This window comes from Oncorhynchus tshawytscha, linkage group LG12, assembly GCF_018296145.1.
Source record: "Oncorhynchus tshawytscha isolate Ot180627B linkage group LG12, Otsh_v2.0, whole genome shotgun sequence".
In the NCBI taxonomy this organism is placed as follows: Eukaryota; Metazoa; Chordata; class Actinopteri; order Salmoniformes; family Salmonidae; genus Oncorhynchus; species Oncorhynchus tshawytscha.
In genome coordinates, this window is record NC_056440.1 from 32,903,905 (window position 1) to 32,975,993 (window position 72,089).

At 43.5% G+C, this 72,089-nt stretch overlaps 3 protein-coding genes across 3 annotated transcripts; 1 reads left to right on the forward strand and 2 right to left on the reverse strand.

The window, feature by feature from the left end:
• The first annotated feature begins 10,090 nt into the window (after positions 1-10,090).
• adamts13 (ADAM metallopeptidase with thrombospondin type 1 motif, 13) lies at positions 10,091-24,647 on the forward strand. The gene is made up of 31 exons (XM_024438902.2): positions 10,091-10,808; positions 11,156-11,222; positions 13,238-13,506; positions 13,624-13,789; positions 13,887-14,023; positions 14,158-14,241; positions 14,370-14,494; positions 14,622-14,768; positions 14,932-15,066; positions 15,235-15,385; positions 15,541-15,645; positions 15,766-15,923; positions 16,083-16,146; positions 19,499-19,625; positions 19,752-19,900; positions 20,010-20,130; positions 20,236-20,316; positions 20,408-20,589; positions 20,773-20,929; positions 21,049-21,178; positions 21,270-21,449; positions 21,574-21,772; positions 21,865-21,973; positions 22,051-22,180; positions 22,255-22,434; positions 22,665-22,869; positions 22,960-23,326; positions 23,441-23,584; positions 23,712-23,891; positions 24,037-24,218; positions 24,355-24,647. The coding sequence occupies exons 1-31, from the start codon at positions 10,728-10,730 to the stop codon at positions 24,508-24,510; spliced, it is 4,668 nt and encodes a 1,555-aa protein (XP_024294670.1). The 5' UTR covers positions 10,091-10,727; the 3' UTR covers positions 24,511-24,647.
• LOC112262982 (carnitine O-acetyltransferase) lies at positions 24,569-37,081 on the reverse strand. The gene is made up of 14 exons (XM_024438903.2): positions 36,790-37,081; positions 29,734-30,012; positions 29,423-29,541; positions 28,475-28,528; positions 28,211-28,376; positions 27,870-28,044; positions 27,473-27,651; positions 27,221-27,321; positions 26,794-26,913; positions 26,562-26,684; positions 26,308-26,443; positions 26,146-26,208; positions 25,911-26,048; positions 24,569-25,758 (listed from the first exon to the last, which is right to left on the reverse strand). The coding sequence occupies exons 1-14, from the start codon at positions 36,814-36,816 to the stop codon at positions 25,543-25,545; spliced, it is 1,896 nt and encodes a 631-aa protein (XP_024294671.1). The 5' UTR covers positions 36,817-37,081; the 3' UTR covers positions 24,569-25,542.
• A 382-nt stretch (positions 37,082-37,463) lies between these two features.
• Positions 37,464-38,677, reverse strand: LOC112262983 (immediate early response gene 5-like protein). The gene has a single exon (XM_024438904.2). The coding sequence runs from the start codon at positions 38,631-38,633 to the stop codon at positions 37,533-37,535; it is 1,101 nt and encodes a 366-aa protein (XP_024294672.1). The 5' UTR covers positions 38,634-38,677; the 3' UTR covers positions 37,464-37,532.
• Between the last annotated feature and the right edge of the window lie 33,412 nt (positions 38,678-72,089).

Below are 72,089 nucleotides of genomic sequence, written 5' to 3' on the forward strand. Positions count from 1 at the left end.
CCACACATGCGGTGACCTCACCCATTACAACCAGCATGTCCAGAGATACAACCTCTCTCATCATCACCCAGTGCCTGGGCTTACCTCCACTGTACCCGCACCCCACCATACCCCTGTCTGCACATTATGCCCTGAATATATTCTACCACGCCCAGAAATCTGCTCCTTTTATTCTTTGTCCCCAACGCTCTAGGCGACCAGTTTTGATAGCCTTTAGCCGCACCCTCATTCTACTCCTCCTCTGTTCCGCGGGTGATGTGGAGGTAAACCCAGGCCCTGCATGTCCCCAGGCACCCTCATTTGTTGACTTCTGTGATCGAAAAAGCCTTGGTTTCATGCATGTCAACATCAGAAGCCTCCTCCCTAAGTTTGTTTTACTCACTGCTTTAGCACACTCTGCCAACCCTGATGTCCTTGCTGTGTCTGAATCCTGGCTTAGGAAGGCCACCAAAAATTCAGAGATTTCCATACCGAACTATAACATTTTCCGTCAAGATAGAACTGCCAAAGGGGGGGGGAGTTGCAGTCTACTGCAGAGATAGCCTGCAAAGTAATGTCATACTTTCCAGGTCCATACCCAAACAGTTCGAACTTCTAATTTTAAAAATTAATCTCTCCAGAAATAAGTCTCTCACTGTTGCCGCCTGCTACCGACTCCCCTCAGCTCCCAGCTGTGCCCTGGACACCATTTGTGAATTGATCGCCCCCCATCTAGCTTCAGAGTTTGTTCTGTTAGGTGACCTAAACTGGGATATGCTTAACACCCCGGCAGTCCTACAATCTAAGCTAGATGCCCTCAATCTCACACAAATCATCAAGGAACCCACCAGGTACAACCCTAAATCTGTAAACAAGGGCACCCTCATAGACGTTATCCTGACCAACTGGCCCTCCAAATACACCTCCGCTGTCTTCAATCAGGATCTCAGCGATCACTGCCTCATTGCCTGTATCCGCTACGGGTCCGCAGTCAAACGACCACCCCTAATCACTGTCAAACGCTCCCTAAAACACTTCTGCAAGCAGGCATTTCTAATCGACCTGGCCAGGGTATCCTGGAAGGATATTGACCTCATCCTGTCAGTTGAGGATGCCTGGTCATTCTTTAAAAGCAACTTCCTCACCATCTTAGATAAGCATGCTCCGTTCAAAAAATGCAGAACTAAGAATAGATATAGCCCCTGGTTCACTCCAGACCTGACTGCCCTCGACCAGCACAAAAACATTCTGTGGCGGACTGCAATAGCATCGAACAGTCCCCGCGATATGCAACTGTTCAGGGAAGTCAGGAACCAATACAGGCAGTCAGTCAGGAAAGCAAAGGCCAGCTTTTTCAAGCAGAAATTTGCATCCTGTAGCTCTAACTCCAAAAAGTTCTGGGACACTGTAAAGTCCATGGAGAACAAGAGCACCTCCTTCCAGCTGCCCACTGCACTGAGGCTAGGTAACACGGTCACCACCGATAAATCCATGATAATCGAAAACTTCAAAAAGAATTTCTCAACGGCTGGCCATGCCTTCATCCTGGCTACTCCATCCTCGGCCAACAGCTCCACCACCCCCGCAGCTACTCGCCCAAGCCTCCCCAGCTTCTCCTTTACCCAAATCCAAAGAGCAGATGTTCTGAAAGAGTTGCAAAACCTGGACCCGTACAAATCAGCTGGGCTTGACAATCTGGACCCGCTATTTCTGAAACTATCCGCCGCCATTGTCGCAACCCCTATTACCAGCCTGTTCAACCTCTTGTTCATATCGTCTGAGATCCCCAAGGACTGGAAAGCTGCCGCGGTCATCCCCCTCTTCAAAGGGAGACACACCCTGGACCCAAACTGTTACAGACCTATATCTATCCTGCCCTGCCTATCTAAGGTCTTCGAAAGCCAAGTCAACAAACAGATCACTGACCATCTCGAATCCCACCGTACCTTCTCCGCTGTGCAATCTGGTTTCCGAGCCGGTCACGGGTGCACGGGGCCAGACGGATTACAAGGACGTGTACTCCGAGCATGTGCTGACCAACTGGCAAGTGTCTTCACTGACATTTTCAACCTCTCCCTGTCCGAGTCTGTAATATCAGCATGTTTCAAGCAGACCACCATAGTCCCTGTACCCAAGAACACTAAGGTAACCTGCCTGAATGACTAATGACCCATTGCACTCACGTCTGTAGCTATGAAATGCTTTGAAAGGCTGGTCATGGCTCGCATCAACACCATCATCCCAGAAACCCTAGACCCACTCGAATTTGCATACTGTCCTAACAGATCCACAGATGATGCAATCTATTGCGCTCCACACTGGCCTTTTCCACCTAGACAAAACAACCTTTAGACAAAACAACCGTTCCCTCAATGTGATCAAGACAAATGAGATGATTGTGGACTACAGGAAAAGGAGGACCGAGCACGCCCCTGTTCTCATTGATGGGGCTGTAGTGGAGCAGGTTGAGAGCTTCAAATTTCTTGCTGTCTACATCACCAACAAACTAACATGGTCCAAGTACACCAAGACAGTCGTTAGGAGGGCATGACAAAACCTATTCCCCCTCAGGAGACTGAAAAGGTTTGGCATGGGTCCTCAGATCCTCAAAAGGTTCTACAGCTGCACCATCAAGAGCATCCTGACGGGTTGCATCAATGCCTGGTATGGCAACTGCTCAGTACACCACTGGGGCCAAGCTTCCTGCCATCCAGGCCCTCTATACTAGGCGGTGTCAGAAGGCCCTAAAATTGTCAAAGACTTCAGCCACCCTAGTCATTGAATGTTCTCTCTGCTACCGCATGGCAAGCGTTATCGGAGCGCCAAGTCTAGGTCCAAGAGGCTTCTAAACAGCTTCTACCCCCAAGCCATAAGACTCCTGAACAGCTAATTAAAAATGTCAACCTGGACTATTTACATTGCCCCCCCCCCTTTCTTCACTGCTGCTACTCTCTGTTATTATCTATGCATAGTCACTTTAATATCTCTACCTACATGTACATATTACCTCAATCACCTTGACACCGGTTCCCCCCCACATTGACTCTATACCGGTACCCCCTGTATATAGCCCCGCTATTGCTATTTACTGCTGCTCTTTAATTATTAGTTATTCTTATCTCTTAATTTTTTTGTTGGTATTTTCTTAAAACTGCATTGTTGTTTAAGGGCTGGTAAGTGAGCATTTCACTTGTATTTGGCGCATGTGACAAATACAATTTGATTTGATTTGAGTCCAGATGAAAGTGATGCTCCCTTATTGATATCACTTGTTCAATCCACTTCAGTCAGTGTAGATGAAGGGGAGGAGACAGGTTAAAGAAGAATTGTTAAGCCTTGAGACAAATGAGATATGGATTGTGTATATGTGTGCCATTCAGAGGGTGAATGGGCAAAACAAAATATTTAAGTGCCTTTGAATGGGTATGGTAGTAGGTGTTAGGTGCACCCTTTTGTGTCAAGAACTGCAACTCTGCTGGGCTTTTTATGCTCAACAGTTTCCCGTGTGTATCAACAACGGTCCACTACCCAAAGGACATCCATCCAACTTGACACAGCTGTGGGAAGCATTGGAGTCAACATGGGCCAGCATCCCTTTGATTATTTGCGTATTGTTTTCTAGGTATTATTGAGCTAGAAACACAAGCATTTCGCTGCATTTGCGATAACATCTGGCAATCTGTTTACGTGACAAATAAACTTTGACTTGATTTGATACAATGGGTTTGGTGTGTATTGAGAGTATGGACAGTATATGAATAGCAAAGGTGTGTACAGCAGTAGTTTTATAGGATGAGCCATGACTAGGATACAGTATATACATGTAAAGTGGGTAAAACAGCATGTACACATTAAAGTGTCCAGTGTTCAATGACTGTATATACACAGGGCAAATCAGTGCAGGGTAGAGTACTGGTTAGTGGTAGCCAGCTAGTAACAGTGACTAAGGTTCAGGGCAGGGTATGGGGTGGAGGTCGGCTAGTGGTGACAGTTTAAAAGTCTGATGACCTGGAGATAGAAGCTGTTTATCAGTCTCTCGGTCCCAGACTTGATGCACCTGTACTGTCTCCTCCTTCTAGATGCTAGTGGGGTGAACAGGCTGTGGCTCGGGTGGCTGAGATCCTTGCTGATCTTCTTGGTCCTCCTGTGACACCGGGTGATGTAGATCTCCTGGAGGGCAGGCAGTGTGCCCCCAATGACGCTTTGGGTTGACCACACCACCCTCTGGAGAGCCTTGCGGTTGCGGACAGTGCAAATTGCTGTACCAGGCAGTGATACAGCAGGATGCTCTCAATGGTGCATCTGTAGAAGTTTGTGAGCGTCTTAGGGACCAAGCTTGATTTCTTCAACCTCCTGAGTTCGATAAGGTGCTGCTGTGCCTTCTTCACCACACTGTCTGTGTGAAGGGACCATTTCAGGTGATTTCAGTGATGTGCAAGCCAAGGAACTTGAAGCTTTAAATCTTCTCCTCCACAGCCTGGTCGATATGGATGGGAGTGTGCACTCTCTGCAGTCTACGATCAGCTCCTTTGTTTCGTTGACGTTGAGGGAGAGGTTATTTTCCTGGCACCACTCCGACCGGGCTCTCACGTCCTTCCTGTGGGCTGTCTCGTCATTGTTTGTAATCAGGCTTACCACTGTTGTGATGACAGCAAACTTGATGATTGAGTTGGAGTTGTATGGGGCCACGCAGTCATGGATTAGCAGGGAGTACAGTACAGAGCGGAGCACACACCCCTGTGGGGCCCCAGCATTGTGGAAGAGGTGTTGCTGCCTACCTACATCCCTTGGGATTAGCCCGTCAGGATGTCCAGGATCCAGTGACACAGGGAGGGGTTCAGGCTGAGCTGTATTCGATGAACAGCATTCTTACATAGGTATTTCTCTTGTCCAGGTGGGATAAGGCAGTGTGCAGTGCAATGGCGATTGTGTCATTGGTGGATCTGTTGGGGCAGTATGAAAATTGTAGTGGGTCTAGGTTAAGGTGGAGGTGATATGGTCTTTAAACTAGCCTCTCAAAGCACTCTCAAAGTGAGTGCTATGGGGCGATAGTCATTTAGTTCAGTTACCTTTGCCTTCTTGGGTTCAGGAACAATGGTGTACATCTTGAAGCAAGTGGGGACAACAGACTGGTATATGGAGAGATTGAATATGTCCGGAAACACACCAGCCAGCTGCTCTGCACATGCTCTGAGGATGCGGCTTAGGATGCCATCCGGGCCGCCAGCCTTGCGAGGATTAACACGCTTCAATGACTTACTCACGTTGACCATGGAGGACAAGAGCACACGGTCCTAGGGAGCGAAGAAGGCCTGTGTCGGCAGCTAGGTGTTTAGCTTATCTGGAGTGAGGTGTCGGTGTCCTTTAAATGGCTGGATTTCTCTTTGTAATTCATGATTGTCTGAGCCGTTGAATTGCGAATCCACTTTGTCCCCGTACTGTCATTTTGCCTCTATGATTGCCTTTTCGGAGGTCATAGCTGTTCAGTTTGTACACGTCTATGTTCCCAGCCACTTTGCCATGGTAAATGCAGTGGTTCCCTCTTTCAGTACTGCGCCAATGCTGCCATCCGTCCTACATTTTCGGTTTGGATAAGTTCTAATTGTCACTGTGGGAATAACATCCTTTATGCACTTCCTGATGAACCCAATCACAGCATCAGTGTATACGTTGATAGTATTCTCAAAGGCGACCCGGTACATTTCCCAGTCCATGTGATCAAAACAATCTTTAAGCATAGATTCTGATTGGTCAGACCAATGTTGAACAGTCCTTACCACAGATGCTTTCTGTTTAAGTTTCTGCCTATAGGTGGGGAGGAGAAGAATGGAGGCATGATCTGATTATCCAAGGTATGTGATGTGCGTGTAGCACAGGAGATGTGTTGATAGAATCTTGGCAGCATTTTCCTCAGATTTCCTTTGTTAAAGTCCCCAGCTACAATAAATGTGGCCTCAGGGATATGCGGTTTCCAGTTTGCACATAGTCCAGTGTAGTTCATTGAGAGCCGTCACGGTGTCGGCTTGGGTGGAATATACACGGCAGTGATAATGACCGAAGACAATTCTCTCGGTAGGTAATGTGGTCGGCATTTGATGATGAGGTATTTCGGATTGGGAGATGCAGCCGGCAATACATTCGTTCAGCCAATCAGTTTGAAACTATCAGACCAGGGGATCAGTTTGTTTTATGCCTGCTGCATTAGCAACATCACATCAGTGAAAACCAAGACTGTTCTCAGGGCATACCTGGTTGTAGCTAGATATGTATTTTGGTATTTTATTAGGATCCCCATTAGCTGTTGCGAAAGCAGCAGCTACTCTTCCTGGGGTCCACACAAAACATGACATAATACAGAATATTAATAAACAAGAAAAGCTCAAGGACAGAACTACATCAATAACAATTTTAAAAGGCACACGTAGCCTCCATATTAATACATACACACAAACTATCTAGGTCAAATAAGGGAGAGGCGTTGTGCCGTGAGGTGTTGCTTTATTTGTTTTTTTTTAAACCATGTTTGCTGTTCATTTGAGCAATATGAGATGGGAGTTCCATGCAATAATGGCTCTATTTAATACTGCACGCTTTCTAGAATTTGTTTTGGATTGGGGGACTGTGAAAAGACCCACGTGGCATGTCTGGTGGGGTAAGTGTGTGTGTGTCAGAGCTGTGTGTAAGTTGACTATGCAAACAATTTGTAATTTTTAAGGCATTAATGTTTCTTATGAAAAGAAGTGATGCAGTCAGTCTTTCCTCAACTTTTAACCAAGAGAGACTGCCATGCATAGTATTTATATTAGCCCTCTGATTACAATGAAGAGCAAGACATGCCGCTCTGTTCTGGGCCAGCTGCAGCTTAACTAGGTCTTTCCTTGCAGCACTCGACCACATGACTGGACAATAATCAAGATAAGACAAAACTAGAGCCTGCAGGACTTGCTTTTTGGAGTGTAGTGTCAAAAAAGCAGAGCATCTCTTTCTTATGGACAGACCTCTCTCCATCTTTACAGCTATTGAATATATACGTTTTGACCATGACAGTTTACAATATGTTCAAGTCAGGTTGGGGACAATTTTAGCTAACACTAACCCTTTTCCTAACCTTAACCTAATTCTCCTAACCTGCCACATGAATTATCCTAACCTGCCCGTTTAAATTCTCCTAACCTGCTACAAAAAGTAACTTCTGCTAGTCAGACCCGCCCTGAGAACAGTCTTGGTTTCCACTAATGGGCTAGAGCGCTGCGTTAGGTTACGGGTGAAAAAACTGATGCAACTTAATTGGCTGTTCCCAGTCGGCCCCGGTTGAGATGTGTGTACTTTGTGCTCCCTCTAAAATAATTGGTGCATGACGCCCCTGATTGGGAATTGTAAGAAAATAAGGACAGTTAGAGGAGAGATGTCTTTCTGGCAGTTGGGTTTGTTGTTGTTTTCAGTATTTTATGAAAAAGTCATGTAAAATAATTTTTCTATGGCCACAGAAATGTACCCCTGGTCAGATAAAATCCCTGAACACATATACAGGGCAGACCTCCCCATCAGTTTCAATTTCCATATCTGTCAGCGGGCTACAGGCAAAATGTTTATTTGAAATGAATTGTTTGGGTTTAAGTGAACTGGGACTGGGTTGACTAAAGGCTGAAAGCTGGATGCAGTCAGTACATATCCTCTTAATATTCACAACAGAGAGGAACCCATTGTATCTGACAGGGGCTCGGGACAGCCTTTTAGTATTCACAAGAGCAGTCCTGCTCTTACATTGCACAAATAGCAGGTATACTCTCAGAGGAATAGATTTATTATAATAAACTGCTTGTGAACTAGGCAGTATGCTATGAGGTGTTTGGTAACAGATGGGTGAATGTGTGCGCCTTGTTCCTGACTGTGCCCAATACTTGGCAAACATATAACTTTGCCAGTCTGTGTGTTGGGAGTGTTTAACCAGGCCAGTGCAGCCTGTCTCTCAGCACTTGCCAAGGTCTCCCTTCCTACCCTGTATCCTCATGAGCCATTACCGTCACCAATCATTTGAGGCTCCTTTCGCACTCACTTTCCTAATGCATTTCTGCACCTTTAGGCCAATGTATTGGTAAACTTTGAAGATAATAGTAGTAGTAGTAGTACCATTTTTTACATTATATTGTAGTATTTGCAACTTTTGGTTCTTTCTCATTGCATTGAAACTCACAGCATCTTTGTTTTATGACTGATATGGTCATGAATAATTTGAAATAATGACTGACGTTGCAATTTGAAATAATTATTCCATGTTAATACTGAGAGACATGTTGTGTAGCACACAAGATCCGAACTGTGCTCCAATCTCTAGACTTTATGCAAGGCAACTAATAGAGTATTTTTGTTATCATATCCACCGCTATCAACACTCTTCATGTCCATATAGTATATTATAGGGAATAACTTAACCCAACAATAATAATGTACTAATATTCCGTGGCAATCCATTGGATGTTCTATTGAAGCAGTATATGGCTAAACCTGTCTAATGGTAACTGACTGACTTGAATTTCCATGCCTGGCACAGCATTGGGGATGCAATAAAAGATCCTTCAATAGAGGGAAATAGTGCACAGAATCCCTCTGTGAAGCCAGATTTTACAGATGCTTTATTACATTAGAACTGTGAAAAGACAGCAACCCTCCTGCAAAACACTAAGCCCCCAAAACAATGAAAGGAAACATCCAAAAAGGATGTTTTGAGGCTATTAGTGCTGATGTTTTTAAGTGCTGCTCAACCATTTTCTAAGCATCAGATCAATCATTATGGCACTTTCATAAATAGTCAAGGAGAAAACTTTCCAAATGAATGCAGATTTGATTAATCACAAGTGACAGACTTACTCCATCAGCACAGCAATGCCTGCGGATCAATAAAGACCAGCAAATACTGAAATTAAAAAGGAGAAAGACAAATAATTACAATCTTGTATGTTAGATTGAAATTCATGACTCCAGACCAATTTACTTTAGCAGGACAAAATTCATTAATTATCATGAACATTTGGTCATTTCAAAGGGCAATACATAAAGAGTTGACTAGGAAAGGATGTTGTAGATTAGAATAGTGGTGAGCCACGGTGTATATGTTAAGTGTACAGTAAGGGCACATAATGAAGCTAATGTACTATGAGGTAGAAACATTAGTAGGCACTTGCTGGATGCCACAGATTTCAAGTGAGTGAATAAGGACAACCAATAAACAAGTATCTCATGGTGGTACTGTATACAGGCCATATCCACTCTGCATAATGTTGGAGATCCAATCTGAGAGGGAAACCATACATACTGGGGGATACTCCTTCATCACAGTTATCTTAAAGTTCTCAACCTGTTTCTATCCTTTTTCCTTGTCTGCTTCACAGGTAGCCTGTGTGGTTTTCAAACCTCTCTTCTGGGATCCCCAAAGGTTTAACTTGTTCTGATTTTTCCTGAACTAGCTCACATGATTCACCTATTCAAGCGCTTGATGAATAGTTGACAGGTGGAATCAGGTGTGCTAGCTGTGGAAGAGTTAAAAGTGGGATAGTTCAAATACATGGAACAGTTGAGGTTTGAAAACCCCTGGCCTACAGCACCATTTTCCAAACCAGCGGGATAATCTCTCAGCAGGTGGCAACTATTCCAGGGGGGAAGCAGGTTTCAATATAGCAGCTCTGTTGGTATACTGCCTGATACCCAGCTGTTAATTCAGACTGACAACAGGCAGATATCTAGCCGACTAATGGCAGATGGGACTGGAATCCCAGCTTTATAGAGATAAACTATGCCCACTGTGGAGAGGGGGGCAGAGAGAGAGATGCACTCAAATTAGTATGATATGTTAGACATCTGGTAGACATCACATCTACAGGGGTCACCATGTAGCCTAGTGTTTAGAGCGTTGGGCCAGTAACTGAAAGGTTGCTGCATCAAATCCCTGAGTTGACAAGGTAAAAATATGTAGTTCTGCCCCTGAAAAAGGCAGTTAACCCACTGTTCCCGGAAGGCTGTCATTGTAAATAAGAATTTGTTCTAAACTGACTTGCCTAGTTAAATAAAATCTAAGGAGCATTCAGTCCTAAAGTACATCTGTAATGTTACAATGTGCCTTGTCTGCCCTCTGGTGGTACGATATTACACTTACAAAAATGTATGGCCTGCAGCATTTATGATAGTATGTGTGTATATTCAGTTTAGAGCTTCCGTGACAATGATAAGGCCAAATGAACATTCTGTTTTTTTCTTTGATGTGCACACTTAGTTAGAAAGTCATTGCTGGAAATTGTTATATCAACAAGCCGTCAAGTTCAAAAGATTATTTATAATGTCATTTCCATGTGCTAACTCTCATGGAATTTTTCGTCTTACAGTACTACGCCACTAACAAAATACTGTACATGAAACAAGCAAGGGGTGAGTTTGTGGACAAATGTACTGTTCTGCACTGTGACACCCGCCAGTGACATCCAGTGACCAATAGAATAAACAACAGTGTTCACCAACCAGCCAATCAGCTGGCATTGCTCTTTTCACCTACTCCCACAGTGAAAATCAACAAATGAAGTCTGTCACTTATCAACTACTGCCCCTGATGTTTCAGTAAACTTGTTTGCCACATCCCCATTTGGCTGGGTCTTATCAGACTCGGCTGGAAGGAAGATCTTGGTCCTCTTACTCTGATAGATATATAGCAAGGCCAGGTAGTGTGTGGTGTGGTCCCACAGGGAGAGGAGCGGGGAAACATGGCAGCCTTGGCGCTGCTCTGTCTGCTGTCAGTGCTGCCAGGCTCCACAGCAATACTAATGAGATCTCCATTGGAGGAGGTAAGTGGAAAACACAGGGATGTGGTTGGTGATTCTTCTGTTTGTGACATCTGCAAAGTACATTGACCTCCACAACTTGCGCTGTTTATCGTCCTGCGGAAATCTCTACCTACAGAGAGGCAGATCACAGGTTTTACAGGATCTCAGTTGTATGATACACTTAAAAGTTACATTTTTCAGGGGTTCTGTAGAGATATTATTGTTGTTCAGTTGATTGTGCTCCTCATGGACATAGGCCTGCTGTAATCTGTCACACTGTAAACAAACCAGGAATGGATTAGTGAATCTAATCCTCATGTTGCTGCTCACAAAATGACCCCAACATTTAATTTGTATCCCCTCTCCAGCTATTTCTGCACTCCCTGGATCAAAAGGACATGGTGTTTTATTTTGGTACTGACTCTGCTATTTCAGGTATGACTGAATAATGACACAGTTTCCATACGGTTACAGTGAGCTACTGAACCATTATGGTGGATACAATCATTCACAGACAGTGGCAAGAAAAAGCATGTGAACCCTTTGGAATTCCCTGGATTTCTGCATACATTTGACATAAAAAAATGGATCTGATCTGTGTGCTTAAACTAATAACACACTAATTATTGTATTTTTCTTGTCTATATTAAATACATAATTGAAACATTCACAGTGTAGGTTGGAAAAAGCATGTGAACCGCTAGGCTAATGACTTCTCCAAAAGCTCATTGGAGTAGTCAGCTAACCTGGAATCCAATCAATGAGATGAGATTGGAGATTTTTGATTAGAGCTGCCCTGCCCCATAAAAAAACACTCACAAAATTTGAGTTTCCTATTCACAAGAAGCATTGCTTTATGCTGACCATGCCTCGAACAAAAGAGATCTCAGAAGGCCTACAATAAGATTAAGAATTGTTGCCTTGCATAAAGCTGGAAAGGGTTACAAAAGTATCTCTAAAAGTCAGTCCACGGTGAGACAAATTGTCTATAAATGGAGAAATGTCAGCACTGTTGCTACTCTCACTAGGAGTGGCTGTCCTGCAAAGATGACTGCAAGAGCACAGCGCAGAATGCTCAATGAGGTTAAGAGGAATCCTAGAGTGTCAGCTAAAGACTTACAGAAATCTCTGGAGATGCTAACATCTCTGTTGACGAGTCTACAATACGTAAAACACTAAACAAGAATGGTGTTCATGGGAGGACACCATGGAAGAAGACACTGCTATCCCCAAAAAACATTGCTGCACATCTGAAGTTCACAAAAGAGCACCTGGATGTTCCACAGAGCTACTGGCAAAACATTCTGTGGACAGATGAAACTAAAGTTGTGTTGTTTGGAAGGAACACACAACACTATGTGTGGAGAAAAAAAGGCACAGCACACCAACATCAAAACCTCATCCCAAATGTAAACTATGGTGGAGGGAGTATCATGGTTTGGGGCTGCTTTGCTGCCTCAGGGCCTGGACAGCTTGCTATCATCGACAGAAAAATGAATTCCCAAGTTCATCAAGACATTTAGCAGGAGAATGTTAGGCTATTTGTCTGCCAATTAAAGCTCAACAGAAGTTAGGTGATGCAACAGGACAACAACCCAAAAGACAGAAGTAAATCAACAACAGAAGGGCTTGAACAGAAGAAAATACGCCTTCTGGAGTGGCCCAGTCAGAGTCCTGACCTTCTGGAGTGGTCCAGTCAGTCCTGACCTTCTGGAGTGGCCCAGTCAGTCCTGACCTTCTGGAGTGGCCCAGTCAGAGTCCTGACCTTCTGGAGTGGCCCAGTCAGTCCTGACCTTCTGGAGTGGTCCAGTCAGTCCTGACCTTCTGGAGTGGTCCAGTCAGAGTCCTGACCTTCTGGAGTGGTCCAGTCAGAGTCCTGACCTTCTGGAGTGGCCCAGTCAGAGTCCTGACCTTCTGGAGTGGCCCAGTCAGTCCTGACCTTCTGGAGTGGCTCAGTCAGTCCTGACCTCCTGGAGTGGCCCAGTCAGTCCTGACCTCAACCCGATTGATATGCTGTGGCATGACCTCAAGAGTGGTTCACACCAGACATCCCAAGAATATTGTGGAAATTAAACAGTTTTGTAAAGAGGAATGGTCAAAAAATTCCTCCTGACTTTTGTGCAGGTCTGATCTGCAACTACAGAAAACATTTGGTTGAGGTTATTGCTGCCAAAGGAGGGTCAACCTCTTATTACATCCCAAGGGTTCACATACTTTTCACAACTTGCACTGTGAATGGTTACACGGTGTGTTCAATAAAGACATGAACAACTATGATTGTTTGTGTGTTATTCGTTTAAGCAGACTGTGTTTGTCTATTGTTGGGACTTACTTACTTAGATAACGATCAGATAACAATTTATGACCAAATTATGTAGAAATCCAGATAATTCTAAAGGGTTCATACTTTTTCTTCCCACTGTACAGTATTGTAACCTTTCTCACCCCAGTGCCGGAGTTTCAGCTCATCTGGACAGACTGTGCCTCTACGGAGCTGCATACTGTCCCCTGGCGATGCTCCTTCGAGACCGAAGGGAAGCGCTTTGTGCTGGGGCTCGGGGAGAGGAAGCAGTCCTTCTCCTGTCAGTCCACATTAGAGACAGCTCGTAACACCACTCTCAACACCACAAGGAAAAGTCATGCCATGTGTTGTCAGCAGGCCAGAGTTCTACATCCCCCTTCAACGAAAGGATTTCTCACCATCTGTGCCAGGAAAATGGTACGTTTTCCAAGTTAACACAAACAATTCTACAGTTTACTTATTTATTTATACTGTTATTCATTCATAATTCTCTTAAATGAATTTGGATTGCAAATATTTTTCCATTTCCAACAGCAAGGCCTGGTTGTTGCAGGTAAAGAGAAGGAGAGACTATACATTCAGCCAGTGCTTCAAAAACACATTCATCTGACTGAAGTCAGAAACTGTTCCAGTCCAGGAACACCTCATCTGGTGTTCCACCAGCCATTTACTGCCAGAGGCCCCCCCAGACACTCTCACAGTCAGTGTTCAAGCATTATAGCATTGTATTTAATGTTTCATACTTCATCCTCGCACATTCTATTAGCATACGACTCTTTTTGTCTTCATCCTGACAGTGAAGAGGCTGCGTCGCCGAAGGTCAGCCATAATGCCTGAGGTGACCCACCTCGAGCTGCTAGTGGTGGTGGCGCCTGACGTGCAGCTGGTCCACAGGCAGGACACAGAGAGATACATACTTACCAACCTCAACATTGTGAGTTTGTCTGTCTGCCTGCCTGTTTGCCTACCTGCCTGTCTTTGTCTGTTTGTTATTGTTTGTGTCAGGCATCTGAATGATTATTGAAAGTGGTTCATCCACTGTTGGTGTGTCCTGCTATCTTCCCACAGGCCTCAGAGCTGCTGAGGGACATGACACTGGGAGCCAACATGAGAGTGCATCTGGTCCGCATGATCATCCTCTCAGAACCAGAGGTCAGTGTCTGACAATGTCTGTCCACCGCACACCACACACACACCTGGGTGGGCCAGTCTGCCATGGAGGCCTGGCTGAGGAGCCAGAAGAATGCTTCCCTCTCTGAGTGCTATGTTCTCACTTTCAGCCAGAGATTAACATCTCCACCAACATCTCCTCGTCTCTGACGAGTGTGTGTGAGTGGGCCAGAAGGGTCATCCCCTCTAATGACACTGACCCCCTGCATGCTGACCTTGTGTTATACATCACAAGGTAGGTCATTGTACTTTATCCTGTGCTATTTTTTCAAATGTAATTGTAGTCTGTCTGAAGTTAGAACATGTATATAATTGTAAATCTTGTGGTTTTACTTTACTGTAATTTGTTTGTCCTCAACCAGATTTGATCTGGAGCTGCCCAATGGGAACAAGCAGGTGAGGGGCGTGACCCAGCTAGGCGGGGCATGTTCTAGCCAATGGAGTTGTGTAATCACAGAGGACACAGGCTTTGATCTGGGCATCACCATCGCTCATGAGATAGGCCACAGGTAATTTGAAAAGGGAAAATGCACAACGCTCGCTCACCATTAAAAACCATTAAAAAAACAGATTATTTTATTTAAGCAACTATCAAAAGCTTAGGCCACAGGTAAGACATTGTCAATAGCATGGGATGAGCTACAGTTAGTAATCTTCACTTCTTTCCCCCAGCTTTGGTATAAACCATGATGGGATTGGTAACACATGCAGCAGCAGTGGCTTTATGATGGCCTCTGATGGAGGCTACAACAGTGTGGATCTCACCTGGTCCCAGTGCAGCAGACAGCAGCTGTACACATTCTTCAGGTAAGCATGCCAGCTGTTTCTCACATGGATTCTTAATAATGAACTGTTCATCATAAGTAGATTACTCTGCAGAAATGTAATAATGGTCAGTGGTATTGTACACAACACAGTGAGTATTGTAGAAGGCTGGTGATGAGAGTAAGATATGTGTTTGTATTGCTATTCTAGTGAAGGCAAGGCTGACTGTGTGAAAGACTTGCCTGTCCTGGTTGGCTCTCTGCAAGACTGGAAGCCAGGCCTTTACTATGGTGTGGACGACCAGTGCCGGATAGCGTTTGGTAGCACCGCCAGGGCCTGCTCCTTCACCAACACTGACCTGGTAAGGGACACATTATGACATTAATGGCAGCCACTTCTGTGAATATACTATCATGGTTATACTGTAGTAATAAGACTGGTTATACAGTATGTTGACAGTATCTATAACTCTGTCTGGGTAAGGCTTTCCCCGTGTTAATTCTTTCCTCCTGTCAGCCTGTGTGCCGTGTTCTCTCCTGCCACATCAAACTTGATGACAACAGCTCATGTAAACGTCTGCTGGTGCCTTTGTTGGATGGGACAGAGTGTGCACCCAACCAGGTACAGCCTTATGTTATCTCTAGTCACATTCCATCATTATGACTATGTTTGGTCAAAGTATGCAACATTTTGGTTGTGAAATGAAAGCAGCCCTGACCTCTAACCCTGCATGTCCTCCAGTGGTGCCTGAAGGGCCGCTGTGTGTCCCCAGACCAGCTCAGCTCCTCTTCCTCTGTGGTGGTGCACGGGTCCTGGTCCAGCTGGTCCCAGTTCTCCCCATGCTCACGGATATGTGGTGGGGGCGTCACTTCCCGGACCAGGCAATGCAATAACCCACGGTAACAAGAAACAACAGTCAGGCCCAATTACAATGCTAATTCTCATGACTCCTCTCAAGTGCAAGTGGTACATTTCTGGCAAATGAGATTAGCCAAACAGTTTATTATTCTTGATGGATGTCTTCAGAATTTTCATTTAAAAAATGTTTTCATTTCCAGACCTGCATTTGGTGGGAATGATTGCAAGGGCAGGGATACAGAGGCGGAACTTTGTCACCAGCAGGTAAAACTCCACAGGTCATGTTTATGTTTACAGTGGGCCTCTGTAGGTCATTTTTACAAGGTAAATTGTTGCACCATTTATTCTGTGCCATGCGTACTGTAAGTGTATGTATGCACATGTATGGAGCGATTTCAGTGCTAAAAATTAAAAAATTAAAATTTGTATTTGGATATTGAATTTGAATGTAATATTGTTTTATTTGTAATGCACAAATTGATTCATTTAATTCATAAATTGAACTTGTATTTCATGATTTGAAAATGAATTGAATGTAGTATAGCATACAGTTTTTCAATTAAATTTCTATTTAATATTCAAAATCAATGAATATTCAAATTCAAAATGTATATATTCCGTTTCAATATGGTAGATATTGCATTCATTTCCTGTGTATCAAGTTTACAAACTAACATTCACATGTTAAAATTCTGATTCAAAACTTGTCCTGGTACTTTGCCAGCCAGGAAAGGTAGAGGAGCACAGATAGAATCAAACACTCTCTGTGGTAAACTGACGGTTGAATGTATTTTATTCCTATGAATTTGGCGCACAGGAGACCTGGGTTAGAACCCTATCAGTCAAACTAACACGTCTTCATGTCTCAGGCAAGGTTGCTTATCATATTCATGGATCACCAAACCACCTTTGTTGCACTCTCATTAAATGGGGTGCACAGATCTGTCTGCTTCTTTTTTCCACAGAAAGTGTTTTTGTTGTGCAGTAGGCCTGATTTTGAAACCAGTTAGTTATATTGGTGCCGTGATCTCTAAGTATGAGGTCAAAGGGGGGTAAAATGTAACCAAGATGGTTCGATGAAGCACGCTCTTTTGATGACAAAGCTTGCTGGAGACTTGAGTTAGGTTCCTGAACTCATTCCTATGGGCTTTAGCTAAGTGGGCTAACACAGTCTTGTGACATACAGGAGACCTGGTTGGAACCCAGTCAGAGTTAGATTAAATAAGGAGTGGAAAGGCTATCCTTAGAAGGGCTATGACAGGGCTATTCCATTATATTCTTATCTGGACCGAACTGTGGTTTTTGTGACACTCCCTTCCAATGTTCCCTCTAAAAAATGTTGTCACTAAGCAAATTTCAGGCCTGCTGAGTGCAAACTTGAACGTTGTGAAAATTCTGTACAACTTCCAGATTGCTTTTACTGTGAACACTGAGGCAGTACCTGCTTTAAGTTACAGTTTTAACAGTGGTCAAGTAGGCTTCTGTGACTATTTGATCAAAATGATGGAGAAAAATGCTACTCATTTTAACATGGGAATAGCTGTTCTATCATTCAGCCTACAGTAACAGCCAATGTGTGGTGTTCAATGTAGGCCTACATTCCATGATACTTTTTTAAAAAAACATGCAGGGCTTGACATTAACCTGTTTATCCACTTGTCCTTTTTTGATGCAAGAAACTACTTTACAAAATAATATTCCCATACCATTATAGAGAATCAGACAAATAATGCTACCCTCTACCTATTGGCTAATTAGCTTATTCAAACCTGTCTCAAAATACAACACTGCCCCTTTCAGACAAAACAAGCTCTTTACCTGACTTGCTTTTCAAAGATGTCTAGAAATGTACATGTTTTGTGCTCTTGTAGGAAGTAATCACTCCCCTATTGCTGACTACAAATGATCTATAACTGAGCTAATAACTCACTAAAGCAAAGGATATGAACAAAATGTGCACACGTGGCTACATGCAGCTCTCGCTTTAATCTCAAAACAAACGCATCTACTCACGACCGCTCATGCTGTAAACACAGTCCAGTTCAAAATAAATGGCACAGATCCATACATGGCAATGGTCTATTTGAATATAGGCCTACTGCAGCTCTGATTGGTTAATCCGCACCAATCTGTGTAGAGTATGGGCTAAGTCCTACTCCAATGCATTCTGCCTTCAAAATATCTTGCATAGTTCATTTTGTTTCGGTATGTTGCATTGAAGTGGCTAATATTGCATTGATTCGATCACAATTGCCACAGTAAAGGGAAACGTTGATAATGTTAACAGGGAAAACTCTAGAACAGTGGTCAATGACGCTGCCGGTGTGATCGAAGCGTAACGCTTCAAACACACTGACAGCGTCATTGCACAAAATAGTATGCAGCACCAGCTGAATATGTATGCAACAAAAGTTCAACATTCCCCTTCTGCTCCCATTTCCGTCAACCCGTCTACGATAAATCCAACGTATGCACCACACCGTACGCACTGCAACTGCCTCTGCAACGCAATGCTGCAAGGCAAATGCAGTGTTTCATTGGAAATTGATGTAATTCTGGTGTACCAAAATGCAATGACGCTGTCGGTGTGTTCGAAGCGTAAGAACATGAACTCACTCATAAAAACAGCAGCTTTTAAATGCTTTGAAATCTTACAGTATCAACTTTGCTGTAGCTTTCTTCTATGCCTGTTACTGCGGACACGGTAATCTGAGCCAACCGTTTGGCCAGCGTTAGATCTAAGTGCACTTGATTTGCTCTCCGGCCAGCCGGGAAGGCAGAGTTTGTACCTCCAGACACATCAAATGGTTAAAAAAGGCAACAGTTCATCTACGCAGCACACAAGGCAGCTGAATCAGGTGCACCTACCCCCACAGCCCGAGATGAATAAAACATTTTTTTATTTTTTTTACAGAAATGTTTGGCAATCGACTAGGAATGCCTTGGAGATTGACCAGTCGATCACGATTGACCGGTTGGTGACAACTGCCCTAGAAAGTTTAGTAAAATTCAATCTCCTGCTTCTCTCCATGGGCTGATATTTTTTCTGCGTGGTAGTTCTGTTTACCACAGAGAGCGTTTGATTATATATTTTCTCCTCTACCTTTCCTGGCTTGCCAGGAGACTCTCTCAGGTTTTGAATTTGACTTTAGAGATCTGAATCTGAATGCATCCGAGAAGTTGAATATATGAAACTTTGATCAACTTTAAATAAAAGTTTGGAAACTTGATACACAGACAATGAATGCAATATCTACCCTATTGAAGATGAATATATAAATATGAAATTAAAACTGAATGCAATATTCAATCAATTCTATTCAAATTGTGAATAATATGATCAAATTTGTGCATTACCGATGAAAAAATATGACATAAAAAAAAAAAATCTATATCCTAAATTATGTAATTCAAATACATAATTTGAAATCACTCCATACACATGCTTCGAGTGGAATGAGGGAAGTTGAATTGGAAATAGAAATGTTGCTTCTCTTCAAAAGATTATTATGATCAAAAGTTCAATTGGTCGTCAAAAGGATGTTAACTGAAACATAGGGTGTGAACACAAGCAATGTTCAGGCATTCTTACCCTCACACTATGCTGTCTGAGTAGCAGTGTGAAAGGACCCAGCTGGCCTTCATGGCAGAGCAGTGCGCCCAGACAGATCTACAGCCCCTGTACCTGTCCCCCAACACGGCCTCCCTCTATACCTGGATCCCCGCTGTAGGCTTTGTCACAGGTGGGCCAAGACATCTTGTCAATGGGGAATGGTTGCGTCATTGGGATGGAGGGCAATAAACAAAGGACAAACTACTACATTACTGACTCCCTCCACTGTATTCCTCTGATTTACCCCCATGACCAGGGGATGAACAGTGCAGGTACATGTGCCAGTGTAAGGGAGAGAACTTCATTGTGAGCCGTGGGTCTCAGTTTGTGGATGGGACTCGTTGTGAACCAGACAGTCCAGCTCCCCTTGGTGCCACGACAGCTTGTCTAGGAGGGACGTGCCAGGTAAAGGCCTGCTTCGGTTTCTCCACCTTAGAGAGTTCTAGAGACGCTTTGAGAAATTATTAGACCTGACATGTCCTCATAAGCTAACGGAAATAATTTCTTCCACTAGCTGTTTGGCTGTGATGGAGTGTTGAAGTCTGGGAAGGTGGAGGATGTGTGTGGGGTATGTGGAGGGGATAGCTCCTCTTGCAGTCTCACCTCTCAGTCTTACAGTGGTGGTCAGGCCAGAGGTAACAGCTCAAATATCCCCATTTTTCAGTCTGGAGAGTGATCATTTCTACTTCCATCTCATTCCAGTAATTAAACTAGATTTTCCCTGCTTAATTGATTCTCAGAGTACGTCACATTCCTGACCCTGCCAGTAAACGCCACTCAGGTTCACATTGTCAACAGGGCACCCGTCTTCACTCACCTGGGTGAGTATCTGGGGTGACCTTGGGTGTTTGAAAAGAAACCCCAAATCATATAAAGGACAATAAGCAAGGTGTCTGGTGTTTTTACCCATAGCGGTGTTGATTGGGAATCAGTATGTTGTGTCTGGGAGTGGCAGCATTGCGTTAAACATCACTCACCCCTCTCCTCTGGAGGACGGTCGTCTGGTTTATCGTCTGTACCTGACCCCTGACCTCCTGCCTCTCATGGAGGAGCTGCTGCTGCCTGGAACTGTTACAGAGGAGACACACATACAGGTCAGCAGGGAGAGACATATTCCCAGACATGGCAACAGACACTCCAAATATCAGAGGGGATAACTGTGAGAGACACATATAGAAGAGGAACAGTATCTCCATTCACTATGTACACACACATATATAACTTTACTGACTCCTCAAAATAGAAAGGAATATGACATTTGTTTTTGGCTGCTACAGGTCTATCGGAAATATGGAAAAGAATATGGAGAACAAACCAGTCCAAACATCACCTACCACTTTTATACTCCCATGAGTAATAATGCTTTTGTAAAAGAGATACCCAGGGGCAAGTGGACTGTTGTCACAACATCCTGCTCTGTCACCTGTGGATCTGGTAAGAATCACTGAATTATTATTGGTTAAATATATTTAGTTTGTTTGTTGTGGGTGTACTTTAGGGCTTTCCAAATGTCACTGTTCTTATAGATCCACTGTTCTCTCTTTTTCTTGTAGGCATACAGAAATCTATGTATGTCTGTATGGATGAAGACACCAAGGAGCATCTGGAGGAGGTCTATTGTAATTCAGCTCCCCTTCTCCTGCTTCAGCAGACAACCTGTCACCTCCCAGCCTGTCCCCCCAGGTCCACTCTACATTCACCGCACACTGTCACAAGTAGAACGCTTGAACTTTCATCAAACTGATTGATCAATGTCCTGTGTTGTGTTCTCCAGCTGGGAGATGGGGGAGTTTGGGCCCTGCAGTGCCTTGTGTGGTGGTGGAGAGAAAGTGCGCCCTGTGAGATGTGTTCAAAGGCAAGGAGCAGATGTCCTACAGGTGGCCGTTTCTGAATGTCCACAACACTTAGCCACACAATCAGTGGATACATGCAACTTTCAACCCTGCCCTGCAAGGTATACATATTTTTTATAATCAAATACAACATGTACATGAAGCAAACAAGGTCCAAGTTGCACCATGTAGGTTAATGGCAATGTTGATATAGAATTCTGGGGGGGTGGGGGCCGTGTGTGACAGGTGGAATGCGTCAGAAGCCGGGGAGTGTTCAGCGGTGTGTGGGCCCGGAGCGGCCAAACGCGTTGTGACATGTGTGCGGTCCGAAGGTGGTCATGATGTTGAGGTGGACCATAGCTTGTGTTCAGGGCTCTTCAAACCACCTGTCTTAGTGTCTTGTGTGATCGATGTCTGCCCTATTGGCTGGGAGTCTAAGGGACAGGTACAGCAGAGATCTATAATACATCTCATAAATTCTAAGACATCATACTGGAGAAGGTGGAACTTTGACATCCGTTCATTTGTCTTTACCAGGATCAACCTATACTTAACAAATCCCCTGGTTTAAGGTACCGCTCCAGGTACCTAACAGTGTATGTTTGGAGCCCTGTGATAGGCCAATGCTCAAAGACCTGCGGAAATGGTAAGTTAGACCAGGTAATCCCTTCCATTTTTACAAAGTGTGGTACCTTGATCAACACAAGCCTTATACATGTGTAGGTACCCTGCAGGTGTGGTTTTCATGTCTGGACCACCAGACCAGGCTAGCGGTGCCTGAGGTCTACTGTGATGCCTCCAGCAAACCAGAGCCTGACACAGAGTCCTGCAACCCTTCCCCTTGCCCTCCCATGTGAGTTGATCCTTTCAAGTACAAGAATGACAGCTCTGTCATAGCAGGGTAACAGCAGTGTGTTTCCCATGCAGGTGGCGCTACAAGCAGGGAGTGTGCAGTGTGTCGTGTGGAGGAGGCGTGGCCCATAGGGTGCTATACTGCTCCCAGGAGACCGAGGGAGATGAGGAGGTGGTTGTGAACAATACAGAGTGCAGTAACATGACCAAACCCATAGCAGTGGTCACATGCAACTCCAACAGCTGTCCAGCCAGGTAAATCATGCATCTCCAACACCTGCCCAGCCAGGTAAACGGTAAACACAGACACTGAACACTGGCTGGAAGACCAGGGTAAAAAAGATAATCTAAATGTGGAATTCACCACCCATGGATTTCAGTTTGTCTTGAATGCTATGTGAGTGTCAACAGACAGTGCCATATAGAGATTTCTGTATGTAATTGCTGGGTGTAAATAAACTTGAACTTGAGGTAATACTGTCCAGGTGGAGAGTGCTGAGGACGGGGGCCTGTACTACGTCTTGTGATCTGGGGTTAGCCAGGAGGCATGTCTCCTGTGTTGAGTATATCCATGGGGAGGACAGTGAGGTGTCTGAGGAGAGATGCCATGCAGCCGTTAAACCTGCTACCACGGTACCCTGTCTGGTGCAGGTGTGCACCTTCAGATGGGACGTGAAAGACTGGAACCAGGTAGGTACAGTGGCCAGTGGTGTTTTCAGACATGAGTGATTTATAAATTATGTAGATGTACTGTTGACTAACATTTCTGTTGTCTCTCAGTGTTCAGTGCCGTGTGGGTATGGGATCCAGTCTAGAGCAGTGTCCTGCATGGGACCCACTAAGCCTGAGCCCCTCAGCCCACTGCTCTGCATGCACATGCCCAAGCCCATCACCATCCGGGGCTGCCAGATGGACGACTGCAGGGTCTTAGAGAAGACTAGTGCCCTCACCCACACACACACCACCAACACCCCCTCACTAGAGACCAGGGACCAGTTACCCAGTCCCCAGGGCATGGAAGTCACTCCCATGGATGAGGAGCCACTCCTGTCTCCTACTCTCAGCCTGACCCAGACACCCCCGACTGCAACAGAACCGACCACCCCACAGACCACCACAGCCATGCCCACTGTGACACCTAAAACCAGTAAGGTGGCAGAACTCTCTGCTTCTTTAGCACTCATCAAAAAAGGCATAGACCAAGCATTGAGAGAGCTCCATCAGCTAATGTAATAGTTATCTACTGTGTGTCGCTATCTAGGTCTGTGTGGGCAGCTTCTGCTGGAGGAGTCAGGCACAGTGGACTTGAGACATGAGACAGGTCGCTGCATCCTGTCAATAGGCCGGCCCCTGGATGAGGTCATCCACATGAAAGTAGAGTCCAGCTCCCTAAGCTGCAAGAAAAGTGAGAAATGCTATAATAGCCTTTGTAAGGTCTATCTATGGCAACCGAAATGGACAACAATAACCCTGTGTGTGTGTGTGTGTGTGTGTGTGTGTGTGTGTGTGTGTGTGTGTGTGTGCGCGTTTAGGGGAGTATGTGGCGTTCTATGACAGGCTGGTACTGGTCAGGAAGTGTGACCAGCTTGAGGACACTGAACTGACCTCCAGGACCAATGTCCTGCTGGTGCGCCAGCATCTCTTGTCCCCCGGAAACGGAGTGCTGCTGACTTACAGCAGTCAGAAGAACAACAAGAAGAGTCACCACCAGGGTAACACTGCGCTGCTACTGTATTGGCTGGAACAGAAGGCAGAGTGGCATGTTGTTACAGAGCTGGAACAATAGATTTTTAGAAGGACATATTATTTGGTCAATTGAATACATAACCCACATGCTTCTAACTGTTGCTCCTACAGACTGTGATGTCCAGTTGTTTGCTCCCAGCGGGGTCATTGAGAATCCAACGATGACCTCAGAGTTGGGCAGTCACACCTGTCGAGTCCTCATCAACGCCCCTCCCTCAGTGAAGATTAGAATCCGGGCTCTGAGCATGGGCCCTGTGGTCAACAGCACAGCAGCCCAGTCCACCTTCATTATGGTTAGGGAGGGAGACTGTTCTCTCTTGCTTTTCAGTATATTCATCAATGCAAACTAGTTGAGTATACATTAAACCATGAATGTTGACATGTATGCCATTGTAGATAACATTATGCCTCTAATACCATCTCCATTAGATACGAGATGTAGACGTCTTGAAGACCAACGTGTTCAAGGGCCAACGGCTTTTCGACTGGCGATCAGCTGGAAACATGGCAGAGATAGAATTTCATGGCGAGTACCTGCATAGCAATGGGAGCTTCCGAGCTGAATACTCATTCGTGGAGCCTTGATCCGTGGCTCGCATTTCTATTATACAGTATTTAACGAGACAGGAATTTAGGCTGTTACTGGAGAACAATTTGTCCTTAGTTTAATCAGTATTGTCAGAATTTTGTAACATTAAAATAAATGACAGCAGTCCGTCTTATTTTGTTTGTTATTTTTGTTGTTGTATAGAAAACATTTACCAAAGTAAATCACAGCAAAACCACTCAGCAACTCATTATTATGGCACATTTGTTATAGTATGGCACACATTTTCAGAACTTAAATAACTTAGAACTGTTTGAACTTATTTTATATATATGATATAACAAATATGTAAGTCAACAAACTGAATAAACACATCTATAGAATCCGACAAAAATAAATGTTAAGACAGCTTCAACATACTGTATGACTTTTAAATATAACTTAAAACAGACAGATGTAATCTCTTAATTCGATCACTCTGTTGTCGCAGAAGATTTTCCTGCACAGCTTTCTAAAGTTTTAAATTTCCACTTTAAAAATGTCAGACTTGATTTATCCTAACAAAATAATTTATCAACCCCTACAAAAATGTCCATTAAATAACGCACATAATAATTCACCTTTCCTGTTGCTGCAGGATTATTGTCCTGCTGTGAGAAACCGGTCAAATTAAGATCGTACACCTGTAAAAGAGTCAGTCTAGTCTCTGCCATGATCTGGTGTGGATCTTTCTTTGACATATGGCACTTTCTATTTGGAAAAGGATACACCCATTTCAGTCAACATGAAATGTATAACTTTCCATCAGTCATACTCGCTTTACAGTCTTGATATTATTTTGCTTATTACAGGACTGTCTCTCCTACAGGATTTTCCCTCCAACACTCACATCACGTCTACCTGAAGGGCCCAAAATCTTCCCAAGGTCCACCTAACGCATTGCAAAGTGCTTCTCCTCTCTCCATGTTACAGCACTAGATATACACGGGTGGCTTCAGTTTCCCCCACTACCTCCAGCACAGGTTCAGTTCCACACAGCCATAAAGAGGAGCCATGTCCCCTGTGGGGACTCATTGCTTGGCCTTAGCTGTCTCCTCCAGCAGAGACCTCATGTCTCTCAGAGCCTTCTTCATAGCCCGGCCAAAGTTGGCAGCATGTGTCTCTTCACAGCTGTTGAAGGCTGTAATGGCAATGTTGATGTGGTCTGCCATGGGGTTGTAACACACTCCGTAGCCATCTGGCACCAGTGGACCGAAGCACATCACACAGTCTGTCTTGGCACCAGCCTGGAGAAGAGAGACAGTGAAACATTACCTTTAGCTGTACAAATGTGGGCCAAACCTAATAAACAAATCATTACCAAAGCACTGTCTACAATTTGTCCTGTTATATGTTGTATTTTGGGATGCTAAATACCTCACATAAACAGCCTTCATACCTGACTGGTGGAGAGATTGGGATGCTCAGCCACAGCATAGGCTGTGTCCATGAATATCTCCGGCATGGACGTCAGTTCTTCAATCGCCTGCAACTTCAGGCCAAGGAGATGTCTGTCTATGGCCTGGCCATGAATTGCCTGCTCATTTTGACATACACAAAATAAATGTACATTGCAGTGAGTGGGGACAAGCATGGATTAATACAGTAAATGTCCATTTCCATCAAGTCCTCACCATGCGTGTGTATTCTACGTGGGCTTGGCATGCCTTGTCCAATAGAGAAACCTTCTCTGTGTTCTGTCAACATATGGGATAAACAGACATCATTACAGTAGAGTGACAGTAAGGGTTTATTGTTTATTTAGTGTCAATGTTCAGGTTTCAGAGTTGACCTACCGGTTTAGCTAGGTCCTCCATTGCCTGGACAAATTTGAGAGACTCATTGGAGCAGGAGCGGATTGTGTCTGTTCGACCAAGTGCAAACATACGCAGGGACGCACTCTCATAGGTGGAACAGCACATCTTATACATTCTGAAACATGAAAGATCAATATGTCTCATCAATATGTCTCAAAGTTATATGTTAAGGTAACCCGACTGCTGTTTGTTGTTGACTGTTTTGTTGACTGTTTTGTTATAATGAACCCCACCTGAAGTAGGCAAGCTGTAGAGCCATCTGTATAAAGGCATCTGGACTCATCTTGTGAGCCTTTGGAACATTTCTCCCATAGTCAGCAAAGTTGACCACGTTCACATCCAAGTCATGTGACATTCTGGTGAATGAAGGAGTAGCCAAAGAGTGAGACACTACAAGCGGAGACTGTAGACTATATAGACATGTTTGAATGGAAACTGCTAGGAACACAAACAGACTCTACTTGCATGTTCATATTCTGTTTGGCCGACTCAATATCCTTCTTGACCTCAGGTGTGATATTGAAACGCAGTTTGGGAGGCATGGGCAGAGGGATCATGGGAGCACGTACTACCTCCATCCTTCCCCTGTTTAAACAACACAAAGCATTATACTTCAAGAGAGGCAGAGGCACATTGAGTAGCAGGCCAGGGTCATGATTCCAGCTTGGCCATGATCAGTGGGCTTCAAATGGTTGTAAAAATCATTTGACAAATTAGTGAATCTTCAAAGTGCTTGCTACACTCAGGCATAATGCACCTGCTCTGGTTGGAAAAATAGCCATTGCAACCATAGCAACCAGCGCCGACCTTTTATCTGTAGTACACAATGACCTTGGTAGTGCCGTATACCATTAATCAATTAATGAAATAAACATATTTTGTTGTGCCTTACATGTACTCAACCAAATAGTCCACCAGGAACACAATGGGTGGTCCTTCAGCTGGGGCATGCTCATACACCAGACCACAGGTACCATCTTCACCCACAATAAACTGGGGATTAAATAATACACATTATAATAATAAGATTTAAAATACATTTATGAATACAGTAGAATAATGCAGGAGACTCTTTGAATAAAAATATGAACATATATCAGGGAGGATGCAACCTTTGTTCTACAGCTTCAGTCTCAGAGCTCACCTGTAATGTCTTATCAAACCAGCGGTTGCCACTGTTCCAACGACTCCCTCCACCATGCAGCATCTGGGCAGCGACGCGGCTCTGGTAGCGCTGCTCAGACATCTGTGGCATGGGGGCGTCTAGACACACTGTGAATATGCTCTTCTGGATAGCACGGACAGACTCCTTATTTGTCTTGTCTAAGGAAGAAAACGATACAATGAGCGACCTACAAGGACCTCGAGGAAAGCATAGACCAATATGTCTAAAACATTGTGTGCAAAGTGATAGGATGCATCCAGTCACTCTTACGTTATGGCTCAAGACTGGGTTATGACTAGGGTTTTGTTTATTTGGTGGGTCACTCCATGTGCTCCAAAGACCCTTCTCTAGCATTCAAGGCTCTCCCTGGCCTCACCCTTAATGAGGTTGTTGTAGGCTTTGCCCCAGGTGTTGCGGTGCTGGGAAGTCAGGATGCCGATAGGCTCCTTGTTGCTCTGCAGGGACGAGTTCCAGATTTTCTCCATTTGCATGTAAATCTGATCCACCGTCAGTGGGGAGCCATCGCTGTTATACACATCCAGGACAAAGAACTAAGGACAGAGGGAGAAGGTCAATCAGCATTTCAGGTTCTGGTTAAGTGGGTTAGAGACAATACACTAACAATGCAACAATGTTATTGATTTCCTCTCGTGTGTTGTAGCAACATAAAGCAGCATCAAAGAGAGAAAAGCAAAGCAATAGCACACCCTAGTGTACCTGGAAGTTATGGACCACAGTGATGTGAGTAGGGGCCACTTTCCCGATAGCATGGTTGACCACAGTGTCTCTCTTTGGTCCAGGGATACGACAGGAGGACAGGATCTGGTAGTACTGGTCCATACACAGAGGCTTCCCACCCAAATACTCAATAGGTAGGGTCTCACTGTGACACAGAGTTAGAGAGTCAACTGGTCTGACAAATATATATTAGATGTATATCATTAAGTTATAGAAAATATTTTCTATATCAATATTACTCACTTGTCAATCATTTGTTTGAAGTCCAAAACTCCTGAAATCAATTTAGCAGCAAACCTGAGCAGAAAACATTGATTTACATTTTAGTAGACACGCTTATCCAGAGTGATTTACAGGAGCAATTAGGGTTGCATGCCTTGCTCAAGGGCACATCGTCAGATTTGTCAACTAGTCGGCTCAGGGATTCAAACCAGCAACTTTTCGCTTACTGGCCCAATGTTCTTAACCACTAGGCTACCTGCCGCCCTATTGAGTAATTAAGTATGATATATGATATTTCCTCATCCAACTGAGATTCAGCCTTTTACCTCTCCAGCATCTCATGTTCCATTCACATAATCAACTCCAATACACTTTAGTGCAGCATTGTTTTCCATGTCCTCATATCTCCAACCAGACTTGCTTAGCATGTCCAACTCAGAACCATGATATCTGTCTATTTTGATACTATATTTCTGCATTTATTGAGCTGTGTCACTCTAGTCTAGCGGATAAGATGGTGTACATTACATTACAGTATATTGTTGAATCATTGACTTTTCATATGAGCATGGAAGTCTGCTCTAGTGTCATCTTCTATTGCATGTGTTTGGCACTGTCCGCAATGTTGATTGCGTACATCTGTCTCCGTGGTCCAAAAAAGCTGAGCAATTCTATGAGCAGCCAATGTGCTTAAAATAGCCAGCATGAAAGGGGAGTCTGTCTAAAGGTCATCTGAAACTCAAGCTTATTCTCAAGTTCAACAGAGCTATGGCGGATTACAACACTGAAGTCAATCACTTTCTACTAACTTTTCTACTAAGCAGTAAGCCAATAAAATGTCCTTTTCACTGATCGGTATAGATAGCCCTAAAATGTTTTAGTGCTGGGGGAGGGTGGGCATCTACTATATAATCTCATAGCAAGGGCTGGTACAATGGTCTCAGACACGCATGGTTCCTTGTTGCTCACCTCATTTGTCCTTGGCGATCTTGGAAGGTCATGCGGGGCAGGACCACCCCGGGGCTGGAATAGACTGCCACAGGCATCCGGGAATCCAGATAGGCTGACTGCATCCACCACTCTGTCAGCTGCATAAACATCCACAAACAGCCATGATAATGCTATACCATTAACATGACATACTGTATACTGTAGGTGCATAAAGGATATAATACAGGTATCTGTTCCTGCCAATCAACCCAAGATCAACCCAGTGCTCTGCCCTACTAAGTACCCATCTCTGCTCTATGTGACCAGTTCTGTTCTATGGCAGTACCTACCCAGTTTTCTTTGTTGCTAGCTCTGCGCTCCAGGCTCCTCTGCAGCCTGTCTCCCACTCCCTCGGGAATGAGGAACTCCTTGACTAGCTTGCGTGTGTGATCCATCTCTTCCTCACTGAGCAGGGGCTCCAGCATCAACAGGTAGCGCTCAAATGTCTGCCTTAGTGGAGGCACGGGCAGCTTGGGCAAATTGTCCTGGTGATGCGAGGACCTCTCTGGGAGGATGGTCACTGACATCGGCTTGATCAGGCGACATGGCTTCACCAAGCCCGGCCTTAACTGAAAAAATGCTTTCTGTGTCATTGCATTTATAATAAAGAATTTGTTTTGCAATTAATATGACACTGAAATACCACACATACGGTACAGTATCTAGGTTGATATTTAATTTAAGTTTCTGAAATATTAAGTTGATATTCCCATTAGCATATAAAATATATCAGCAATGTTGGGTGAACACCACAGAGCTGATTGGTAGGCCTACTGGCCAGCAACTGTCAACACCATGATACATACTCTAGGTTTGTTAAAATAGAGCCCTCTAATGCAGTGATACATCTAAGCGCTGGCGGTAGTGCTATAGGTCAGGGGTTGTGACAGCAACAGGAGAAAAAATAATAATAATCATGTTTTTGCTCCAAGGTTATTATAGTAAACGAATACCGAAACTAAAATAAAACATTGGAAAAACAATTTAGTAAACTTAATCTAATTGGGTTTTTAAGCTAATTTTCTAATGGGGTTTTCAAGATTCTGAATCTGGTGGATAAATGCTGCCAGTAGATGCCAATGTTTCAAATAGGCCTTGCTTGTGCATCACTATCACTAGCTAACATGGAAAAAATCCGAGGGCGAGCATAGAGCGTGACTGGGCCAAGCTAGAGCAGCTTGTGAAGTTGCTGGAGCCGTTCTCAGTCCACACTGACCAATTTCAAACTGACAGCCAGTCGCTCTGATGTGGTGGTGTGACTTCTCAACCTTGAGGCACACTTGCTGTCAACTAATGTTGCAAAACAGTTGGCACAGGTCCTCCTGAAGTCACTGTGAGCGCTTCGCATGCATATTGAATCCACTAACAGCCAACTTTGATCCAACCCCTGCAGCAGCTTGCCTGATGGACCCAAGTGTGTCTCTGGCACTTCGCTTGACAGAGATGGAGCCCCTGATTAGGGAAGCAGAATCTTTTGTACTTCAGAAAATGTGTGAGTACAGCCGTGGAGCAGGACCCCAGGAAGATGCCAGCACGATTAATCCAGCAAGAATCTCGACCACTGTGTTTCAGAAATATAGCTTCCTTGCATCGAAGATTGTGTCTGAGGTTACTGTTCAGCCAGAGGGTCAACCTGGCAGGGCATTTAGTGTCCCATGTAAGCTGCGGAAATACCTGGAAAATGTAAAGGGGGGCATGTTTACAGAGTCACCTCTCAAGTTCTGCCAGGCAAACTGTGCCCTGTGGCACTGGACCTGGTTTCTGCCACTGCATCCTAAGTGTTTGTGGAGAGAATATTCTCTGTCTGTGGACAACTGTCATCAGGCTCGAGACCACCAAATGACCACCTCTCTGGAATGCAGTCTTCTTGAAGATAAGCCAGAAAATGTTGTTTGGTTGAAGAGAAACTCACACACAAGCTGGCTGGCTGTCTGTGAACTGATAGATTTGTGAAGAAATATTGTTTTGCTTATGTTTTTTGCTGTTGTTGCAGCTGTTTTTATGAACCCTTTTTAAAGGGGTTAGTCACTGATACATGTTTAATATTACATAAATGTAACATATCAAATGGGCCATGACTTAATTTGTTGTTTTTTCCCTCTCTCTTTCTGTCATATAAAGGTGAAGGTACTTGATTTTTAACTAAGTAGATGTTAGAACAAAGCTTTGGATTGGTGTAAACATGGGCAAGAGAGTTTCCTTCCACCATATTTGTTGTACCAGTCTAGGCGCTTATTCTTTAAATCGATTGATTTATTATTTATGTCCTGGCCATAAAGTTGTAGGGAGTCCTGTAGTGGCCAAAAGCTCCATTCAGGACTTTTGCCGTTATGATTTAGTCAACTGGGTGGGACTTCCGACTTCCTTGACTGATCCTTTCTGATGACCTGGTTGGCATGACCTAATGACCCGGTTGGAGTCGTGACAACCGTGTCATCAGAAGGGATCAGACAATGATTTTTTTCTTGAGAAGAAGAACATTGACTATCTCAAGATGATGGCCTCAATGGTGCTGCCCATGCTCTCACCGACGCCATCTTAATAATACAGATACAGAGATGCTATGTCTATCCAAGTCTATGGTTCTGGCCCATCAATTTATGTATTACTGTCCCCCAGTGGCAAAAAGTGACATTGCCAAAAAACAAACAACAGGCCTACAAACACATAAATGGTTATAATAACCTTGGATTGCTCAGTATGTTTAGAGTGCTGACAGTCAACATTGTTGGTATTGGCTTCAACGAGTATAGGGCTTTACGAATCGCACTTCTCCTCAAATAAAAAGGACAAGGTTCCCGTAAATTGTACTGTATGTGTGAGGCACGTTCTAAATAAGCAAGATATAGCCTAGGCCTGTTTGGAGGAGCGCATCTTTGGTAACTGGACAAGAAGCGCTCTTTGGAAATGGGGATGGATACAAGCTGAATGGAGTATGCACACAGCAATGTGAATTGTGAATAATGCAAAAGCATGAATTGTGAATAATGCAAAAGCATGTCGGCAAAAGCTTCATGAGTAGACGATTTAGAAACCCTTTATGGAAAGGCTACTTGTAGACTAACGCATGACCAGCATAAGAAAGTCACCAGAGCCATTGCTGTAGCTTTCGTAATAGTAGGGTAAGGGTTAGCCCACTAAGGGCTTGTTTGTTAATCAAACCAAAAGGAAAACAAGCAATTCTTTCAGAAAAATAAGGTACATGTTTCGAAATAGGACTGTCACTGGATTATCTCATCTCTCATTCAATGATGGGCATATAGCCTACATGGAGAGGCTTTTACGCACATCCAAAATAATACCAGGAGCTGGCAAAAATAATATCATAGCCAGGATGTCCTTTCACTGTTCGCTGCTGCCAAACTTGATCTTTTAATAAAGCTTTGGTGAATAAGATATATTTCAAAGCGGCCTCACAGGCCAAACCCTTTATCAATAGTCTTGACTACTTGGCAAATGCATTGGGCATGACAAACAAACAGCCTTCAATAAGAGGAGAGGAGGCTATGCTTTGTTTTTAATACAAGGTTGACGGGCACAAAAAACACATACTTGTATAACGTGCATGTGGACACCCCTTCAAAATAGTGGATTTGGCTATTTCAGCCACTCCCATTGCTGACAGTTAGTGCACACAGCCATGAAATCTCCATAGATCAACATTGGCAGTAGAATGGCCGTACTGAAGAGCTCAGCGACTTTCAACATACCTTTCCAACAAGTCAGTTCGTAAAATTTCTGCCTTGCTAATGCTACCCCGGTCAACTGTAAGTGCTGTTATTGTGAAGTGGAAATGTCTAGGAGCAACAACTGCTCAGCCACGAAGTGGTAGGCCACACAAGCTCACAGAACGAGACCGCCGAGTGCTGAAAATCGTCTGTCTTCTGTTACAACACTCACTACCGAGTTATAAACACCTTCTGGAAGCAACATCCATACAAGACCTGTTCGTCGGGAGCGTCATGAAATTGATTTCCATTGCAGAGAAGCTGCACACAAGCCTAAGATCACCATGCGCAGTGATGGAGTGGTGGACTCTGGAGCAGTGGAAACACATTCTCTGGAGTGACGAATCACACTTCACCATCTGGAAGTCCCGCGGACTAATCTGAGTTTGGCGGATGACAGGAGAATGCTACCTGCACCAATCATAGTACCAACTGTAAAGTTGGGTGGAGGAAGAATAATCGACTGGGGCTGTTTTTCATGGTTCGGGCTAGGACCCTTAGTTCCAGTGAAGGGAAATCTTAATGCTACAGCATACAATGACATTCTAGATGATTCTGTGCAACCAACTTTGTGGAAACAGTTTGGGGAAGGCCTTTACCTGCTTCAGCATGACAATGCCCCCATGCACAAAGCGAGGTCCATACAGAAATGATTTGTAGAGATTGGTGTGGAAGAACTTGACTGGCCTGCACGGAGCCCTGATCTCAACCCTATCAAATACTTTTGGGATGAATTGTAACGCCGACTGTGAGCCAGGTCTTATCGCCCAACAATAGTGCCCGATCTCACTAATGCGCTTGTGGCTGAATGGAAGCAAGTCCCAGCAGCAATGTTGTAACATCTAGTGAAAAGCCTTCCCGGAAGAGTGTAGGCTGTTATAGCAGCAAAGGGGGGGGGGCTAAATCCATATTAATGCCCATGATTTTGAAATGAGATGTTCAAAGAGCAGGTGTGCACATATTTATGGTCATGTAGTGCATCTCTAATTCCATGTGCATATGGGTACTGTGTGTCATGGCTGGATAGGCTACGCTTCCGATGTCAAAATCCATGCCACAACCAACTGGGTTACCGCTAAGGCCAGCTTTTGGTTGGTCTTAAATATCCCCACCAGTGCATACTGAAATTGGCACTTTGGCGCACGTTTTTAAGGGCACCCCTCCCACCTCAGTCCAAGCAAGCTCACATAAGACTGATAAATTACAAATCCTGGCGCTAGGGTTTGAAAATAGAAGAGCTTAAACGGATCAACATTTTTAATCAAATAAAATCTTATTGGTTGCGTACACATTTAGCAGGTGTTATGGCGGGTGCAGCGAGATGCTTATGTTCCAAGTTCCTATCAATAACAGCAGTAAATGTCAAACAAGCACACAATAAACAAAAATTCTAAAATAATAAAAAATGTAGTACAGCAGTACATATATAAATAGTATGTTCCTCTGAAACCGCTTGGTATAGAGGTCCTGGATGCCAAGGAAGCTCGGCCCCACCCCAGTGATGTACTGAGCTGTATACACCCTCTGTAGCGCATGGAGGTCGGATCCCATACCAAGCGGTGACGCAGCCAGTCAATACAATTTTGGTTATCTTTTCCGTTTCCTGAGGGGGAAGGGGCATCGTCGTGCCTTCTTCACAACTGTGTTGGTGTGTGTGGACCATGATCATTTCTTAGTGATGTGGACACCGAGGAACTTTGCAGCTCTCGACCCGCTCCACTAAAGCCCCGTCGATGTGGATGGGGGCATGCTCAGTTAGTAGTCCTTCTCTTGTCCAGGTGGGATAGGGAAGTGTGCAGTGCAATGGCAATTGTGTCGTCAGTGGATCTGTTGGAGCCGTATGCAAATTGTAGTGGGTCTAGGGTGTCGGGTAAGTTGGAGGTGATATGGTTCTTAACTAGCCTCTCAAAGCACTTCATGATAACAGAAGTGATTGCTACGGGGCGATAGTCATTTAGCTCAGTTACCTTCGCTTTCTTGGGTACAGGAACAATGGTGGACATTTTGAAGCAAGTGGGGACAACAGACTGGAATAGTGAAAGATTGATTATGTCCGTAAACACTCCAGTCAGCTGGCCTGTGCATGCTCTTAGGACGCGGCTTGGGATGCCGTCTGGCAATTGCAATTGCGCTGGCTTAACGCCAGCTGAAAATAGAGCCCAAAGGGTCTGGGCCATTGCAACGGAAACCAGAACATAATAAAACAGACACCATATTAAGGCTACACAAAGTGATTAACATGCATTTACGTTAGTTTCAATTTAAACAGATGTGATCAGTATAATTCTGTCTGAATCCAAAAACCAAAGCAAACAATAGATTGTTAGAGCAATGTAGGAGCAAATTTTATGACTAAGCAACTCTGTCAAGTTTAGTATGTTGTTACACTATTTGTTTGGACTGTGCTTGGCTGTCAAGTTTCCTGACAGCTTCTTCAGGTTAGAATATATACTGAGCGTACAAAACTGACCAGGTGAAAGTTATGATCCCTTATTGAGGTCACCTGTTTAAATTACTTCAAATCAGTGTAGATAAAGGTGAGGAGACAGGATTTTTAAGCCTTGAGTCAATTGAGACATGGATTGTGTATGTGTGCCATTTAGAGGGTGAATGGACAAGTCAAAATATTTAAGTGCCTTTGAATGGGGGTATGGTAGTAGGTCCAGGCGCACCAGTTTGAGTCTGTCAAGAACTGCAACGCTGCTGGGTTTTTCACCCTCAACAGTTTTCTGTGTGTATCAAGAATGGCCCACCACCCAAGGGACATCTAGCCAACTTGACACAACTGTGGGTTGCAACTGAGTCAAAATTTTAGAACATTTTTACTCCACTACATTTCCTAAAGAAAATATGAATTCTTTAATCACATACATTTTCCCTGACACACAGAAGTACTCATTTACGTTTACATTTTGAATGCTCAGGCAGGTCAGCAATATGGTCCAATTGAGTACTTAGCCTATCAATATAACCCGTTGTCATCGCTACTGCCTCTGATCTGGCTCTGACTCACTAAACACAAGTACTACATTTGTAAATTATGTCTGAGTGTTTAGTGGGCCCCTGGCTGTCAGTAAATCAAATAAAAAAAGAAAGAAAGTAAATTGTGCATCTGGTTTGCTTATTATAAGGAATTTGATTCATGGCATTTACTTTTACCCAACAATGACAACTCAAGTATGACAACTTTCCACCACTGTACTTAACCTCATTTAAAACCAGACACTTTTAGACTTTTACTTAATACTGGGTGACTCACTTTTACCTTAATAGAAAATGACTGAAGTATCTTTACTTTTACTCAAGGCATGACAGTACTTTTTCCACCACTGCAAACACAAATAAAAAGCAAGCTGTAGTCTATAATAAAATATTGCATAATAGTTTAACCCACTGTCCCTCAATTAATTGTTACCAGTATTGATCTGATATAGACATGAACTTTGAAACGTTATCCATGTTGTAGCCTAATATATGGGGTAAATAGGTTACAGTATGCAACCCCCCCCCCAAACACACACACACATACATTTACAGCAGTAATAGTGAACGAACGCGCTGCTCTCAGTTATGGGTGCACAACTGCGCATTTGTGAATTATAAAAACGTTTGACTCACCACGACTCTCAAAAGAAGACCCAACATAATTGCATACAAATGACCCCGCGAGGCTTTGGTTGTTGTTTGTGTAAAGAAACACCTCGAGCTGTCATGTCAAGGACATAGCCCACACCTAAAGTTTTACCAGTTGAGAAGTTACTTAGTAATGTCGGACATCTCTACGCCCCCCTCCGGACATGATTGAAAACTATATAGCCTATGTCTACAGCTGGATACACTGTTGCCCATATTCAATCATACTGTCTTGATACATACATTCATGCAGTTGAATACTTTTTAAATAACATGTATTATTTACTTACCAAAATTATACTACCTTGTTTTGTGGAGGGACATCATTAAGTATGATGGCATGCCACAGAAATGATGTAAGACATATTTAAACAAAATTAACTTGGTCTACAAAAGGCCTAATTAAAACAGCCTATATTGCCCTATAAAATGCACAATACACCTGGTAATTTTCTTATAATTTCACGGCAGTGATATCTATACATTTCTTGTGCAAAATAGGTGTAATTATGTTCTATTATCGCATGGTGGAGCTCGTTCTGCGTCACACATTCGTGCCGATCACTTGAAGGCAACATGCTGGTGCAGGATCAAGAAAGGGCCCTCTCCGCAAAAGTGAAATTGAGTTCAACAGCTTTTAAAATGAGAGGAGAAGAGTGTTAAGTGTGTAAAATACATATTTTATTTGAGACCAGCAATGGAGTGTAGAAAAAGTAAAAGTGTGTCGATCAAAAAGCTTCAATTGCTCTCGTCCATGCACCGCTGCACGCCAATGCTTGTTTGCAAAAGTTTGTTTGTCCATTAACTAGGCCTACTTGTTCCAAGTCCGTTTGCCAGTTCAACAGCTCATTAAACCCCGAGTCTAACACTGACATGAGATTGGAGATGTTATTTGTGTCCAGCTGTTCGGAATTACAACAATACACGTCCTCAGACCGAATCTGTTTGCATGACATGGGCAAAAAGTCAGACAGATAATCGGAATCAGAAACATAACTTGAGTCAATTTTTCGTTTCTTAGGTGAACCTTGCAGGCACTGACCATGTTGTTTAAAAGACAAGCAGTAGTCTGCGTGGAGATATCCATAATCGACAGTAGTCACTACATGTGTGTCCAAGTCCAATACAGTCTTTTGATTGTTGGGTGTGTTTGAAATAAGAATGTCCCGTTTGAATGTGTAAGGTTCGGAATAATAGTCCCAGCTGATTTCCGAGTCCAACAGGTTGGAGTCACAATGACGCACAGGAGCCATGGGACAGGCAATTACCGTCTGGGTGTGCGCTTCGGGCACCATTGCTGGGTTCAAATCACAATGACGCACAGGAGCCATGGGACAGACAGGTACCGTTTGGGTGTGCGCTTCGGGCACCATTGCTGGGTAACCAGCCGACTGTGGTGCTGCACAGTGGTAAGTGTCCAACGAATCCCCGCTGTAGTTGCAGCAAAACTCACCAGGTATATCGTCGCAGTTCCCGGTCAATTCAAATGAGTCCTGCTTTTCATCAGAGACTGTCCTCATCTCCCCGTTCTGCTGTATGCTGTACATTCCTGCGAACTCTACGCTCATGTAAAAGTCTCTAGCGTTCGCCAGGACGTAGGTAACTAGCAGGTTCTTGTGGAGTTTGATACCTCCTCTCTGCGTCCTGGAGTTATGAATTTTCTGCAAAGAAATTGAGATAATATTCTGTGCGTCAATGGCACATTCCTCCATCATTAAAAATGTCCAACTGTTTTTATCTGATACTAGTGAAAAAATAAACGAATCTGTGCGTAAAAATAGCAATAATCTGCCTAGAGTTGAATCAATTCGTGGAGAACATCTGAACATGCTTTCCCATACTTTCTGGAAATGGGCATGATGTCCCTCATTGCTGTGAGAGATTTAAAGCTATTTCGCATGGGTTACTCCCCATTGCTGTTTCCACCAACAAAACCGCGGCGTCGTTAAAAAATGGCTTGCTTGCCACGCCTTGTAGTAGGAACTAACCAATGAGAGAGAGGCTGTTATTCTACTATTCAAATATGTGTGCCAAAAGCGCACAGCCTACTAATGCATTAGTAGGCTACACTTTCATCTCCCCAACGGTAATTTATGGAAACCCATGGTATTGCTGTTATTGCAATATATCACGTTTATCATCAAACATGCCATTTAATCAAATGACTATTTCAACTCATCCAACATATAGTTATGTTGAATGAGATGTGCAGAAATTAATTTAATAATGAATGACTGAATCTGCTGCACGCACACACACAAACACAAACACACACACCGAGTTGCACATCTGCTGATAGAAGACAGATGGATGACATCATATTGTTCACCTGAAATAAAATACAATTTTATTGGTCACATACAGGTGTTTAGCAGATGTTATTGTGGGTGTAGCGAAACGCTTATGTTTCTAGCTCCGACAGTGCAGTAATATCTAACAAGTAATGTCTAACAATTTCACAACATATACCCAATACACACAAATCTTTCATATTCTGCCAAATACTGTAGGTTACTGTAGAATTGACCACTTAGGTGAAAAAAATAAAAGAATTAAGGCTATTATGCCCTGATAAAACGGTAGGTCAAATTAGTAGTGTGTGATAGTAAGTCTGTCAGTGTATAGCAGTGCTTAAGTGTATATTTTCAGAATGTCCAGAATCAGAGAATCAAATGAGTGTGACTCCTTTTGACTGTCTTTGAACCTTGATACAAGGGATTTCCCCACCCACAAGGTGATCATTTGGTTTGCTATAGCCTCAGTCTTTCAAATACAATGCACTGGCAGAGATGGAGGCATGCAGTAACAACAATGCAGCCGAATACCATTACACTCAAGTCGGTGTTGTTTGAGTTTTTAACTGTAATAAAGGATGGGAACTACAATTCCAATGTATTCTAGAGTAAAAAGGAAACCTGAATTCACCAGTGTTTGATTTAAAAAAAAATCAAATTCATCCACATCCATTTTTTCCCCCTTGACACTGCCATCACAAATGTCAAGTCAGGGCACATACATGACAGTCGCACACACACAGTTAACATCTCTGTCAAAGTGGGGCATAGTTACAGCACCAAGCACTATCAGGGTGCAGGTCAAATCTTTAACACCATGTCACCCTCTTTGACAGACAGAGAGACAGCCAAGTCAAGGGCGCTAATGCAGTGACCTGCAGCGATACACCTGTTTATGTGCCATCCTTGTCTAACTCTAAATTAAATTAAATTATTGTCATTTAAAGTAGACACTAAGCAGCAGTATAAAAATGTCCATATTATAACATGTTAATGTGTTGGATAAGAACCTATACTCACCCTGAGCACAATTGACAATAGGTCCATTACTTGTTCAACACTGCTAGATGGACAGACCAAGGAGAAACAATGCAAGGAAGTAGACAAGTGGTACAGTAGTAGTCTCAATCGACTCAGAGAGAAATAATGGCCTTAACTAGTGATAGGCAAGAGGGAGATGGCTATTGAAGGCCTTAAGGTAAAGATATCAAGAGGAAAGAATCTACACAGAAAATAATTGTGCCAATGACTTGATCTGCATATTGTTACAGAAAACAACCCTACGGATTCTCTGAATATCACAATCAATTCTGTTTCAGTTGCCTCTAGAGTGGACCCGTTCCCAAAACGGCAGCTAGTAACAGTACAGTGCTACGATCTGTTTTGACCTGTAGAGAAAATAAAGCGATTACTGTCTCAGAGAGTAGTAGCATGTGGTTTCGGTGACACCTTGTGCATCACAAGGGTTATTGATGTATAAGCATGACAATATATATATATATATATATATATATATATATATATAAAATATATATATATAAAATTGGAAAAATAAGTTTACTCTCCAAGGCAGTGAAAAGAGGATTGGAAGAGTATAGTTCTAAGACTAGATCTCTGATCAGGGTTAGCTCTTTGAATTTTATACATTTATTAAATGATCTCAGTCAACTACCTACTGTATATAAACGTCTAAAATGCAAACCAATCATTTCTAATCCCTGCAATGCAGACTGATTTCAGTGTAACAGGGAAGAGGTAAGGTGATGAAAGAAAAAAAGATTGAGGCTGTTGGCTGGTAAAGATGCATACAATTGCCTCCATCAAGCAAGTGTACTACATTTACATATGCATACGCAAGGTTACTGTGAGGATGGAACAATAAGAGAGAGAGAGAGAGAGAGAGAGAGAGAGAGAGAGAGAGAGAGAGAGAGAGAGAGAGAGAGAGATGGATGGATGGATGGATGGGGAAGATCAGGATATGGTGTTGTATTAATATTTAACCACTACAGGAAGCATCCTTCATAAGACTCTTCTGAAGAAGAGCAGAAGAGACTAAACCTGCAACCTTCAAGGAAAAGTCAGATATATAATATTTAATGCAAATTGAATAGAAAGTTGTAAAGATTATATATATATTGACACAATTTCTCTGCCAATGCCACTCCCATTTCAGAATGACTGAAAGCTCTAACAAAGACAGCGAAAGTCTTACATTAAGAGCACCACACAAATGTACAATAACATTGTTTTTTGTAAACCTGTGGGTTCATTTTTGTAGCTATGAACCATAATACACACTGCAGTGTTTAATATTAACAACATCAGCCACTGTAGCTGTTTATTTATACTATCAAAGTTATATTGCAAGGGGCACATTCATAGGTTCTGTACTCCTGAAAACAAAAACAAAACTTAAGGAACAGGTCAGATTTAGCTTTTATAACCACAATATGTAAATATATGAACAAATAGCAGAGCATTTACTACTGAACGTCTTTGCTGTTAAATGTGGCAAACAGATGTATGAAATTCAATCCATTCACACATGAAAACATATGTTGAATTTAACACAAGTGCTATGAAAAAAGAAATAAGTAAAAACATCTGAAAATGTAGCCTAAGTCATAAAGTCATAATGTTTCCATGTGTTGTGTATGTGCACGGCACACTGAGAGCAAAAGAATGAAAAGAATTCAGGCTACATAAATCAACCTTGTGTTTCAGATCATATGACACTTACTCTCTATGTCCTTTATGTTATTTCCAACATATCCTGTTACTAATTTCCTCCCACAGTTTTCCATTTCCTGTGTGAAGGATCACCTGTACAGAATGCACTGGTTCCCTGCCTCATGCTTAGACTGGAAAACAGGAAAGAGGGTTCAAGGGTGTCCACATGTTGGCTACTATTCATACACACAGTCATGTGAATCCCAGCATGGCAGTACTCCCAATTCTCAGACCAGTAAATGGTGTTTTATCGAGCTTCCTTGCATGAACACTGCCAGAAATATTAACTCCAATGTTGAATGAGGTACAGTCATATTTCTCAGATATTCCATACTGCCAGGACATGCTGTTTTGTCAGCATGTCCATTACCTACAATCAGTCACATTGGTTTAGCCCAATCAATTAGCAGTTATCACCATGGTTCCCTGTTCTAAGGGACTTCATCTAATGTGTTCTGATATGACACGATGATCAATAACATGGTGCGCTGTAGGGTGTCCCCTTGACCATGTGCATCTCAGACAGTCAGTCACTTCACTGTACAACTGGGGCTTGCTCGCTCGATTGTGGAAGCATGCAGATTTATGCCTGAGTGATGCTAGCTAGCTCCTGCATATTTGACGAAAGCCTTGTTTGCATATACCCTCTCTTTCGCTGCATCTTCCTCTCCCCCTTTCCCGCTCTTCCTCTCTCCATTTTTTTGGAAGTGTCACTTTAATATGTATGCAAATGGTTTGTGCTTCATGAGTTGATTGTGTGGCCTCCTGTAGCCAGTCAGTCAGGCGGTAGGTGTGGGGAATGGATTTTGTATTCATGAGACTGCATCAGTCTCTACCAGCTTAATGTGAGGGACTGTGACTGGCAGAGGCTCTGTAGTGCAGCCAGAGTGCACTCTTACTGCCTCTCTGTGGAAGTTATGCTAGTAACAAACGATAGAGGCAATCTTGTGTATGCCAATGCACTATTGCCACTGTACTATTCTTTCTACTTTGATACCGGCCTTTGTGAAACAGTTACTCACTGTATCAGTACAGGACCCTATACCTGTAGATCAGGGGTCTTCAACCTTTTCTTCCCCAGGGACCCCCTGCCGAGGCAAACTGGTGACCCAGGAACCCACATCATATTATGTGAAACAATTATATATATTTTTTCATATCTTTTCTTATTATCATGTGAATGATAATGGCAATGAGAAGTAATCAACATTTTAAAATGAATAGATTTAGTGATAGTTTTTCATTATTTTGAACTCCCCGCATTTTAATTGGAAGAGAAAGTTTAAACTAACATAGCTTAATAGCTAGAAAAAGGTAACTCCAAAGACATTTTCGCTAAAATCAGCTGTTTAGCTGGTTAAGCAAAAGTGAGCCATGTGTTGGCAAAAAAATGAATGTCCAAGTCAAGAAACATTACCAGTAGCCGTGAACACTTGCCTTGACCTTGGGATAGCTACAGATTGTAACACCAGATAATGTAATTTAACCCAAAACAATTGGTATCTATTATACTGGCTGTAACAGGTTTGCCAACACAAAATGTTGCCAGATATTTTTCAACTAACCTTGTATTCAGTGGTGTAAAGTACTTAAGGAAAAATACTTTCAAGTACTACTTAAGTAGTTTTTTGGGGGGTATCTGTAATTTACTATTTATATTTTGAACAACTTTTACTTTTACTTCATTATATTTCTAAAGAAAATAATGTACTTTTTACTCCATATATTTTCCCTGACACGTGAAAGTACTTGTTACATTTTGAATGCTTAGCAGGACAGGAAATTTATCAAGAGAACATTCATGGTCATCTCTACTGCCTCTGAGCTGGCAGACTCACTAAACACAAATTATTTGTTTGTAAATTATGTCTGAGTGTTTGCCCCTGGCTATCCGTAAATAAATTAAAAACATGAAAATGGTGCTGTCTGGTTTGCTTAATATATGGAATTTGAAATGATTTATACTTTTACTTTTGATACTGAAGTATATTTTAGCAATTACATTTACTTTTGATACTTAAGTATATTTAAAACAAAATATTTTAGACTTTTACTCAAGTAGTATTAGACTGGGTAACTTTCACTTTTACTTGAGTAATTTTATATGAAGGTATGTTTAGCTTGTTTAACTTAGTATGACAATTGGTTACTTTTTCAACCATTGCTGGTATTGGAGATACTATCTTCATCCTCGATTCATGGAAACAATAGTCTCGTAAAATGTATCTGTCCAGTTGCCCCCCATTTGAATTTTAAAAATTCTCTGTTATTAAAATAAATAATGGTTTTGCTCCAAGAAGAAATCCAACAATGTGTAAGCCGCCATCTTATCTACTTCAAGTCTTCTCTCAATGATCGAGACAGGTGTCTGTCATGACATGCGGCACTTTGGGGTGGACCCACCTGCCTATAAAATATTGGAATTATACTGAACAAAAATATAAACGCAACATGTAAAGTGTTGGTCCCATGTTTCATGAGCTGAAATAAAATATCCAAGCAATGTAGCAATGTAGCAGAGAACTGGAAGGAAAGGCAGCCAAAGGAGGAGTTGGCTTTGGGGATGACCAGTGAAATATACCTGCTGGAGCGTGTGCTACGGGTGGGTGCTGAGATGGTGACCAGTGAGCTGAGATAAGGCGGGACTTTACCTAGCAAAGACTGATAGGTTACCTGGAGCCAGTGGGTTTGGCGACGAATATGAAGCGAGGGCCAGCCAACGAGAGCATAGAGTTCGCAGTGCTGGGTAGTATATGGGGCTTTAGTGACAAAACGGATGGCACTGTGATAGACTACATCCAATTGTCTGAGTAGAGTGCTGGAAGCTATTTTGTAAATGACATCGCCTAAGTCAAGGATCGGTAGGATAGTCAGTTTTACGATGGTATGTTTGGCAGCATGAGTGAGGGATGCTTTGTTGCGAAATAGGAATCCGATTCTAGATTTAATTTTGGATTGGAGAAGCTTAATGTGAGCCTGGAAGGAGAGTTTACAGTCTAACCAGACACCTAGATATTTGTAGTTGTCCACATATTCTAAGTCAGAAGCGTCCAGAGTAGTGATGCTAGACGGGCGGGCGGGTGCGGGCAGCGATCGGTTGAGGGGCATGTTTTTAGTTTTACTTGCATTTAAGAGCAGTTGGAGGCCACAGAAGGAGTGTTGTATGGCATTGAAACCTGTCTGGAGGTTTTTAACACAGTGTCCAAAGAATGGTCAGAAGTATACAGAATGGTCAGAAGTATACAGAATGGTATCGTCTACGTGGAGGATCAGAGATTCGCCAGCAGCAAGAGCGACATCATTGATATATACAGAGAAAACTAGTCGGCCTGAGAATTGAACCCTGTGGCACCCCCATAGAGACTGCCAGAGGTACGGACAACAGGCCCTCCGATTTGAACTCTATCTGAGAAGTAGTTGGTGAACCAGGCGAGACAGTCATTTGAGAAACAAAGGCTGTTGAGTCTATTGATAAGAATGTGGTGATTGACAGAGTCGAAAGCCTTGGCCAGGTCAATGAAGACGCCTGTACAGTATTGTCTTTTTTTGCCAAAGGCGGTAATGATATTGTTTAGGACCTTGAGCATGGCTGAGGTGCACCCATGACCCACTCGGAAACCAGATTGCATAGCGGAGAAGGTATAGTGGGATTTGAAGTGGTCAGTGATCCGTTTGTTAACTTGGCTTTCAAAGACCTTAGAAATGCAGGGTAGGATAGATATAGGTCTGTAACAGTTTGGTTCTAGAGTGTCCAGATTTAGGGGTCCAGATTTTGCAGCTCTTTCAGAACATCAGCTATCTGGATTTGGGCGAAGGAGAAATGGGGAGGCTTGGGCAAGTTGCTGTGGGGGATGCAGAGGTGTTGACAGGGGTAGGGGTAGCCAGGTGGAAAGCATGGCCAGCTGTAGAAATATGCTTATTGAAATTCTCAATTATCATAGATTTATCAGTGGTGACAGTGTTTCCTAGCCTCATTGCAGTGGGCAGCTGGGAGGAGGTGCTCTTATTCTCCATGGAATTTACAGTGTCCCAGAACTTTTTGGAGTTTGTGCTACAGGATGCACATTTCTGTTTGAGAAAGCTAGCCATTGCTTTCTTAACTGCCTGTGTATATTGGTTCCTAACTTCCCTGAAAAGTTGCATATCGCGGGGGTTATTCGATGCTAATGCTGTACGCCACAGGATGTTTTTGTGCTGGTCAAGGGCAGTCAAGTCTGGAGTGAATCAAGGGCTATATCTGTTCTTAGTTCTAGATTTTTTGAATTGGGCATGCTTATTTAAGATGGCGAGGAAAGCATTTTTAAAGAATAACCAGGCATCCTCTACTGACGTAATGAGGTCAATATCCTTTCAGGATACCCAGGCCAGGTCGATTAGAAATGCCTGCTCGCTGAAGTGTTTTAGGGAGCGTTTGTCAGTGATGAGGGGTGGTTGTTTGACCGCGGACCCATTATGGATTTAGGTGATCGCTGAGATCTTGGTTGAAAACAGCAGAGGTGTATTTAGAGGGCAGGTTGGTCTTAGGGTTATACCTGGTAGGTTGCTTGATAATTTGTGTGAGATTGGCATCTAGCTTAGATTGTAGGATAGCCAGGGTGTTAAAACTTCTTAAGGTATAGGGGGCAGCATTTTCACTTTTGGATAAATAGCATGCCCAATTTCAACTTCCTGCTACTCATGCCAGGAATATAAGATATGCATATTATTAGTAGATTTGGATAGAAAACACTCTGAAGTTTCTAAAACGGTTTGAATCATGTCTGTGAGTATAACAGAATTTATGTAGCAGGCAAAACCCAGAGGACTAACCGTTCAGATTTCTTTTTTTTGGTCTCTGTCTGTTCACTGAGTTCTCATTGGCAAATGATATTTCTTAGGAACCTGTTTTCACTTCCTACCGCTTCTACTGGATGTCACCAGTTTTCGGAATTTGGTTGAGGTTATTCATTTGTGCAATGAAGAAGTAGGCAATCTAGGAACTGGGTAACACTGTTGAGTGTGCACAAGACGTGAAAAGTAGCATGGTTTGTTGTCTTCCTGTATTGAACACAGATAGACCTGTCTACAATTTGATTGATTATTAACGTTTAAAAATACCTAAAGTTGTATTACAAAAGTAGATTGAAATATTTTGGCAAAGTTTATAGGTAACTTTTGAAATATGTTGTAGTGACGTTGCGGTTTTTGGACGCTGTTTTTTTCTGGATCAAATGCGTCAAATAAATGGACATTTTGATATATATGGACGGAATTAATCGAACAAAAGGAACAATTGTGATGTTTATGGGACATATTGGAGTGCCAACAAAAGAAGCTCGTCAACGGTAATGCATGTTTTATATTTTATTTCTGCGTTTTGTGTAGCGCCTGCAGGGTTGAAATATGCTACCCTCTTTGTTTACTATTGTGCTATCATCAGATAATAGCTTCTTATGCTTTCACCAAAAAGCCTTTTTAAAATCTGACATGTTGGCTGGATTCACAACGAGTGTAGCTTTAATTGAGTATCTTACATGTGTGATTTAATGAAAGTTTGATTTTTATATAATTGTTTTGAATTTGCCGCGGTTTTAAGTATATCCCAGTTTAGGTCACCTAACAGTACAAACTCTTTAGATAAATGGGGGGCAATTCATTCACATATGGTGTCCAGGGCACAGCTGGGGGTTTATAACAGGTGGTTTATAACAAGCGGCAACTGTGAGAGACTTATTTCTGGAAAGGTGGATTTTTAAAAGTAGAAGCTCGAACTGTTTAGGCACAGACCTGGATAGTAAGACAGAACTCTGCAGGCTATATTTGCAGTAGATTTGAACTCCACCCCCTTTGGCAGTTTTATGTTGGTAAAAAATGTTGTAGTTGGGGATGGAAATGTCAGAATGTTTGACCTTCCTAAGCCAGGATTCAGACATGGCTAGGACATCATGGTTGGTGGAGTGTGCTAAAGCAGTGAATAAAACAAACTTAGGGAGGAGGCTTCTAATGTTAACATGCATGAAAGAAAGGCTTTTACGGTTACAGAAGTCAACAAATGATAGTGCCTGGGGAATAGGAGTGAAACTGGGGGCTGTAGGGCCTGGGTTAACCTCTACATCACCAGAGGAATAGAGGAGGAGTAGGATAAGGGTACAGCTAAAGACTATAAGAACTGGTCGTCTAGTGCGTTGGGGACAAAGAATAAAAGTAGCAGATTTCTGGGCGTGGTAGATTAGATTCAGGGCAGTGGTATGGTAGGATGTGAGACAATGGGACAGACAATGGTATGGTAGGATGTACAGTGGAGGTAAAGCTAGGCATTTAGTGATGATGAGAGAGGTTTTGTAAGCCAGGTGAGGTCTCCGCATGTGTGTGGGGTGAAATAAAAGAGCCATCTAAGGCATTTTGAGAGGGACTGAGGGCTTTACAGTGAAATAAAACAATACAAACTAGCTAAGACAGCAGTAGACAAGGCATTAGAGAGAGGCATAAAGCAAACACAGGTGTTGATCAGGAGAGCTAAGACAACAATGGGTAGATGGCGATGATTGGGCAGAGCGGGTCAGTTAAGTACATACAGGACCTGAGCTTGAGGCTGGGGCCGACAGGTAAACAAAATGAGGTACCGTGTTATTGAAACAGTCCAGGGGGCATCAGCTGGGTGATCATAAGGTCAAAAGAGCAGCAGTCAGGGTGCTGTTTGGTAGTCACTACTACGCTAGGTGAGCAGGGGACACAGTGTTCAGAAAAGCTAGCGGGACGGGGCTAGTAGATGGTTCTTTGGCGACATCGTAACAGAATAGCTTGTTGAGACCACATCGGCAGTTCAGTCGTGATGGATCAGCGGGGCTCCGTGTCGACAAAAAGGGTCCAGGCCAATTGGCAAAGGAGGTGTTGTTGCCCTAGAATTAGTTGGTATATGGGCCTAGCTCAAGGCTAGCTGGTGCTTGCTTCGGGACAGAGGTGTTAGCTAACAGTAGCCACTCGTTTGCAGCTAGCTAGCTGTAATGATCCGGTGTAATGATCCAGAGTGGCAGGAATCCGGTGATTGGTAGAGAGAAGGAGTCCCAAATGCTCTGGGTTGATATCGCGCTGAGCAGATAGACAGGAGTTATTCGAGCTAAGGCTGGCTGGTGATGAGAAAAAGGTGAAGACCGCTATTCGTGGCTAACAAAGACTAGTAGCTAGTTAGCTGGCTAGCTCCTGATGGAAGTTCCAGTTATAAGGAATAAAAATATTAGATCCGTACCACATTGGGTGAGACGGGTTGGACTGTAACTCATTTAGCATTTTTATTTTTTGTTCAGGATATAAATGTCTTATGTAATCATATAATGCGTGCATGATCAATAGCATAGATATAATTTCTAAGCAAACATCTGGAGGCAGGGCTTACTCCAAAAGAGCTCCATTTTTATGGAATGGTCTGCCGACAAATGTGAGATACGCCGATCAACCTTTAAGTCTTTATTGAAGACTCATCTCTTAAGTAGGTCCTATGATTGAGTGTAATCTGACCCAGGAGTGTGAAGGTGAACAGAAAGGCACTGGAGCAATGAACCGCCCTTACTGTCTCTGCGTGGCCAGTTCCTCTCTCTCCACTGGGATTCTCTGCCTCAAACCCTATTACAGGGGCTGAGTCACTGGCTTACTGGTGCTCTTCCATGCCGTCCCTAGGAGGGGTGCGTCACTTGAGTGGGTTGAGTCACTGACATGATCATCCTGTCTGGGTCTGCGCCCCCCTTGGGTTGTGCCGTGGCGGAGATCATTGTGGGCTATACTCGGCCTTGTCTCAGGATGGTAAGTTGGTGGTTGAAGATATCCCTCTAGTGGTGTGGGGGCTGTGCTTTGGCAAAGTGGGTGGGATTATATCCTGCCTGTTTGGCTCTGTCCGAGGGTATTGTCGGATGGGGCCACAGTGTCTCCTGACCCCTCCTGTCTCAGCCTCCAGTATTTATGCTGCAGTAGTTTGTGTGTCGGGGGGCTAGGGTCAGACTGTTATATCTGGAGTTTTTCTCCTGTCTTATCTGGTGTCCTGTGTGAATTTAAGTATTCTCTCTCTAGACCTCTTTCTTTCTTTCTCTCTCCCTGAGGACTTTTTGCACCCTCGACAACCACTGTGATTATTATTATTTGGCCCTGCTGGTCATCTATGAACATTTGAACATCTTGGCCATGTTCTGTTTTAATCTCTACCCGGCACAGACAGAAGAGGACTGGCCACCCCTCATAGCATGGTTACCACTCAAAGTTTCTTCCTAGGTTCTGGCCTTTCTAGGGAGTTTTTCCTAGCCACTGTGCTTCTACACCTGCATTGCTTGCTGTTTGGGGTTTTAGGCTGGGTTTCTGTACAGCACTTTGAGATATCTGTCACGTTCTGACCTTTATTCCTTTGTTTTGTCTTTATTTAGTATGGTCAGGGCGTGAGTTGGGGTGTGCAGTCTATGTTAGTGTTTCTATATTTTCTATTTCTGTGTTTGGCCTGATATGGTTTTCAATCCGATGCAGCTATCTATCGTTGTCCCTGATTGAGAACCATATTTAGGTAGCCTGTTTTCCTTTGTGTTTTGTGGGTGGTTATGTTCAGTCTTTGTGTGTCTGCACCAGATAGAACTGTTTCGGTTGTCACTTTGTTGTTTTGTATTTTTGAAGTGTTCAGTTTCTTATTAAAAAGATGAACACTAACCACGCTGCGCTTTGGTCCTCTCCTTCTTCCCAAGACAACCGTTACAATATCAGCTGATGTAAGAAGGGCTTTATAAATATATTTGATTTGATGGAAATCTTCACAATTTCTATAATAACTTGTCAGAATCTCAAACAGCATTAATCACTTGCACCATGTACTATACTTTTAATAAAATCTCAACTGCAATTCAGGTGTGTGCTTATTCACCTTTTGTACTTCCTGTTTACCCATGACTGCATGTCCACGCACTACTCCAAAACCATCATCAAGTTTGCTGACAACGGTGGTAGGCCTGATCACCGATAGTGATGAGACAGCCTACAGGGAGGATGTCAGAGACTTAGCTGTGTGGTGTGGTGCCATGACAACAACCTCTCCCTCAAAGTCAGTAAGACCAAGGAGCTGATCATGGACTACAGGAGAAAGAGGGGAGAGCTCGCCACCATCCACATCAACAGGGCTATAGTGGAGCAGGCCGAGAGCTTCAAGTTGCATGGAGACCACATCACTAAGGACTTAACATGGTCCACATACACCCGCAGTCGTAAAGATGGGCCCCTCAGGAGGCTAAAAATATTTTTCATGGGCCCTCGGATCCTCAAAAGTTCATACAGCTGCACCAATAAGAGCATCTTGACTGGCTGCAACACCATTTGGTATGGCAAATGCACCTCCCACGACCGCAAAGCGCTAAAGAAGGTGGTGCGGACAGCCTAGTAGATCACCGGGCTGAGCTCCCTGCCACCCAGGACCTCTATCAGGGGGTGTCAGAAGAAGGCCTGAAAAATTGCCAAAGACTCCAGCCACCCATACTATAGACTGTTCACTCTGCTACCGTCCGGCCATATGGTACCGGAGCATCGACTCTGGAACCTACAGGCGCCAAGACAGATTCTACCCCCAAGCCATCAGAATGCTAAATAGCCATCAATCAGGCCTTTATGGTTGAGTGGCCAGACGGAAACTCCCCAAATAAAGCTTTGCCAAGCTTGTAGCGCCATACCCAATAAGACTCAAGGCTGTAATCGCTGCCTAAGATGCTTCAACAAAGTACTGAGTAAAGGGTCTGAATACTTATGTAAATTATATATATCAGTTTTTTATTTTTAATAAATTGGAACACGCTGTCATACAGGTTGATCCAGAGCATCCCAAACACGCTTAATGGGTGACATGTCTGGTGAGTATGCAGGCCATGGAATAACTGGGACATTTTCAGCTTCCAGGAATTGTGTACAGATCCTTGAGACATGGGGCTGTGCATTATCATGCTGAAACATGAGGTAACGGTGGCAGATGAATGGCACGACAACGGGCTTCAGGATTTCGTCACGGTATCTCTGTACATTCACATTGCCATCGATAAAATGCAATTGTGTTCATTGCTGCCGCTTATGCCTGCCCATACCATAACTCCACCGCCACCATGGGGCACTCTGTTCACAACGTTGATATCAAAGTGGCCTTTGATTGTCCCCAACATAAGGTGCACCTTTGTAATGACCATGCTGTTTAATCAGCTTATTGATATGCCACACCTGTCAGGTGGATGGATTATTTTAGCAAATGAGAAATGCTCAAAAACAGGGATGCAAACAAATTTGTGCACAACATTTGAGAGAAATAGACTTATGTGTATGAAACATTTTTGGGATCTTTTATTTCAGCTCATGGGACCAATCCTTTACATGTTGCGTTTATATTTTTGTTCAGTGTAGCTGTCTCACTTTGTCTTTATCTTGAAATTCTTTGTGGTCTTCTTTGTGGTCTCTGTTCCACACGCTGCCAGCTGACACCACAATACATTTGCTTTTGTCCTTTCCAGCAATATATTCAGAACAATCCCTACGGGGCTTTGCCTTTTGTGACTGACCACTGCTGGTGTTGGGTGTGCTGTTCACGCCTATGGTTCATGCTCATGCTCAGCGTTTGGATTTCTTCCGTGTTAGCTACTGATACCTAGTGATAGTGATGCACAAGCTAGGGCTCTTTGAAACATTGCCATCTAATGGCAGCATTTACCTGCCAGATTCAGAAGCTCAGAAAACTCAATTAGAAAATTAAACTTGAAAACCCAATTTGATCTTTGCCCCCCAAAAAGTAAAATAAAAAAATAAACATAATTTGATGCTTTTTCTTGTATTTATTTAGTTTTGCAGTGAAATACACATTTTCGTGTAGTTTTTTAAATGTTTGTTATTTCAGTTTACAGCATACTGACACAACACAAACACACATACATTTTTACACTCATCATTTGCAGGCTGCTACTCTGTTCTTTATTTTAATCGTATTATTATCTATCCTGATGCCTAATCACTTTACCCTGCCTTCAAGTACATATCTACCTCAAATACTGCACATTGATCTGGCACTCCATGTATTTTGCTCCATTCTTGTGTATTTCCTCGTGTTACTATTTTTCTTTATATTACAATTTTTTAAAACTCTGCATCGTTGGGAAGGCCTCGTAAGCAAGCATTTCATGGTTAAGTCCACACCCACTGTATTCTGTGCATATGACAAATACAATTAGATTTTGAAGCACAGTGATAACACATGTATCTGTTGTATAAATAAACAAAATATCTGACATTGTATTCTCATTTGAACTTTTCTGAAGTTTTAAATGGTTGAAAGCGCAGTAATTGTCACGCCCTGATCTGTTTCACCTCTCTTTGTGCTTGTCTCCACCCCCCTCCAGGTGTCACCCATTTCCCCCCTTATCCCGTGTACTTCTACCTGTGTTCTCTGTTTGTCTGTTGACAGTTCGTTTTGTTTCTTCAAGTCAACCAGTGTTTTGTGTCTCAGCGCCTGCTTTTTCCAGACTCTCTTTTCTTGCACTCCTGGTTTTGACCCTTGCCTGTCCTGACTCCGAGCCCGCCTGCCTGAGCCTGCCTGCCGACCTGTACCTTTGACCCCCTCTGGATTACAGACCTCTGCCTTACCCTGACCCTGCCTGGCACCCGGTACCGTTGCCCCACTTCTGGTTTACTGATCCCAGGCCTGCCTTGACCTGTCTATTACATGCCCCTGTTGGAATATTAACCTATTGCTTATTCGACGTGGTCTGCTTCTTACCTTACCTTCATACCTGATAGTAGTAGACATTTGGGTGACAACTAAACCAAAAATCTGACATTGTTTTTCCATTGGAATTTGGTTGTGCTTTTATTGTAGATGGTTGAAAGCATACTGATAACACAATGTAATTTAACAAACTTCTGGCTGTCTTTTTGACTGTGAATAAAGGTTGAAATATTATTGATCAACATCTCAACCAAATATTCCCCATGTTAAAATGAGGTGGTGTGCTCAGTAGGGTAGAACTCAATTGAACAGAGCAGGAGACACATCAGGAAGATGTTTGACTGCTTCAAACACTTTGTCTAAACTGGGCCCAGATGTGTCCGTCAGTCAGTGGGCTATTCTCCTGTATTGCCCTTCATGTTTTAGATTTAAGACCTCTGTCATTGACAGTGATGTGGTTTATCAACTCCCTTCATGTCAGAAACATACAGAAATGAACACATTCATCATTTGACATATTTCCTCTCAGATGTCAAGTGTGTCAAAACATAATGCTCTCATACAACCATAAAAATAGTCCTATGATATATCAGTCCTCTGTTGCTTACTTATTACAAGCTGTCTAAATCTAAGACAGCCAGATAAGATCCTGTGTGCATGGCATATGGAACCCAATATACAGGCTCCTTGACAGACCTTAAAGAATGGAGACTCGATTGTGATATTTTAGCATAGTTCGTTGAGAACAAAAATCCCAGAAAACACATAGATGGATTAAATAAACCAAGGAGGGAAATTGTGCTGATCCGCCATGTCACTGTTCCTGTTACCCTAACCTCATCTTTTGGCAAGACTGTGGTCCTTCAGTGATTGGTGTGGATTCAAAGCACATATTATTGGTCTGCTGCCTGGGACCCCAGGGGATGAAGATCACTCTGCGAGAGGTGGACTTGACGAGACAAGGTCAGGTCATCTGTCAAATATGTACCCTAACCCATCTCATCAGACGTCCACTTCACCAGAAGGCAAGAATCAATCATGTCCTGTTAGCACTGGATGAACGTGTTCAACCCATTTCCCAAAGATTCATGTGCTTACTCAGCAAGCCATTTGGATCAGGAATGAATGTTTTCTGTCAGGTAACACTTTAATAAGCTCTCTCTTATATTTTGTATTTGTTAGATCAAACTAATGTTAGAAAGCAAAGTAATAATCATGCACTGATTACAATAAAAATAGCATTGAAACACTAATACATATACAGTGCATTTGGAAAGTATTCAGCCCCCTAGACTTTATCCACATTTTGATATGTTACAGCCTTATTCTAAAATGGATTACATTGTTTTCCCCCCTCATCAATCTACACACAATACCCCATAATTACAAAGCAAAAACAGTTTTTTTTGTGCAAATGTATAAAGAATTTAAAACAAAGTATTCACACCCTTTATTCAGTACTTTGCTGAAGCACCTTTGGAAGCGAATACAGCCTGTCACACCTGTATTTGGGGAGTTTCTCCCATTCTTCTCTGCAGATCCTCTCAAACTCTGTCAGGTTGGATTGGGAGCGTTGCTGCACAGCTATTTTCAGGTCTCTCCAGAAATGTTCGATCGGGTTAAAGTCCGGACTATGGCTGGGCTACTCAAGGACATTCAGAGACTTATCCCGGTCTGAGGTCCTAAGCACTCTGGAGCAGGTTTTTATCAAGGATTTCACTGCACTCGATTCCCACAGCATGATGCTGCCACCACCATGCTTCACCGTGGGGATAGTGCCAGGTTTCATCCAGACGTGACGCTTGGCATTCAGGCCAAAGAGTTCAATCTTGGTTTCATCAGACCCGAGAATCTTGTTTCTGAGAGTCCTTTGGGTTACCTCCCACACCAAGACGCTTCTCCCCCGATTGCTCAATTTGGCTGGGCGGCTAGCTCTAGGAAGTCTTGGTGGTTCCAAACTTCTTCCATTTAAGAATGATGGAGGCCACTGTGTTCTTGGGGACCTTCAATGCTGCAGAAATGTTTTGGTACTCTTCCCCAGATCTGTGCCTCGACACAATCCTGTCTCGGAGCTCTGCAGACAATTTAGTTGACCTCATGGCTTGGTTTTTGCCATGACATGCACCGTCAACTGTGTATGCCTCTATTAAGCCAAGTGGTCCAGGTCCTGAGGCAGTAAAGCATCCCCAAACCATCACACTACTACAACCATGCTTGACTGTTGGTATGAGGTTTTTACTGTGGAATGCAGTGTTTGGTTTTTGCTGTCCAAAAAGTGTTGGTGGTAGTGTGATGGTTTGGGGATGCTTTGCTGCTTCGGGACCTGGACGACTTGCTCTGTATCAGAGAAATCTACAGGGTAATGTCAGTCCCTCTGTCTGTGAGCTGAAGCTGCAGATCAACTGGGTAATGCAGCAAGACAATGATCTAAAACACACAATCAAGTCTACATGAAAATGGCTAAAAAGCAACAAATGTGAAGTTTTGGAATGGCCTAGTCAAAGTCCAGACCTAATCCCAATTGAGATGTTGGGGCAGGACTTGAAACGAGCAGTTCATGCTTGAAAACCCCCAAATATTGCTGAGTTAAGTTAAAGGAGTTCTGCATGGAAGAGTGGGCAAAAATTTCTCCACAGCGATGTGAGAGACTGATCAACAACTACAGGAAGCATTTGGTTGGTGTCATTGCAGCTAAAGGTGGCACAACCAGTTATTGAGGGTAAGGGGGAAATTACTTTTTCACACAGGGGTGTCATGACGTTGCACTCTTTGGGTACAGCAAGCCCCATCCCCCTCTCCCTGTCTCCTACACCCAGGCTGCTGTGGTCAGAGAGAGGTCGTAAATTCCTGGAGGAGATTATCTCCTTATGGCCACAGTATAGAGACAGAGTGAATTTTCATAGAGAACAATGGAATTTCTTCCACCTCACTGGAAACTGGAGAACCTAACAACATTTATGTTCTGGAGAGGGTATAAAAGATCGATGAAGAATCCAGCTACGAACTGGTCCGTTTGGTACAATTTTGTGAAACTCATGGGAGTCAATACGGCCACATTACCATAACGCTGTTTATATAATAGCATCAGATATGAGGTTTACATCTAATTGTTGTTTAAGATGAATGAGTGAAGATGATACTGTTTGTAAAATTGTGTAATGTGATTTTGGACTGTTTAATGAAGGAAACTCCAATTCCCTTTTGACTTTAACTAAATCAGAGGACCGCCCATGAGCCCAGTTCGGACCTGACTTCAAGAGACAGCCTTTTTCTGCTCTCCCGAATAAAAACCCCACTTTGAGAATTTCTCAACAGACCATGCTGCTCTCATTTACGAGAGGACAAAGGTTGCAGACCAGTTTACCTCAATAACGAGAGGGCCAAGGTTTGAGTAGATGGCTGAATCTTTGACCATTCCACATGGTTAAACTCTTAGACTATCGATACTGACATAATAAGAACAAGGCTTTGATATTAATTACTAGTCTGCAGCTAGGAATTTGGTATCATTGAAGACCGACAACCGCCGAAACATCTATCCATAACGACATGAATGAATGTCACTCTGAACTATCCATACTAACCACGACAGAGGGTGGACAAACTCTCCAACAGAAACAAACTTTTCAACAGAGACCCCGACGACACACTGAGCGTAAATATATATACTGCTCAAAAAAATTAAGAGAACACTAAAATAACACATCCTAGATCTGAATGAATGAAATATTCTTATTAAATACTTTTTTCTTTACATGGTTGAATGTACTGACAACAAAATCACACAAAAATTATCAATGGAAATCAAATTTATCAACCCATGGAGGTCTGGGTTTGGAGTCACACTCAAAATTCAAGTGGAAAACCACACTACAGGCTGATCTAAATTTGATGTAATGTCCTTAAAACAAGTCAAAATGAGGCTCAGTAGTGTGTGTGGCCTCCACGTGCCTGTATGACCTCCTACAATGCCTGGGCATGCTCCTGATGAGGTGGCGGATGGTCTCCTGAGGGATCTCCTCCCAGACCTGGACTAAGGCATCTGCCAACTCCTGGACAATCTGTGGTGCAACGTGGCGTTGGTGGATGGAGTGAGACATGATGTCCCAGATGTGCTCAATTGGATTCAGGTCTGGGGAACGGGCGGGCCAGTCCATAACATCAATGCCTTCCTCTTGCAGGAACTGCTGACACTGTCCAGCCACATGAGGTCTAGCATTGTCTTGCATTAGGAGGAACCCAGGGCCAGCCGCACCAGCATATGGTCTCACAAGGGGTCTGAGGATCTCATCTCGGTACCTAATGACAGTCAGGCTACCTCTGGCGAGCACATGGAGTGCTGTGCGGCCCCCAAAGAAATGCCACCCCACACCATGACTGACCCACCGCCAAACCGGTCATGCTGGAGGATGTTGCTGGCAGCAGAACGTTCTCCATGGCGTCTCCAGAGTCTGTCACGTGCTCAGTGTGAACCTGCTTTCATCTTTGAAGAGCACAGGGCGCCAGTGGCGAATTTGCCAATCTTGGTGTTCTCTGGCAAATGCCAAACGTCCTGCATGGTGTTGGGCTGTAAGCACAACCCCCACCTGGGGACGCCGGGCCCTCATACCACCCTCATGGAGTCTGTTTCTGACCGTTTGAGCAGACACATGCACATTTGTGGCCTGCTGGAGGTCATTTTGCAGGGCTCTGGCAGTGCTCCTCCTTGCACAAAGGCCGAGGTAGCGGTCCTGCTGCTGGGTTGTTGCCCTCCTACGGCCTCCTCCACGTCTCCTGATGTACTGGCCTGTCTCCTGGTAGCACCTCCATGCTCTGGACACTACGCTGACAGACACAGCAAACCTTCTTGCCACAGCTCGCAGCTCGCAGCATGTGAAATTTATTGTCAATCAGTGTTGCTTCCTAAGTGGACAGTTTGATTTCACAGAAGTGTGATTGACTTGGAGTTACATTGTGTTGTTTAAGTGTTCCCTTTATTTTTTTGAGCAGTGTATATTGATTGCAATTGTTCCCGAATGAGTGAGTGTTCATGTGCAAAGGATTAGCATTTCAATTGTTATAATTATCAACTGTGTGTTGTCTTATCTCAGTCAACCCCCACTTCCCTTTTGTACACCAAGCCATGATGCTGGTTTATCCCACTAGGGAAACTCTGTTATCATTTCTACTGTTTGTTTATGCATTTCTGTGGATTACTTAGTTAGTAAATAGATGATTTAAGACAATTGATGTATGGATGACTCAGTGAAGACTGAGTTTGTGCAGATAACCAACAATTTACGACGTTTAGAATGAGACTAACGTGAGGTAAAGAAGAATTCATTAATCAGAAGACTATTGATCAGATAGGAAAATATCAGAAAAGTTATATTAGGAAAATTATAACTTGGTAATCTGAATATTTCCTTGGTGCCCCGACTTCCTAGTTAATTACATATACATGATTAATCAGTTTAATCGTCATTTGATAAAGATTCATGTTCAGCTTGATTCAGGCGCAGCAGGGAATTTTATTGACTGCGGTTTAGCGCATAGGTTAGGGATCCCCCTTGTTCAGCTTGACAAACCCTTCCCAGTGCACGCCTTAGATAGCTGACCATTAGGGTCAGGGCTAGTCAGGGAGGCCACGGCTCCACTGGGCATGGTTACGCAGGAGGGTCATGAGGAGAGAATTAGTCTCTTCCTCATTGATTCTCCTGCATTTCCGGTGGTGCTGGGGATCCCCTGGTTAGCCCGTCACAAGCCCAGGATTTCGTGGCAACAGAGGGCTCTAAAGGGGTGGTCAGAGGAGTGCTCAGGCAAGTGTGTAGGAGTTTCCATCGGTGCTACGAAGGTTGAGAGTCCAGACCAAGTCTCCAACGTGCGCATTCACTTAGAATATGCCGATTTGGCTATCGCCTTCTGTAAAAAGAGGGCAACCCAATTACCACATCATTGACGAGGGGATTGTGCGATAAATCTCCTGGTAGGCGCTGCACTTCCCAGGAGTCACGTGTATCCCCTGTCACAGGAGGAGACGGTGGCTATGGAGACATACAGATCTGAATCTCTGGGGCAGGGGTACATTCGGCCCTTCATATCACCTGCCTCCTCAAGTTTCTTTTTTGTGAAAAAGGAGGGAGGGCTGCGTCCTGACTATAGATGTCTAAATTCCATCACGGTGGGGTACAGTTACCCGCTACCTCTCATTGCCACGGCGATTGAGTCATTTCACGGAGCATGCTTTTTCACAAAACTGGATCTCAGGAGGGCATATAACTTGTGTATCCGGGAGGGAGATGAGTGGAAGACAGAGTTTAGTACCACATCCGGCCATTATGAGTACCTCGTCATGCCGTATGGGTTGAAGAATGCTCCAGCAGTCTTCCAATCTTTTGTAGACGAGATTCTCAGGGACCTGCACGGGCAGGGTGTGGTGGTTTATATTGATGATATTCTGGTCTATTCCGCTACCCGCGCATGTGTCTCTGGGGCGCAAGGTACTTGGGCGACTATTGGAGCATGACCTGTACGCCAAGGCTGAGAAATGCTTGTTCTTCAAACAGGCCATCTCCTTCCTTGGGTATCGCATTTCCACATCAGGGTTGGTGATGTGTGTGACCGCATTGCAGACGTGCGTAATTGGCCGACTCCAACACGGTAAAGGAGGTGCAGCGGTTCTTAGGGTTTATGCCACCGAAGCTCCGCCCCTGTGCTTTCTTTTCGCAGAAGCTCAGCCCGGCGGAGCGAAATTATGACATGGGGGAATCGGGAGATGCTGGCTGTTGTCAGGGCCCTGAAGGTGTGGAGACATTGGCTTGAGGGGGCTCAACACCCTTTTCTCATCTGGACTGACCACTGTAATCTAGAGTATATTCGGGCAGCGAGGAGACTGAACCCTCGTCAGGCAAGGTGGGCCATGTTTTTCACCCGTTTTAGGTTCACCATCTCCTATAGACCAGGCTCCCAGAACACTAAGGCAGACACACTGTCCCGACCATATGATACGGAGGAGCGGGCCATCGATCCTACTCCCATCCTCCCGGCCTCTTGTCTGGTGGCACCGGTGAGGTGCGAGGTGGACGCAGACATCAAGCGAGCATTGCGTGTAGAGCCAACTCCACCACAGTGTCCAGCTGGACTGGTGTACGTTCTGCTGCAGGTTCGAGACAGGCTGATTTGGTGGTCTCACACGTACCCCTCCTCTGGTCATCTGGGGATCGGTAGGATGGTGCGATGTCTTAGTGGGAAGTACTGGTGGTCCACTTTAGCCAAGGACGTGAGGGTTTATGTGTAATCCTGCTCAGTGTGCGCTCAGTGCAAGGCTCCTAGGCACCTGCCCAGAGGGAAGTTACAACCCCTTCCAGTTCTTTTTTTTCTTCTTTTTTTTAAACCTTTATTTAACTAGGCAAGTCAGTTAAGAACAAATTCTTATTTTCAATGATGGCCTAGGAACAGTGGGTTAACTGCATGTTCAGGGGCAGAACGACAGATTTGTGCCTTGTCAGGTAGGGGGGTTTGAACTTGCAACCTTCCAGTTACTAGTCCAACGCTCTAACCACTAGGCTACCCTCCACAGCGGCCTTGGTCAGCAACCTTCCAGTTACTAGTCCAACGCTCTAACCACTAGGCTACCCTCCACAGCGGCCTTGGTCACACCTGTCGGTTGATTCCTGACCGATCTGCCTCCGTCACAGGGCAACACCACAATCCTGGTCATGTGGATCGGTTTTCTAAGTCCTGTCTCCTCCTCTGTTTGCCCGGTCTCCCTACAGCCATACAGACTGGGGAGGCCCTGTTTACTCACGTCTTCCGGCACTACGGGGTGCCTGAGGACATTGTTTCTGATCGGGGTCCCCAGTTCACGTCCAGGGTGTGGAAGGCGTTCATGGAACGTTTGGGGGTCTCGGTCAGCCTTACCTCTGGTTTTCACCCCGAGAGTAATGGGCAGGTGGACAGAGTGAACCAGGATGTGGGTAGGTTTCTGCGGTCTTATTGCCAGGACCGGCCAGGGGAGTGGGCAAAGTATATCCCCTGGGCAGAGATGGCCCAGAACTCATTCCGCCACTCCTCTACAAACCTATCGCCCTTCCAGTGTGTGTTGGCTATCAGCCGGTTCTGGCACCATGGCATCAGAGCCAGACCGAGGCTCCTGTAGTGGACGATTGGGTGAGGCGCTCAAGGGAGCCCGCCCACGGGTACCTTAAATGGGCCGAGGGGCGGCAGAATGCAAGAGATGACCGCCACCGCAGTGAGGCCCCGGTGTTCGCACTGGGGGACTGGGTCTGGCTCTCGACCCGAAACCTGCCCCTCCACCTGCCCTGCCGGAAGCTGGGTCCGCGGTTTGTGGGGCCCTTTAAAGTCCTGAGGAGAATAAACGAGGTGTGTTATAGGTTACAGCTCCCCTTTATTACCGTATTAACCCCTCATTTCATGTGTCTCTCCTCAGGCCGGTGGTGGCTGGTCCACTTCAAGAAGCTGAGGTGCGGGAGGTCCCCCCGCCCCCCCTGGACATCGAGGGGTCGCCGGCGTATGCAGTTCGGTCCATACTGGACTCGAGACGTCAGGTGGGGGACCTTCAGTACCTCGTGGATTGAGAGGGGTACGGTCCAGAGGAGAGATGCTGGGTGCCGGTGGAGGACGTATTGGACCCACCTATGCTGAGGGAGCCCACCGCCTCCATCCGGCTCGCCCTGCACCTCGTCCTCCGAGTCGTCCTCGAGGCCGGTGTCGGTGCGCTGCGGGGGACGCGCGTCGGGGGGATACTGTCACGACTTCTACCGAAGGTGCCTCCTCCCCCTGTTCGGGCGGCGCTCGGCGTCTCCGGTCTACTAGCCATCACCGATCCCTTTGTCCTTTTCTGTTTGTTTTGTCTTTGGTTCTTTTTCACACCTGGTTTCATTTGCGTTAATTTCTGTGTGTATAATTGTAACCTGTTGCCTGCCTAAATGTATTCTATTGTGATGTGCTCGGTTGGATTTACTGTTATTTGTTTGTTTGTTCCTCCGTGCGTTTTCTGTTCACGAGGGCGTTGTCCTTTTCGATTGTGCCATGCCTGTGTTGTTGGACGGTCTTATTAAAACACGCTTCTCAGACATCCCTGCTCTCCTGCGCCTGACTCCTACACCTACCACCCAGACGCACCTTATCACACAGTTTAATGATGCCAAAGACACGACAGGGGCATTGGGTGTTGCATAACTTTGTTTAAAGTTTTTTTTTTTTAAGTATGTCATTGTTGTGTTATTTGTCTACTCAGGTTCCCTTTATCTAAGATTTTGGTTGAAGATCTGATAACATTCAGTATAAGAACATATGTAAAGGTCGTGAAAAACAAAATGTAAAAGTAGAGAAAATTATAAAGGTGGCAAATATTTTTTCAAGGTACCGTGTATGCTTCCTTACTGCCTTCATAGTATTTGAATATCTTGAATTGGGTAAGAGGTGAGACAGATAATGATGGAAGGAGCCTTTATGGATCTTGATCGTAATAGTTGTTGTATCATATCTGAGTGGCAGGCATATCCACGGCAACATTTCCATGGATTTCACAGCTTACATCTTTCACTGACAGCACAAGGGAATGGAGAAAAGAGTGATGTGTAGAGTTGAGAAGCAATGGGTAAGCAGAAAAATCACAATGATCCAAAGATCATTAAAACCAAAGTACACGCATACGTGTTCATGCACACACACACACACACACACACACCTCATAAATAAAGCATAATGTGTCTCGTTAAGGCCTTTCTATGAGTCAGACACCACCTTCACATCTCTCTCACCTGCACTCCTCTGTTTAGCATTGCATGAGTGAAAGTGTTAATAAGAGTGATGGTCAGCACCTGTCAGCAGAGCTTGTGGGGTTCTTTGTGCTTCCTTCCACCTGCCTCCAGAGCACTCAGGCAAGATCTCACCATCTAGGGAGAATGTAGGCCTCTCATCCATATTCATCCCATCACAGGCACCTCTCACCAGCCAACACCTTCATCCTCAGCACCCCCATTGTATCCATCACCAGGTCCTCCTTCTGTCATTGCAGCCTGGACACCCCCTCTCCTGCTTAAAAGACAGCTCACCACCCTAACAACTTGATGAGCCTTTTGTGTTCCTTATCCAACAAGCTGTCAAGCAGGAGTATAGATCCAAATGAAGGACTATGATCTAGATACAGTCAGACACCTCTAAGACACACACACATTTACACACTTACACTGGGTTCCAGTAAGTATGTAATCATGGTCTCCTGTGTCTAATTAAAAAGGTAAAATGTTGAATTTTAAATCTACTTTTCCACAATACACACATTTGCAATGTGCATGTATTTTTCAGCCATCTGCAGTGCATTCAGAAAGTATTCAGACCCCTTGACTTTTTCCACATTTTGTTATGTTAGTCTTATTCTAAAATGTATTAAATAAAAAATGTTCCTCATCAATCTTCACACAATACCCCACAATGACAAAGCGAAAACAGGTTTTCAGACCCTTTGCTATGAGACTCGAAATTGAGCTCAGGTGTATCCTGTTTCCACTGATCATCCTTGAGATGTTTCTACCACTTTATTGGAGTCCACCTGTAGTAAATTTAATTAATTCATTGGACATGATTTGGAATGTGACAGCACATGTACATGTGACAGCACATGTAAAAGCAAAAACCAAGCCATGAGATTGAAGGAGATGTCCTCAGAGCTCCGAGACAGGATTGTGTCGAGGCACAGATCAGGAGAAGGGTACCAAAACAGTTCTGCAGCGTTGAAGGTCCCCAAGAACATAGTGGCCTTCATCATCATTAAATGGAAGAATTGTGTAATTACCAAGACTCTTCCAAGAGCTGGCTGCCTGGCCAAATTGGGCAATCAGGAGAGAAGGGCCTTGGTCAGGGATGTGACCAATAATTTGATGGTCAATCTGACAGAGCTCCAGAGTTCCTCTGTGAAGATGGGAGAACCTTCCAGGAGGACAACCATCTCTGCAGCACTCCATCAATCAGGCTGCAAGTCTGATCATCAATCAGGCCTTTATGGTTGAGTGGCCAGACGGTAGCCAATCCTCAGTAAAAGGCACGACAGCCCGCTTTCATTTCTAAACGGTTAAACAGATATGCATAAAAATACCCTCAAATTAAAGGTGAAATTATGTACTGTCGCCTCACATGAAACATTTGATCTCAAATCTAAAATGCTGGAGTACAGAGCCAATTGGAAAGTTTAGTTTCACTAACCAAATACATATGGAGGGGAGTGTACAGTCAGAGACCATTTATCCGCTTGGCCCGTAATGTTTGGTTGATGGGGAGGTGCTTGCTGGGTTTTGGATGGAGGTTGTTTAGTGCAGCCTCTCCCCTGGGCTGAAAGCAGGGCAGAATTGTTCTGATTTAAAGTGGCTATAGCGCTCTGTCATGGCATCCCAGATCCCCGTAGACTAAAGCCACGCTCCCCACAGTAAAATATGGTCACAGAGGTTGTTATGTCCAACTCTGGTATGTTATTTCACTAAAGCCATTCCTATCTAGACTATGGATATGTACAAATGGCTGAGGTAAAAAGGACCGACTAATGTCCATCTATTGCTGGTGACAGAAGAGATGCATACCTTGGTGGACTGGAGCACAGACAGTAACCATGACAACGTGGCATAGCGAGAAAGAAACAGAATGAAATAGAACTGGTTTCTGTTGAGACCTGCAGTTGTGGCACCGCACCACAGCATTCCCTCAAAGAGCCAAGAGAAGAGTGAGTGAGGGAGAGGTGTAGACAGAACCTTATTAAACATACATGCCAACTGTCTCCCTCTGCTCTTCCCAATTATGGTCAATTACACTAGAGGTGCTGGAGCCAGCGAGGCGGAACACCAAAGGTAGTGGCATGGTGGCATGCATTAGTTCTAATCAATGTTGCATGCCATTCAGCGGTTGACTTGGTCTAGCTTGGATACACCTTTTTAATCATAATCAGATGCTATTTAAGAATGTGATAATTAAAGTGTAGGACAGTGTGCAGAGGAAGATACACATACAGCTTCTTCCATCTCCTCCTCTCTCTAGATTTCTCTTGCTATTTGTCCTCCTCCTTCTCCAGGCTCTGTTCTCATCCAAACCTCCCCCTTCCCTTTCCTCAAGGGAATAGAGGTCATAAAGCAAATGATTACTCAAACCCTAGTTGCCATAGAAACACAGTCATGTGACAAGAACAGGCATGCATAGACCACAACAAAGAGGTTGATTACGAACCCAGCACTGGAAAAGTAGCTCCGTTTTCAGTATATTCAAAACGTTCTGTGGTTAAGTATAATAATATATGTTATATTTCACACATGTATAAGTGTGAATTGTAAATGTGTTTTTTTGCATATCCCCCCTGAGACACATTCGGAGAGTGGAGTCACGGCCAGGATCAACCATTATCAACAGCGACACTGGAGCAATTAGGGTTAAGTGCCTTGCTCAAGGGCACAGCAACAGATTTTTCACCTTGCTGGCTCAGATATTCAAACAAGCAACCTTTCGGATATTGGCCCAATGCTCTAACCGCTAGGCTACCTGCCACCCTAAGTATGGAAGGGCAGACAGGGAGGTAAAGGAAAATAAATATGCAAAAGTAGAACAGAAATTCAACTCTGTTTTTCTGGTTGTGAATATGTTAGGCTGGCCTGTATTCCATGGATGGGCAACATACGGCCCACAGCTATTACTAACATTGGGCCTACAATCATGTCACGGGTCAACAAATTGGAAAACTCGATTTGTCATTTCACTTTTTCTTTTAAATTCTTCAATTTTTCTTGAAGATATAGACAGGTGGCGGTTGTCTGGAACTTGCCGGACATGATTTTATTATAAACCAAGTCATCCACAGCATAAGGAAATACTCATATACACCCTCATGGAAGGTGTCATTGAGTTGCAAAAGTCACCCTAAATTAAATGCGGCGCAATGCAATGCAACTAAATGCAATGTAGTCTACAGTACATGCAAAAATGTGCAGGACAGCACATGTTCAATTCAGATCTTGCAGGCTAAAGCAAACCCGCCCTCCAGTATTTGAACGGCCAGCTAATGAACCATATAAAACAGTGCTATGGTTGACCATGCTTTTAGCACGAGCCCCCTCCCAGTACACTGTGAGACAGAGACCTGGGTAGACAGAGCTCAGCCTGCCCCCCACTGAGCTTAGTCACATGGCATGGGAGGGTGAACTCACTGACCTATCTTCCACTGGCCAGGTTTGAAGTACACACAGACCAGCCATCCCCCAGTCAAGGCTTTACATGGGTCTCTGTCTGAAGCCACAATATTCTGTAAAAATCATGTATGCATATCTGTAAGTCAGCAGTGCTGCCGCTTCACCATGGGAAAGGAAAAGGGGATACCTGGTCTTCCCCATTTAACCCAACCCTTCTGAATCAGGGAGGTGCGGGGGCTGCCTTGCAACCTGATAATATATGGGGTGAAAAAGTGCACATTCATTCCTATCATTCTATAGCTATGACCTGCATCTATTAATAATTTGGAAGTATTCTATCAACTCCACTGTAGTAATAGGAAGGAGTAGGTCTACATTCTTCTCAGATGAGATCACCAAATCTGTGGTAACAGGAGCTCAGTACTCTCTGCTTTAAACCTGCAGCACCACACAGACGACCATAAGTAATTGGTCTACCAAATGCTTAACACTAGTGTGTTTTTGTATTATTATTCGCTCTTAACCGCTATTCAACGTTCTCGGTTTCTCCACATCTCTTCCTAATCATCTCTCTTTCTGAGTCCTGACTCTTTCATGACTGTGGGAGCAGCTGAGTGTTCAGTGGTGTCTGTAATTACCTTGCGTCTAGACATTGCTGGGTTGAAGACATACACACACATAGAGGCAGTGTTTGTGCAAGGGACTGTACTAAATCTTAGTCTTACAATTGTGTCAATGTCAACCATGACACATGACAAGTCTGTCTCTGTATGATGGTGTCATCAACTGCCCTTGACACTCAACAACAGCTTGTCTGTGTGTTTGTGGTGACAATGTTATGTTGTCCACGTCACACAGACAACAGAGACAGGGGGCGCATCTAGAACTAATGTATCCATCAATTCAAATGACATCATCATGGTTATGCTCTATAGTATTGAGTCTATTATTATAATCACTTACTTTCTCTCCTATTTACCCTACATTGTTTCATCATTCTTTTAATATTGTTGTTGTTCTTTCTGTATGCATATTGTATGCTTGAACATCTGAAAGGCAACTGCAGAAACATGGACCCTCAAATCTTGTATACAGCAAAACAATGTAAACTTTACTATTATAATAGAATGGGCTCTATGCAAAGCTGATTGCAAAACGGGTTCACGGAGTATGCGTGTCCCACAATTCTCAACAAGCTCCAGTTTCAATTTCTGATGTCAGGAGTCTTGATTTCACAGCTGAAGAAAGACCATGGTAGAGGCATTGAGGAGGAAAAAGAGAGAAGGGAGAACATTGTCATGTTAGAGCACAACTTGACAGTCTTTTGTACTAAGTGTATTAACACAACGTTTCTATTCCATTCTCAAACAGGCACAGCAGAAGGGTTTATTTTAGTGGCCAGGTTTTTCCATTTTCTAATTCCCCTTCTTACATTGTTCAACCAGAATCCCAACTACTAAATATCTTTCTTTCTTGAGAATTTGTGTGCAATCCAAAGTGCACAGGATGTGACTGAGACAATTGATTGTATTCTGGTCTGGTTCGCTGTCCACCGAGTAACCTGCAGTAATTTACTATTACATTACATTGATAGGTAGGGCTACCACAGATCATAACACTAACTAATATCTAAGCACTTTGCTCTTTGGAATTGCAGCTTTGAGAATAAACCATCTTATTATTATAGCTTTAAATACCCCAATGGCTTACCCTGTCATCTTCTCAGTGTGTTCAGTGGTAATGGAGCTGACAGTTTGAGGTATGTGTGGAAATGGGCTTGTAAACAGTTTTCTCTCAGAACATAAAAATAACTATTAGGGCTCAGATTCACCAAACAAACACTGCTGTATGTAGGCCTACCCAGAAGCCTCTCCTCCATCTTTACAACCTCCCTGGGACATGGCTACAGCAGCTGAGGCTCAAAGGATGAGAGGAAATGATCGATGGGAGAATAAGCAGATGCAGAGAAACAGGTAACATTCATATGGGTGGTTGAGAGCAAAGAAAAATAACTGAAAAAGTGACAATAATGAAACATATTGTACAGAGAAGGATGTCACATGAACAATTTGTGGGGAACTTAAAAAAGAGGCATAAAATAAAAGCTGATGCGCTGTCAGGGGAAGAAACAAGAAGGTAAAGTGAAATAAGGAATAAGGGAGAATGAGTGAGAAAATGAGCAGATGGGGTTTTACAGAGCCTGAGCTTGGGGAAGCGAATAGATCAATAACCAATTTCAGTGACGAGATTCAGCAACACTGTTTTCCAATAAATGCTAGACAGATGCTTGGCTCCTCTCTCTTGGTTCTATCACATTTTTCCAGCAGCATGGGTTCATCACAAGGTATGCCTTGCCAACTCTCCCTGGTGGCCTTTACTTATACACTGTAAAAAATATTTGTATTTATTTATTACATTTTGTATGTATTTTCGGGATGGAAAAACACTAAGTAAACTTAAATGACTAAAACCGAAAATATAAGGTAATGTAGAAAAGATAATGGACATATTATTTTATAATATAATCTTCGAGAACTAACAATAACTAAATTAAAGCTAGAGAGCCAAGGAGAATTCAAAATTCCTCAAAAACCAATGAATTTAGCAGTATTGGCGCCCATTTTTGTTATTATGTTTGAGCAAAAGAACACAGCATTAGCCATGGCAAAATGCATAGAATTGGAAGAAATTCATTAAAATTCATTAAAACAGCTAAAAGTTCTCTCAGCTCCATGCCTGAGTTTAGAGGCCCCCCATCTTGGCGCTGTAGAGTAATTTTAGCAATTTTAAGCCAATTTCCTGCAATTCTACAAATTTCTCCATGGAGCTAAGAGAAATGTTTGTAGTTTAAACAATAATTTCCTGCACATCTACATCTTCAGGCATGGAGCTGAGAGAACAAACATTTCTCTAGGCTCCATGGAGAAATTGGTAGAATTGCAGGAAAATTGCTAAAATTACTCTACACCGCCAAGATGGGGGCCACTAAACATTTCTCTAATATTCAGCCGCGCCGACGAGCCGACCACGCCCACCACCAAAGCCCCTTTTTGATGAAAAAAAACTCTGGTTGTGTAACACACCGTTCCTACTTAGTTTGCTAGTCTCTCTCTCTCTCACACCCACATTCATACACACTACTCAAGCTGCATTCAAAAATGACTTAGTAGGGTTGGTTTCTGCACAGCTTCAACAGTGGTAGCAGTGTAACTGCTTTGGCTTAGGAATGTTGCATGAACCTTACAGAGAAAGGCTGAGTCTGTGTGTGAATCACCCCAGATTTGCTTCACCATAAACTCTGTTTAACCTTTCCACAACAGCAGGCAGTCATCACAGCTCCATTGTATCCCACGGAAACCCACTACTCAAATAAGACTTCTAAATGTACACTACCATCCAGCAGCTGTTTGTAAAACTACAATGCATGTGCATGTTGAATATTGCACATCTGTATTCTCAAACCTGACACAATCATTTCAATAAAAATCTGCAACAAAGCATGAATTGGAAAGAAATCCCTGTAGCCTATGCATTGTAAAGGACAAAATGTGTTGTGTGTAGAACGTGGGACATGCAAAACGGTTGAAAAGAAAGCGAGTCTGAAGGATTCCATCTCTAAAAAGGCAGTGGATAACATGGAGTTTGTAGCTGTAGTCATTGGAACCAAATCAACCACTTGTCTCCCTCCCCATTGTGTAACACTGCCATCATCTGGCTTCTTGGTCACAGTACACTTAGTAGCAATCCCTCTTCAATGCATGTGCTTAGAGAAAATGGTAAAGTAGGTGTGTGTACTGACATGTACATAATTGTTCAGTAGTACTTTGGAAGTCATAGTCTTTAGGGTAAATTAACACAACAGATACACCAAGCGCTGCTATTTATCAACCTGAAGCACACAGACACACACTAGTACACGGAAATCTCTTAAATACTCGCTCTCTTCTTTCTTGCTCTCCGCCAAACAGACGCACACCTGTCCTGTAGCTCTCAGTAGAATAAAGTTGCCGTTCAGCTCAGCCTTCTGACTCTCTAGCAACACCAAGTCCTCCTGACTACCATCGTTACAATACACTGCCTTGATGTACATCTACCTGTATGTTAATTGTCAGTAATGTTGTACGATTTAATGTAATATGTGCCATTGCTATAAAAAACAGTGGTGTAACGTACTTGGTATCTGTACTTTATTTTATTATTTTTAATTGACAACTTTTGCTTTTACTTCACTTACATTTCTAAAGAAATGTAAATCAAAGAAGAAAAAAAGAAATGGTGCCGTCTGGTTTGCTTAATATAAGGAAATTAAAATTATTTATACTTTTACTTTTGATACTTAAGTACATTTGATCAATTACATTTAATACTTAAGTATCATTATAACCAAATACTTTTACTCGAGTAGTATTTTACTGGGTGACTTTAACTTTTACTTGAGTCCTTTTCTATTAACATATTTCTTTACTTTTACTCAAGTATGACAATTGGGTACTTTTCCCACCACTGATAAAATATTATATCATATATACTATATATTATATTAGATGGTTCTTACACGTTGTTTGTAACATATTTTTTAAAACTTATTTTGTACATAACGTTCCTGCTACCGTCTCTTATGAATGAAAATAACTTCTGGACATCAGAACAGCGATTACTCACCTCGAACTGGAAGAAGATTTTTTCTTTAACAAGTCCGACGTGAAGGATATACTGCTTTCTTGGGAACGGGCCTAAATCCCCATCATTTGTGTGAAGAAAAGATAGAGAAAACGGGGCAGAGGTCGGGCTGCCTACTGAGAATTTGTAGGAGTAAGTAAACCCCCACTGCCATCCATTCTATTGGCCAACGTGCAGTCATTGGAAAATAAAACGGATGATCTATGATCAAGATTATCCTACCCACGGGACATTAAAAACTGTAATATCTTATGTTTCACCGAGTCATGGCTGAACAACGACACAGATAATATAGAGCTGGCAGGACAGAGAAGCTATGTTTGGTAAGACGAGGGGCGGGGGTGTGTGTCTATTTGTCAATAACAGCTGGTGCGCAATGTCTAATATTAAAGAAGTCTTGAGGTATTGCTATCCTGATAAGCTGTAGACCACACTATCTACCAAGTGTTCTCATCTATATTATTCGTAGCCGTCTATTTACCACCACAAACCGATGCAGGCACTAGGACCGCACTCAACGAGCTGTATAAGGCCATAAGCGAACAAGAAAATGCTCATCCAGAAGTGGTGCTTCTTCACTAGTGAGATCCATTATGTACTTTTTATTCCATACATTTTCCCTGACAACTAAAGGTACTCGTTACATTTTGAATGCTTAGCAGGACAGGAAAATGGTCTAATTCACACACTTATCAAGAGAACATCCCTGATCATGCCTAC

Coding starts and splice junctions, on each gene's coding strand:
- LOC112262982 (XM_024438903.2), bottom strand. CDS start 36,816: ATGTTGGGTCTTCTTTTGAGAGTCGTG. Junction 26,914..27,220: donor GACTATTTGGTTGAGTACAT/GTAAGGCACAAC, acceptor TTGTTTAAACAG/GGGAAGGATGGAGGTAGTAC. Junction 26,444..26,561: donor CTACAGCTTGCCTACTTCAG/GTGGGGTTCATT, acceptor TTCATGTTTCAG/AATGTATAAGATGTGCTGTT.
- adamts13 (XM_024438902.2), top strand. CDS start 10,728: ATGGCAGCCTTGGCGCTGCTCTGTCTGCTGTCAGTGCTGCCAGGCTCC. Junction 20,131..20,235: donor CAGTGGTGGTCAGGCCAGAG/GTAACAGCTCAA, acceptor ATTGATTCTCAG/AGTACGTCACATTCCTGACC. Junction 21,179..21,269: donor CTCCCAGCCTGTCCCCCCAG/GTCCACTCTACA, acceptor TGTGTTCTCCAG/CTGGGAGATGGGGGAGTTTG.
- LOC112262983 (XM_024438904.2), bottom strand. CDS start 38,633: ATGTTCAGATGTTCTCCACGAATTGATTCAACTCTAGGCAGATTATTG.